At 36.6% G+C, this 72089-nt stretch overlaps 1 long non-coding RNA gene across 1 annotated transcript; it reads right to left on the bottom strand.

Annotated features, from left to right (window-relative positions):
- Positions 1-26998: 26998 nt before the first annotated feature.
- LOC122688493 lies at positions 26999-53762 on the bottom strand. The gene is made up of 2 exons (XR_006339480.1): positions 53704-53762; positions 26999-27091 (listed from the first exon to the last, which is right to left on the bottom strand). It is a non-coding gene; the product is annotated as an uncharacterized LOC122688493 (long non-coding RNA).
- Between the last annotated feature and the right edge of the window lie 18327 nt (positions 53763-72089).

Below are 72089 nucleotides of genomic sequence, written 5' to 3'. Positions count from 1 at the left end.
TTGGACTCTTTTGTTGACTATGATGGCTACTCCATTTCTTCTAAGGGATTCTTGCCCACAGTAGTAGATATAATAGTTATCTGAGTTAAATTCACCTATTCCAGTCCATTTTAGTTCGCTGATTCCTAGAATGTCGACATTCACTCTTGCCATCTCCTGTTTGACCACTTCCAGTTTGCCTTGATTCATGGACCTAACATTCCAGATTTCTATGCAATATTGCTCTTTACAGCACCAGATCTTGCTTCCATCACCAGTCACATCCACAACTGGGTGTTGTTTTTGCTTTGGCTCCATCCCTTCAGTCTTTCTGGAGTTATTTCTCCACTATCTCCAGTAGCATATTGGGCACCTACCAACCTAAGTAGTCCATCTTTCAGTGTCCTATCTCTTTGCCTTTTCATACTGTTCATGGGGTTCTCAAGGCAAGAATACTTAGGAAGCATGACTATGAACAAAACTAGTGGAGGTGATGGAATTCCAGGTATTTCAAATCCTAAAAGGTGATGCTGTTAAAGTACTGCACCCAATATGCCAGAAAATTTGGAACACACAGCAGTAGCCACAGGACTGGAAAAGGTCAGTTTTTATCCCAATCCCAAGGAAAGGCAAATGCCAAAGAATATTTAAACAACTGCACATTTGCACTCATCTCACACACTAGTAAAGTAATGCTCAAAATTCCCAAATCATGGCTTAAACAGTACACAGAGAATTTCCAGATGTTCAAGCTGGATTTAGAAAAGGCAGAGGAACCAGAGATCAAATCACCAACATCCGCTGGATCATTGAAAAAGCAAGAGTGTTTCAGAAAAACATTTACTTCTGCTTTATTGACTATGCCAAAGCCTTTGACTGTGTGGATCACAACAAACTGTGGGAAACTCTTAAAACGATGGGAATACCAGACCATCTTACCTGCCTCCTGAGAAATCTGTATGCAGGTCAAGAAGTAACAGTTAGGAATGGACATGAAACAATAGGTTCCAAATTGGGAAAGGCTCTTCAAAGCTGTATATTGTCGCCCTGTTTATTCAACTTATGTGCACAGTACATCATGCAAAATGCCACACTGGATGAAACACATACTGGAATCAAGATTACAGGGAGAAATATCAATAAGCTCAGATATACAGATGACACCATCCTTATGTCAGAAAGTGAAGAGGAAGTAAAGATCCTCTTGATTAAAGTGAAAGAGGACAGTGAAAAAGCTGGCTTAAAGTTAACAATCAGAAAATGAAGATCAATGCATCCAGTCCCATCACTTAATGGCAAATGGATGGGGAAACAATGGAAACAGTGACAGACTTTATTTTGTGTGCTCCAAAATCACTGCAGATGGTGACTGCAGCCATGAAATTAAAAGAAGCTTCTCCTTGGAAGTAAAGCTTAGAACAAACTCAACAGTACATTAAAAAGCAGAGATATTTCTTTTCTAACAAAGGTCTGTCTAGTCAAAGCTATGACTTTTCCAGTAATCTTGTATGGATATAAGAGTTGGACCATAAAGAAACCTGAGTGTTGAAGAATTGATACCTTTGAACTGTGATGTTGGAGAAGACTCTAGTGAGTCTCCTGGAGTGCAAGGAGATCAAACCAGTCAATCATAAAGAAAATCTGTCTTAAATACCTATTGGAAGGACTGATGCTGAAGCTGAAGCTCCAATGCTTTGGCCACCTGATGCAAAGAACAGACTCACTGGAAAAGACCCTAATGCTGGGAAAGATTGAAGGCAGGAGAGAAGTGGACATCAGAGGATGAGATGGTTGGATGGCATCTCCAACTCGACAGATATGAGTTTGACTAAGCTCTGGGAGTTGATGAAGGACATGGAAGCCTGGCATGCTGCAGTCCATAGGGTCGCAAAGAATCAGACATGACTGAGCTGAACTGAACTGAACGATTTTTATTTAACAGTATGAAGCTCTTGAAATCTGACTAACATGATTGAGGAAATGATTTTATTTTTTAATTTCAGTTAGATTACATTTATATAGTCATGTGTGAGTGGTGACTAGCATATTGGTCAGCATTAATCTAGAGAGATTGATCTAACAAATTTAAAAAGTATATAATTGCAAATTATGACAGCATTTTAAAGGAAAAGTAATAGAAATGATACAGTTAAACAGGATGACCTTACTAACCTGGGATGTGATGGTCAAGAAAGGGGTTCCAGAGGAAATCACATTTCCATAAAGTCTTAAAAATGCCTAGGAGTTAACAGGGGGAGGATAATGAGAGATGGGTGGAGCAAGGTGAGCAAGATATGCAGAACAGCAAGAGGAAAGAAGAGTGTGTCATACCTAGAATCAAGGATATCAGTGAACAGACTGCAGGCTTATTTCACTCTCCACCTTGCTTCTGTCACCTCAACATCTGAATTCAGTGGTGATAAACAGGTGAGAGAAGTCAGCAAGGTTCACTTCATGTGAGACCTTCTAGACCATAATAGATAGTTTTGTCTTGGTGATAAAATTGAAAAATTATTGAAGATTTTAAACAGGAAGATTATCATATTTGTGTTTGTACAAGATCTCTCTAGCTGCAGTGGAGAAGGAGGGTAAGGAATAAGAGTGAATTTGGAAAGAAAAACTGGAGCCCATCAAAGTAACTCAGATGTGATATGATAGAAGCTGGACCTGGCAGATGGTAATGGAAATGGAGAGAAGTGAATGTGTTTCAGAAGTTTTAGGGAGTGAATCTGATAAGACCTAACAAAATGTTGGATCTGGAGTAAGGAAAAGCCAAGTATCACAAATAATGTCTGGATTTCTGACTCACAGGAATGGATAGATGCCAGGGTCACTCACCAATAAAAGCAAAAATTCCAATCTGAATGTGAAGATGACAATTTCAATTAATGACTTAGTGAGTTTACAATGTTGTAACATTTAAAGGTGATGCATTCAAATGGATATACAAGCATGGAGGTCAGAAGAGATTTCTGGGTAAAAAAATAAACATTCAAGGATCATTGACACACAGCTAACAAATTTATGGGCAAAAAAGTAAATTTGTGGAGTGAGAGGACAGACTAAGAAGAGAAGTGGATTTGAGACTGTTATCCATAATTCCAATATTTCACTTTTTATTTATTGATTTATGTTTTAGTGTTTCCTTTTTATCTTAGGTCAGTCTCAGAAATACCCAATTTTATGGTATTGATTTACTCTGATTCCTTTACTCTCAAGTTAGAACATATATGAAGTGCCTAACCTAGGGTAAATTCATATATGTGTGATATTTTTATATAATTTTCTCTCCTCTCTTCTCCTTAGACTTCCAGTCAAATTTCAAATTCCCTCAAATTATATAGTTTAGATAGGCTAATCAAAGAAATTTACAGACAAGTGACACAATTTTTTAAGAAATACGTGTTAACCTAAATATATCTTAGGTTATTTAAATCTATAAAAGCAAATTCTTCCCGTTAAATTTCTAGAAGAGAAAATAAACAAACCAAGCTATCTGAAGGACCCTCCTGCCAATATTCCCATTTCCCCCCCACTTTTCCCTTTCCTCTCCTTTAATAGCAAGGGTAGCACTATTTTGCATCAGCTGGGGCAACAGTGACCAGTGCCCAGTTATTCCTCATGTACCAACAATCCAACAGCAGGAACACATAGCCAACATAAGAAATACTTCTGTCACCTGTCTAATCTAGTTTGCAAGATGCAAATGTTTGGTGAAAGCTCTTCTCACTGAGTTGCAATAAGGAAGTCAATGTAAGACTTGGGGGTCATGTTAAAAGTCACATTCCTTGAGATTCAGTTGGTTTTATCAGAACCAATCAGATCCTTGGAAAAAGAAGTCTGAAAGAGCCTGGGAATCACAGTAGTCAAACAGAAAATTAACCATTTGTTACATAATTTATAATTACAAAAAGATTACACAAAATTACAAAAGAATTACAAAAAATCTTGTAATTTGTCATTTTATAAGTGTAATTTCAAGTAAAGATTAAAAAAAAAAATACTGAAGTAGTTTGTGTGTGTGTGTATTTTCTACATGTGTGTGTTATGTGGGGCTTCCCTGCTGGCTCAGACAGTAAAGAATCTGCCTGCAATGAATGCAGGAGATCAGGGTTTGATTCCTGGGTTGGGAAGATCTCCTGAAGAAGGGAATGACTACCCACTCAGGTATTCTTGCCTGGAGAATTCCATGGAGAGAGGAGCGTGGCTGACTACAGTCCACGGGGTCAGAAAGAGTCAGACACAGCTGAGAGACTAGCACTGGGGGCTTCCCAGGCGGCGCTAGTGGTAAAGAACCTGCCTGCCAATGCAGGGGACTTAAAGACCCAGGTTCAGTCCCTGGGTTGGGAAGATCCCCTGGAGGCTCAGTCAGGTCTGTCTGTTTGAGACCCTGTGGACTGTAGTCCACCAGGCTTCTCTGTCCATGGAATTTTTCAGACAAGAATACTGGAGTGAGTTGCCATTTTCTTCTGCAGGGGAGCTTCTTGACTCAGGGATCAAACTCACATCTCCTGTGTCTCCTGCATTGGGAGGCAGATTTTTTTTACCACTGGGAAGCCCATTTTCTATATACATATGGTATATGTACATATGTCTGTATACATATACAAAACCATATATCTATATGCATTTGTATATACATACCTGTCTACTTAAATATATGTATATGTAATATATATGCACATATAACCTACAATATATACACATGACCATAATCATGTATTATTTTAAAAAATTGATTCATTTAGCAGCATCAAGTCTTAGTTGCATCATGCAGGATCTTTTGTGTGGCACACACATACTCTCTAGTTGTGGTACAAATGCTCCAGGGAATATGGGCTCTGGAGTAGTTGGTGTGCTTAGGTTTAGCTGATCCATATTACATGGGATCTTAGTTCCCTGACCAGGGACTGAACTCACATCCCCTGCCTAGTTAGGCAAATTCTTAACCATTGGACCACCAGGGAAATTCCCATACTGTACTATTTATATAAACATATATACCTATAGGTATATGCATACATTATGCACACGTACACAGATGACTGTGTGTGTATTTATACATAAAATAAGTTAGTTTTTACTGAGTGACAAACTACTCAGAAAACTAAGTGGCTTAAAACAATTACCTATTTATAATAGGTAATTTATGACTGCATTTTGGTAATTTGTGCTGGGTTCAGGTGGACTTTTATTGTCTCTGCTGGGCTTGCTCCTAATTTTACAGTGCTGGTCAGCAGAGAGATAGCTCGTTGTTGGCTAGGGTGCACACATCCTATCCATGTAGGCTCTCATCCTCTGAGAGGGCTATTTAGAGCAAGAGGAAGTATGCAAGATCTCTTTAATATCAAATTTAAAATTTGAACAACCTTGCTTCTCCCATCACTATTTGTCTGGGAAGTCAATAAGCTAGTTCAAATTTAAGGAGTTGTGAAATGCATTGGAAAGCAAAGAAACTGTGAACATTTAAAAAAAAAAATCTGTTCTGTATACTTTAAAGAGAAAATCTTCTCTGCTGGTAACTCCTTAAAATTGTCATGCATTCAATACCCAGTTTATAGCTGTTTCTGCCCTCTCTCTCCACTCCTCATATAAGTCAGATTCTGGTCATCAGTTCTATGGGGAAAGACCATGTCTATGTGGGTCTCTCAGTATCACACATTACAGAATGCAAAAGTGCCAGCCAGCCACTGCCTCCTTCAGGAAACTTCCATAATATTCTGTGTCAGTTTTTAACCATTATATACTGAATACACTGTTTGCAATTGTCTTTCCTGCTCTTATCTTGAGGACAGCACTTTATCTTACTTGTATTTTTAGTTCATACTCTTGTCACTGTGCCTGGACATAAGAAAGTATTAATAATACTGCATGAATGAACATTCTAGAACTTAACTAATGTTTCTCAATAGGGAATTAAGATTTATTTTGAGCAAAGAAAAAAATGAAACAGCAATATTTCTAGGAATTATAAGATTTTGTTACATTTAATTCAAAGGAAAAATTTTTAGAGAAAATCATAAATTTAACACAGCCTCTTCTCATCTCAGCTTCTCCCGTCAAGCTTAGTGACTATGTTTACCCAACTAGACGTTCCCCTGAACTGTGCATTTTTAAAGTAATTAAACCAGTTTTTAGTTAAAATAGAATTTTCTCTGGTGGTATCATGAGATAATTAAGTAGCTATATGTCCAGTTGCCTGTTTTCTTGGTATATTATCAATGCCCTCTTTTCCTCACCAAACTGTTGTGACCTGGACATAAATTCTATGATTACATATGCTTTGAATACGATGCCAATATAAGCCTGAGGTTGAAAAGAATCCCTACTGTATTGTGGTCACACATAGCTATTTCAAATGGAAAGAGACACTGACTCCCTTTGCCGTTATTTTAAGGCTAGTCAAGAATGTTGTATTACAAACTTCAGAAAGACCTAGAAAGTACATGAAGCTCCTTGCTTAAAGGTCATCAGCAAATGGCTTGTGTATAAATGAATTCTTTCATATTGTAGATACCATAACTGATAAAGAATTGATTAAGTAAATGGGAAACTTCCCCAGAGATTATGACAAAATCGCTGGGTTAAAATGTAGGATAAAAATGGCATTAAACCTTTTACCTCGGGAGAGGGACCTCTCTGGCTTTCTACACACTTGTGCCTTCTTACTTTCACAGCTGACCTAGAGTGACAAGAGGCTATGTGTTCCTAATGGATTTGGGATCTGGGAATATGGTACTTAATCCTGGCATGTGATAGCAATGGCAAGTCCCAGTGGTGCATACTAATGGCACAATAATAAGTGCAGTCACATAGTGGGGTTGACTTTGTATTTGACTATATATTTTCATAGACAGTTTATGTCCTAAATAATATAAAAATTGCTTACCTAAGTGAGTGTAGGTTATAGGATAAATTTTATACAATTAAAAAGAAAGTAAAATTTCTTTACAATAAAGGAAAACAACCAGAGTATACAATACTTAGCTGATACAAGTGTCACGGTGTTCTCCTTTCCAGAATAATGTAAGTCTTGCACATACAGGGCTTTGAAAGAGCTACCAGGTCAAAGTTCTATGAGACTTTTCAAATATTTATATAGTAAGTTTCTATATAGAATGAGACTCCCTGGATAAATATGCATCAAGCTACTTCATCAAATTGATTAGAAAAGCTTGCCAAAAATCTCGTTTGACTAGTTTCCCTCATAAACCAAATTTTTTTCAATTGCTAACTTTTTAATCTTCCTTCCTTCCTCCCTCCCATCCTCCATCCTTTCCTTCCTTTCTTTTTATCTTTTTCTTTCCTTCCTTTTGTAGATTTTAAGTAAATCTATCCAGGAAGCAAAACAACAGAGCCTGAGTGAGGTACAGTACAGATGCTATGTGAAGAATAATATCTTATAACAATGAAATAAGGCACTGAAAGAAATTACACACCTTCTTACAAAACCATCACAATTGTAGTTATAATATGTATGGCTTTAACATTCAGACATATATACAGATATCATAACTTATAGGTTAGATAACTTCATCACTGTATATAATCAATATTTTAGCTTCTATAATATTTTGACTACTGACTTCATCTCTGCTATTTTTCACTCCAAGCCCTCTCTCTTTATTACTGATTTTCCCAGGAAAGGCACCATGAAGGTGCCTTGTGGTCTCATGTTTCTGGACTGGATATCATTTGTACCTACAGCTAAGACAAAATAAGAACTTAAAATATCAAAGAAAAATATCAAATTGCTTTTTGTTCAGTAAAGCAATAATGTGGAAAATTCTGAAAGAGATAGGAATATCAGACCACCTGACCTGCCTCTTGAGAAACCTGTATGCAGGTCAGGAAGCAACAGTTAGAACTGGACATGGAACAACAGACTTGTTCCAAATAGGAAAAGGAGTACTTCAAGGCTGTATATTGTCACCCTGCTTGTTTAACTTATATGCAGAATATATCATGAGAAACACTGGGCTGGAGGAAGCACAAGCTGGAATCAAGATTGCTGAGAGAAATATCAATAACCTCAGATATACAGATGACACCACACTTACGGCAGAAAGTGAAGAGGAACTAAAAGGCCTCTTGATGAAAGAGGGGAGTGAAAAAGTTGGCTTAAAGCTCAATATTCAGAAAACTAAGATCTTGGCATCTGGTCCCATCACTTCATGGCAAATAGATGGGGAAACAGTGGAAACAGTGTCAGACTTTATTTTCTGGGGGCTCCAAAATCACTGCAGATGGTGATTGCAGCCATGAAATTAAAAGACGCTTACTCCTTGGAAGGAAAGTTTTGACCAACCTAGACAGAATATTAAAGAGCTGAGACATTACTTTGCCAACAAAAGTCCGTCTAGTCAAGGCTATTGTTTTCCAGTGGTCATGTATGGATGTGAGAGTTGGACTATAAAGAAAGTTGAGTGTCAAAGAATTGATGCTTTTGAACTGTGGTGTTGGAAAAGACTCTTGAGAGTCCCTTGAACTGCAAGGAAATCCAACCAGTCAATCCTAAAGGAAATCAGTCCTGAATATTCATTGGAAGGACTGATGCTGAAGCTAAAACTCCAATACTTTGGCCACCTAATGCGAAGAGCTTACTCACTAGAAACGACCCTGATGCTGGGAAAGATTGAGGGCAAGAGGAGAAGGGGACGACAAAGGATGATATGGTTGATGGCATCACTGACTCGTTGGACGCGGGTTTGGGTGGACTCCGGGAGTTGGTGATGGACAGAGAGGCCTGGCGTGCTGCGGTTCATGGGGTCGCAAAGAGTCGGACACGACTGAGAAACTAAACTGAACTGAACTGAACTGAAAGCAATAATAATGATGTATCTATTATTATTTTTACTCTTAAATATTTTTTCTTTGTTCCTTTGTTTGATCTGATACTGCTTTAAAAAGTAGCAGTCATAATTAATGTTTGGGTATTTCAAATATAGGAAATATTTGAGAACTGAAAAGAATATTTGATTCTGTTCCAACCTTGTGTGTGTGTATGTGTGTATGTGTGCATTCAGTTGCTCAGTTGTGTCCAACTCTTTGTAACCCCATGGACTGCAGCCCTCCAGGCTCCTCTGTCCATGGAATTTTCCAGGCAAGAATACTGGAACAGGTTGCTAGCCCTATTCCAGGGAATCTTTCTGACTCAGGGATGGAACCCACATCTTTTGTGTCTCCTGTGTTGGCAGGTGGATTCTTTACCACTGCACCACCTGGGAAGCCCTCCTGATCCTTAGTTATACATTTCTATTTATATCTGGCTGGTGACAGCTTCCCTTTCTCACTTAATGTCTATATCACCACAAGAAATGGTAAAATTCACTCACACAAGGAGATATAAAAATGTGTCTTTCTATTTGCGATTCTATAAACATGAAACTTTTGCCTCCCTTGTGTTTGGTACCTGTCACTTTTCCCCAAATACTGCTTTGAGTCAAAGAAAATTCAAGCCTCTGAAAATTAGAAGAAAAAATGTAATATAACTTTGAGAACAGCTGAAAAAGTCCACTCAGGGAAATAGCCCCCAGTTGTCGTTTTACTCTGAAGCATCTTTGACATTCCCTGGCTTCTTTTGTGTGTTTGCCTGTAGCAAAGCAGCAGGTATCAGTAAGTGTGAAACTGCAGACATGGGGTCCATGGTCTTTATTCCTCTGGCTCATTTTTAACATCAGCTAACTAACCTTATGAGAATGTTTAGTTGGAAAATGAAGATTGAAAATCATGTCAATTAGGTAACATAATACTGAACACTACGAGATTTAGTTCATCCCAGTTTTTAAACTAATTTTGCTTAGTCATCCTCTCAATGCTAATAACACCAAGAGAAGTAGAAGGGAAGAATATGGAAGCTACTGTTCCCTGGTGAAAGAAAGTGAAAGTCTCTCCGTCGTGTCTGACTCTTTGCAACTCCAGGGAACTCTCCAGGCCAGAATACTGGAGTGGGTAGCCTTTCCTTTCTCCAGGGGATCTTCCCAACCCAGGGATCGAACCCAGGTCTCCCACATTGCAGGCAGATTCTTTACCAACTGAGATAGCAGGGAAGCCCAGTGTTCCCTGGTAATCATAAAGAAAGAGGAAAGCTGAGTGAGATGAATCAAATTACACTACCTTCCTTCATTCATTTACTTTTTCTGTCATGAACTAATTCATTGATTCTCACATTGGTTTGATAAATGTGTTCTAGGCACTGCAGATAGAGCAACGAACAAGATAGACATGGAGCTTACAATATAGAATAGGTGGAGACAGACACTACTAAACACTATCAAATATACTCCTGGTAGGTGTTACGAAAACAATAAAATTGGGTAAAGAGTTACAGGATTCTGTGAATCAGGATGGCAAAGGTGGGTAGATTTTGCATTACTTTAGCTGAAGTGACTAGGAAAGGGCTCTCTGTGGAGTTGAGTTTAGGTAATGTTTGATAAAGAACAGGAAAGAGGTGTGTGGCTGGAATGAGTCCTTGAGGGGATGATGACTAGCACCAGACAGGGCCTCAAATAGCACCCTGAAGCTGTGACTCTTCCCTGAAAATCATCAGAGTTTTAATCAGGACCATGGCTTGAAATCATGTATGTTGTTGAGGACCACCTCCAGCTGCTGGTTGAAGAGACATGGGTAACCTGAAGGAACTAACCACCCACTCTTGATGATTTATTTAGTACATATGATGTGTGACTACAATCTAATACATTTTAAAATATTTGTGACATCTATATATCCAAAGAGGTGAGGTGCTCTGAATCACAACCACAAGACATTGTCAACTCCAACAGTGTTGCTATTTGAAATAACATATTTGGAGATTTTTTTGGAAGAGATTGAGCCTGTATTGTACCTTTTAGTACCTTAAATGATAGCCTCCTTAATTACTGTGATTAGTGATTTGATTTTTATGAACAGAATAAAGGTGTTTAGAGTCTCATCTAGCCAAAAAAAAGAAAAGAAAAAAAAAAAGAAAAGAAAAGAACTATATGCTTTGGTAAGATCATTATTAAATTATTTTGCTTTTAATGTAAAAAGGTTTTCAAAGTTTGAATTACAAACATGTTTTAAGCAATTACACCATGTTTGGAATAGGTAATGTCTTCTATCGCCTGATGGTGATAGTTTCTCCCACCTCTGAACTCAGAGTAGAATTTAATCTCTATCATCCATAGGTAAAGAACCAGAGTGGTGTACTAGTTGGAGTGGTGTCTTAGTTGTATCAGTATTCCATTTTCCTGGTAAGACTGGAAACTGTTGAGGGTAAAATCTTGCTTTTTTAACAGTTTATGTTACTTCAGTTCAGTTGAGTTCAGTCGGTCAGTCATGTCCAACTCTTTGCAACCCCATGGACTACAGCAGGCCAGGTCTCCCTGTCCATCACCAGCTCCTGGAGTTTACCCAAACTCATGTCCATTGAGTCCATGATGCCATCCAACAATTTCATCTTATGTCATCCCCTTCTCCTCTCGTCTTCAATCTTTCCCAGCATCGGTGTTTTCCAGCGAGTCAGTTCTTCGCATCAGGTGGCCAAAGTATTCTGGAGTTTCAACTTCAACATCAGTCCTTCCAACGAATATTCAGGACTGATTTCCTTTAGGATGGACTGATTGGATCTCCTTGCAGCCCAAGGGACTCTCAAGAGTTTTCTCCAACACCACAGTTCAAAAGCACCAATTCTTCAGCACTCATCTTTCTTTATAGTCTAACTGTCACATTCATACATGACTACTGGAAAAACCATAGCCTTGATTATGGCTATGGTCCTTGACTAGGACCTTTGTTGGCAAAGTAATGTCTCTGCTTTTTAATATGCTGTCTAGGTTGGTCATGACTTTCCTTCCAAGGAGCAAGCGTCTTTTAATTTCATGGTTGCAGTCAGCATCTGCAGTGATTTTGGAGCCCAATAAAATAAAGTCTGTCACTGTTTCCACTGTTTCCCCATCTATTTGCCATGAAGTGATGGGACCAGATGCCAAGATCTTAGTTTTCTGAATGTTGAGTTTTAAGTCAACTATTTCACTCTCCTCTTTCACTTTCATCAAGAGGCTCTTTAGTTCTTCACTTTCTGCCATAAGTGTGACATCATCTGCATATCTGAATTTATTGATATTTCTCCTGGCAATCTTGATTCCAGCTTGTGCTTCCTCCAGCCCAGAATTTCTCATGACGTATTCTGTGTATAAGTTAAACAAGCAGGGTGACAATATACAGCCTTGACATACTCCTTTTCCTATTTGGAACCAGTCTGTTGTTCCATGTCCAGTTCTAACTGTTGCTTCCTGACCTGCATACAAGTTTCTCAAGAGGCAGGTCAGGTGATCTGGTATTCACATCGCTTTCAGAATTTTCCACAGTTTATTGTGATCCACACCATCAAAGGGTTTCTCTTACCTTGGACGAGGGGTATGTCCTCCCAGCCGCCCCTCCTGACCTTGAACGTGGAATAGTTCCTCTCGGCCCGCCTGCACCTGTGCAGTCGCCACTCCTTGGGTGGAGGTTAAACTTGTCTGAGTTGTGTGACCACTATCACTAGTAATTTTTCTCTATTTTGTATGATGTAAACCTAACTGAACACTGCCAGGCTGTCAGAAATTATTGTTGGTTTCCGGTGTGTATATTCTTGCACTTGCATATAAATACAAGTATTTGCATTCTTTTCTCTGTTTTTACTGTATGTATGGGCTATCGGTGGCTTTACTTACTGTCCTTCTAAAACCATATGGTTAGTGGAAATTTTATAGCTATACATTGAGATACCTGGATTACAATAGTTATGCAGACCAGCAGTGGAATAACTTCTAGAGTCATACAACTATTTACCCCTTTATTTTATATTCTTCAGGATTCCAAACTTACCTATTTCACATACTAAGAAACCCAAAAGATTTCCTTTATTGCTCTCATCACTTGTAAAATATCTGATTCTATGATTATACATAGGTATTAATTTAACATTCACCTTCAAGAGACCACTAATCATTTCAACTAATTCTTTCATGACTCAATGTATATGTTAGTTCCCAGCATGTAATGGGCTCTGTAAAACTCAGGCTTTTGAACCAATTATCCATGTTTGAAAACGCTTCTAAGTGGGTTAAATCAATGATACCTACCTGTAAATAACTACATAGTTTCATGTGCATCATAATTACTAAGCAATTAAATGAATCAAAAGTAATGATATTGTAATGCAGGGAGTCAAAGTCTCCCAAAGTCAAAGAAGACAACACTTGTGTAGTGTACAGAATATAGTCTTTGGTGTCAAACTGATTTTTTCAGGTTAGTTTGGCACTTTGAGGCTCTAAATTATACTGTCTCAGTTTAATTTTTAATTTTAAAACAGATGTAATAATACCTACCTCATAAAAATTTGTCGTATAAATGAGATAATGTATTGAAAACACAATATTAGGTAGAAAATATTCACTCAAAAATTTGTTTGCACCTTCTTCCCTTGGGAGAAATTAAAATTCCACTTAAAGGGCCAGGGTGCCACCATTGCTTTTCTGATTCTAACTACATATTAATTTATCCAAAGTGTTACTTTCTCTCACCCAAGAATTAGGGATTGCTGTGATTTAAGTGAAATATTTATTAAGAATTCACAAACATGGATATTGTGGTAAATGACTATTTGCTGTTAAGAATGGCTATTTTCGTCTTTAAGCCAGGGAAATGTAGTAAAGAAGGATTTACTCTCAACTCTGGTCACTGGGGGAATTCCAATTTTTCTGTTCTCTGTGAATTAAGTTTTTATTCACTGAAAATATATTTTCTAAAAGCTCATCATTACATGCACAAAGGTATAATACTTTAAATGCAGAAATTCTGAATTAAACAAATGTAATAGAACTGCTAGTGGGATTTATAGTACCCAATAACCATTTCAGAATATACTTCACAGATTGCTTCTTTATATTGCAAAATGAATAGGATTTTATATCTGAAGAAACAAATCTGCACATTAAAAAATCAATGTTCCTCATGATACACACTTAGTATTATATCAGGGAATACTACAGCTGGTGTAACCTAGTTAAAATAGTATAATTTACTTGACTACATACATAGTCTTTTTGGAGTCAAAACTGCCACTTTCACCATGTAAAGAGGAACAATGCCCTTCCTGCTTTGGCAATCATCTAAAGTACTCTTTGCTCTACTCTCCCTCAAAACCCGGATGCATAATACTCTCTCTTGCTACTTAAATACCTCTTAGATTTGAAAAACAAAAGGGTTTGGAGAGAGTGAAGGGAAAGAGAGGTATAAAGCACATTCTGTCACAGACCCTTTGCTAAAAAATCCTCAACAAGCAGAATGGATTGAAAAATTCAAGCATGACTAAAAAGTACATTCCCCACTAGTCAGTAGATTTTGCTTCCTATTTGTCATTGCCACCTTGGAGAGCGGTGAGCATTAATAATGCATGGGTGCTAGGAATGTATTAGCAACTACCCTTGCGAAGAAAATCAGCTGGGGACCCAGAAGAGCTGTAAAATGAAAGAGAGAGAGACCAAAAGGCAGCGTGAATATACACACATGCTCTGACGTATTCTTCTTATTTATTAAAGAGATTTGGGGAGCAGTGTCAGTTGCGTAGGCAGCTATGTATCATTGTAGAAGAAGGGTAGAAATCCTTGGAATGGGGCCATAATTGAGTTCATTGATCAAATTCACAAATTTCCCCACTTGAATCAGGATTATAACTGACTTTTATGTAACATAAAGAAATACCTTTGGGATATTAGTGCATTTATACATTTAGGCAAATATGAAGTTTTAGTAAACAATAGCTTAGACACCTTTTTTAAAGGACTTAGACATGAGCAAGTATGTGTCTTAAAGTGTTATGTGTCATTTGAAATCTACTTTAGGATATGGTATTTATTACAGACAGATTTATTTTGTTATGTGAATGCCAATTCTGACTTCAGAATCCCTACAGAACAAACAAGTGAATGAACACGCAGAGGCATATTAGATCAGAAGAGCAGGGTTGCTCATGTTTCAAAAGCAAGTTTTAATTTTGTAAAAATTGTGTTTATTCTCAAATTATTATTTTTCAATGATTTTAGATAGAAACCAGTTCAATTCCTTTGTGAAATTATGACTTGTATGCGAGGGTGCCACTATGTGACTGCCTTGAGAGTTCCAGGTTCAGATCTTGGGGACTTCATCCCAGAGAGTGCTCCATATTTTGTCCTTTTGCATTTCACTTAAACCCTGCCACCCCATTTATATCTTCCAATTACATACCCAGCCCACAACAACTTGTAAATGTATAGAATAGGTTGTAAAGGATGTTAGATTATATTTTGTAAAACATTTCTATTTTAAGCCTACCTCCTTGAATCAAAATTAAGTTATGGCACTGGGACTTGTATTTCTGTACCTAAAGATTTTGTACTTTAAAAACTGGGAAGGTTTTGTTACACATGAATATAGGTGAGCATGAAATATTTTTAATTTGTTTGCTAAAGGATGTTTAGTATCATTTTCTCCCCCCGCCTTAATTTCATTGTAAAAAATGTCAAACATACTGATAATTGGGAATAATTTTCTGCATATTTTAGTATATTTTATGTATTTAGCACATAGATTATTACTCTACTTGCTTCGTCACATGTCTAATCATCCCTTTCCCATTCATATTTCAATCCATTTTAATACATACATATATGTATGTATTTAAATTGGGGTATAGTTGATTTACAATTTTGTGTTAGTTTCTGCTGTAGAGAGAAGTGAATCAGCTATATGTATACATATATCCCCAACATCTTGGACCTCCCTCCCACCCTTACCCCTGTCCTACCCATCTAGGTCACTACAGAGCAGCGAGCTAATCTCCATGTGTTATACGGCAGCTTCTCACTAGCTAGCTATTTTATACATGGTAGTGTATGTAAGTCATTCCTAGTCTCACAATTCATCCCATCAGGCCTTCCCTTCTCATGTCAATATGTGTGTTCTCTACATCTGCATATCTCTTCCTGCCCTGAAAATAGGTCCATCAGTACCATTTTTCTGGATTCTACTTACATGTGTTAATATATGATATATCTTTTGCTCTTCCTGACTTGTATCACTATATTTTTATATTTCAAAGTAGTAGATACTGCTACGTGCATGTGTATGTGCTCAGTTGCATTTGACTCTGAGACCCCATGGATTATGGCCTGCCAGGCTCCCTGTCCATGAAATTCTCTAGGCAAGGATACGGGAATGGGTTGCCATTTCCTACTCCAAGGGATCTTCACAACCCAGGGATCAAACGCAGGTCTCTTGTGTCTCCTAAATTAGCAGGCAGATTCTTTACCACTGCACCACTTGGGAAACCCAGATATTACTATATTTCCTCCTAAATACTTTGGCACTCATATCATTAGCTACATTTCAGTATTAGCTTATACTTCTTTTATGTAAAATTTATGTACAATGAAACACTGAATCAGTTCAGTTCAGTGCAGTCGCTCAGTCGTGTCCAAATCTTTGAGACCTCATGGACTGCAGCATGCCAGGCTTCCCTGTCCATCAAACTCCTGGAGTGTGCTCAAGCTCATGTCTATCAAGTTGGGGACGCCATCAAACCATCACAACCTCCATCATCCCCTTCTCGTTCCACCTTCAGTCTTTCCCAGCATCAAGGTCTTTTCTAAGGCGTCAGTTTTCTTCCATCAGGTCACCAAAGTATTGGAGTTTCAGCTACAGCATGAACCTTTTGCTGTTGTTCAGTTGTGTCTAACTCTTTGTGACCCCATCGACTGCAGCATGCCAGGCTTCTCTGTCCTACACCATTTCCCAGAGCTTGTTCAAACTCATGTCCATGAACTTGGTGATGCCACCCAACAATCTCACCCTCTGTCATCCCCTTCTCCTTCTGACTTCAATCTTTCCCAGAGTCATGGTCTTTTTTAATGAGTCAGATCTTCACATCAGGTGACCAAATTATTGGACTTTCAACTTCAGCATCAGTCCTTCCAATGAATATTCAGGACTGATTTTCTTTAGGATGGACTGGTTGGATCTCCTTACAGTCCAAGGGACTCTCAAGAGTCTTCTCCAATACCACAGTTCAGAAGCATCAGTTCTTTGGCCCTCAGCTTTCTTTATAGTCCAACTCTCACATCCACACATGACTATTGGAAAAACCATAGCTTTGACTAGATGAATCCTTGTTGGCAAAGTAATGTCTCTGCTTTTTAATATGCTGACTAAGTTGGTCATAGTTTTTCTTCCAAGGAGCAAGAGTCTTTTAATTTCATGGCTGCAGTCACCATCTGCTGTGATTTTGCAGCCCCCCAAAATAAGGTCGCTCACTGTTTCCATTGTTGCCCCATCTATTTGTCATGAAGTGATAAGCCGGTCCCATCACTTCATGGTAAATAGGTGGGGAAACAGAGGAAACAGTGGCTCACTTTATTTTTTTGGGCTCCAAAACCACTGCAGATGGTGACTACAGCCATGAAATTAAAAGACTCTTGTTCCTTGGAAGGAAAGTTATGACCAACCTAGACAGTATATTAAAAAGCAGACACATTACTTTATCAACAAAGGTCCGTCTAGTCCAGGCTTTGGTTTTTCCAGTGGTCATGTATGGATGTGAGAGTTGGGCTATGAAGAAAGATGACCACTGAAAAATTGATGCTTTCGAACTGTGGTGTTGGAGAAGACTCTTGAGAGTTCCTTGGACTGCAAGGAGATCTAACCAGTCCATCCTAAAGGAGATCAGTCCTGGGTGTTCATTGGAAGAACTGATGTTGAAGCTGAAAATCCAATACTTTTGTTGCCTGCTACGAAGAGCTGACTCATTTGAAAAGACCCTGATTCTGGGAAAGATTGAGGACAGAAGGAGAAGGGGACGACAGAGGATGAGATGGTTGGATGGCATCACCGACTCAATGGACATGGGTTTGGGTAGACTCAGGCAGTTGGTGATGGACGGGGAGGCCTGGCGTGCTGCAATTCATGGGGTCGCAGAGAGTTGGACACGACTGAGCGAATGAACTGAACTGAAGTGAACTGATAGGCCCAGATGCCATGATCTTAATTTTCTGAATGTTGAGTTTTAAGCCAACTTTTTTTACTCTCCCCTTTCACTTTCATCAAGAGACTCTTTAATTCTTCTTCGCTTTCTGCGATAAGAGTGGTGTCATCTGTGTATTTGAGGTTATTGATATTTCTCCTGGCAATCGTGATTCCAGCTTGTGCTTCATCCAACCTGGCATTTCACATGATATATCTGAGTCTTGGAGTGAACACAGATATGTAAAACAATGAGTTCTGTCAAGTGCATACAACTGTGTAAACCAAATTTTTTTCAAGATATAGAATATTGTTATCATCTACTTAGTCACTACTTTTTTAGCTCTCTGACACTTATATAGTTGAAGAAAAAGTAAGTCTGAAGACTACAGTTTGTATTTTCCCACATAAGTGTTTTTTCAAAATTTAAGAAGGCTAGATTTTGGCATAATTTGATGATCACATGTTTCAGATACGGAGATTCCAAGAGAATTGCTTCACACATTCTCATATTCATTATAACTGTTCTCTTGACAATTTCCTATTATTTTCCTAAGAGTTCTTGTTGAACTTAAGTAAATTTTTACACATACTTCTTTAATCACTATCATTATTATTATTCCTTCACTTAATTTCTCATTTTTAAAGCATCCCAGAATAATTTTATTTTATTGTGGCAATCTTCCTCTCTGAATGAAGCTCTTTTCTTCTCCATCCCCTTACTCCAGTGTGCATGTATACATTTAAAGCAAATCTAATGAAATAATTACTAAATTTTTCATGTTGTTTAACCTCACAGTATGCATATAATAAGTTTTTTTACACCAAAGAAATAAATGATAAGGGAATGACTTCAGTCACATTACCTTACAAATTAATTGATAAATAGTCATTGAAACAAATTAAAAATTTACTGTACAGAGTTTTGTTTTTAGATAGTTTAAAGAACTAGGTGTATGTCAAGGCTGTATATTGTCATCCGGCTTATTTAACTTATATGCAGAGATGCTGGGCTGGATGAAGCACAAGCTGGAATCAAGATTACCAGGAGAAATATCAATAACTTCAGATATGCAGATGACGCCACACTTATGGAAGAAAATGAAGAACTAAAGAGCCTCTTGATGAAAGTGAAAGAGGAGAGTGAAAAAGCTGGCTTAAAACTCAACATTCAGAAAACAAAGATCATTACATCCAGGCCCATCACTTCATGGCAAAAAGATGCAAAAACAATGAGGCAGTAGCAGACTTTATTTTATTGGGCTCCAAAATCACTGCAGATGCTGACTGCAGCCATGAAATTAAACACACACACACACACAAACAAACAAAAAAGTACTTGTTCCTTGGAAGAAAAGTTATGACAAACCTAGAGATAGTATTGAAAAGCAGAGACATTACTTTGCCAACAAAGATCTGCGTAGTCAAAGCTATGGTTTTTCCAGTAGCCATGTATGGAATGTGAGAGTTGGACCATAAAGAAGGGTGAGTGCCAAAGGATTAATGCTCCTGAACTGTGGTGTTGGAGAAGACTCTTGAGAGACCTTGGACTGCAAAGAGATCAAATAGTCCATCCTGAGGGAAATCAGCCCTGAATATTCATTGGAAGGACTGATGTTGAAGCTGAAACTCCAATACTTTGACAACCTGATATGAAGAACTGACTCATTGAAAAAGATCTTGATGCTGGGAAACACTGAAGTCCGGAGGAGAAGAGGATGACAGAAAATAAGATGGTTGGATGGCATCACCAACTGAATGGACATGAGATTGAGCAAGCTCTGGGGATAGTGTAGGACAGGGAAGCCTGGCATACTGCAACCCATGGGGTCGCAATGAGTTGGACACCACTGAGTGACTGAACAATAACAGCAATCAACTTGTACTGGCCATACACAGCAAAGACATCTCAAAAATAAACTTATTGGAATGAAAAAATGAAACACTTTAACATTTTAAATCACTTTGTTAATTGAAACTTTGCCCTGTCCAATTAATGTTTTTCTCATCAGAAGTCAGACCTACCTTGAATTTTGAAGAATGTTTCTTCATTGTTTCTTATCTATACTCATTGCTAGGTTTGTTATTTATTGTGAGTACCCCACTTTCTTTTCTACCATGAAAAGACCTTACCAGTTTGGCAATCTTCATTCACTTTAGATTTGATAACTTGAAGTATCCATGACAAGAGTTTTCTGCAACCAGCCCTGTTCAATGACCTCTCTTTCATTCTGCAATCCTATATGAGGGGAAACACTAAAGAGGAACCATAGGAGGGGTGTGGTAGCAGCAACATCCACTATTGTTTCCTGAAGGCACATTCAATTCATTCAAGTCACAAATTCATTCACACTCAGGTTACCTTGAGCAGGGGCTCAAGGTAGGTAGCAAAAACAGAGTAATAGAAACCAGGGGAAAGATGACAGGACTTAACCCATTCCAAGAATATAATATTCTTTCATTTGTTTTATTTTTAAAAATAATATACAATTTAATAACTAAAGTCATTTGCTTAAAAATGTTTATTGGTTTAAGCCCTCAAATTTTTGAAAAATATTCAAGGAGCAGGTGCAATGCTCTTCATTTATTGGATGCTCACTTAATTATGTCAACTGGTAAGGAAAGGAAGTTATCTATTTCTATGTCTGTCAGGCAGGAGACTACCAGAATGGCTCTTCTGTCCATGGGGATTCTCCAGGTAAAAATACTGAAGTGGGCTGCAATTTCCTTCTCCAGGAGATCTTCAAAACTTATAGACAAGAAAAATGTTGTTCATTTAAAAAAAAAAATATATATATATATATATAATATATATATATATATATATGTATATAGGAATTGGAATTGTCATCAGTGCCACTGAATACTAGAAGGAAAAGGTATGATGCTTTCAAAATTTTATACCCAGACAAACTGTCATTCAAGTTAAATAAAAGTAGTAAGATTTTCAAACATGCAATTCTACAGAAAACTTACCTCATTTTTTCATAGGGATAGATTTGAAGATAAATGGTATAATAAAGGAATAACTCCCAAAAGAAGAACTTATATATTCCAGGAAACAATGACTTCAATTCTGCACATCTGTGAAGGGAAGCATCACAGTGAAAGTTGAAAATTATGTGACAAGTTAAAAAGTAAATGTTCCAGATGGGAGAAGGAGGATTATAGTTTTCAGGGAGAATTTTTATTTTTAAAAAATCTTTTTAAAGCATGAAAAATTCTGATTGAAATTTTATTTAAAAAATGGAGATCTGATAAAGTCAGATCTTAGACAAAAATAAAATTACAAATGCTTAGAATAATAAACATCCAAGGACAACATATAAAAAATTCATGATCTAAATTAAAAGCAAATTAAAATTATGTCCATAATAAATGTGAGTCCTCAATAAATATTTGAAAAATTAATAAATGCATGTATTTTGACAATGTTAAAGTACAGCAAACCCAAGAGAAGACAAAATCTAACAAAAGGAAAGAAAGAAAGAAGAAATGTAGCAATGTGAATACCCTAATATGCAAAATGTAGAGTTGCAAAATATTATTGAAAAAGGAAAAAAAAAATGTGAGTTTAAATATATCACTTAAATTACAATAGCAACCAATAGAAAAATTAAAAACAGCAAAGTAATTCAAACACTGGAATAAAAAGGGAGAATTGTGAATGTAGGATGAAGGCTCTTATTTCATTTGAAGAAGTCAATAGATATTGTCTGACAGAGAACTATGGATATACTTTCAGATATTATGAAGATACTTTACTGAATAATTAAAATCAAAATTATTACACTAATAAATGAAAGAAACCAGACACAAATTGTCAAATACTGTGTGTTTCTATGTAATGAAATATCCAGAATAGATAAAGCTATAGAGACAAAGCATTGACTGGCTCTTGCCAGTATTGGAGAGAAGGGCCAGTGAGGAGTGATTGTTTAGAGGGTATGAGCTTTCCTTTTAGAGTGATAAAAAATTTCTGAAACTAAATAAACACAGTGGAAGCACAACATTGTAAAAGAGCTAAATGCCACTGAATCGCTTACTTTAAATGGATTAATTTTTTGTTATGTAAATTTCGTCTCAATAAAGTTGTCAACTTCTTAAAAAAAGCAAACCCCAAACCACAGGACTGAGATAAGTAAGGAATGAAGCCAGAGCCTGTTTACTTTGTCATAAACTTGTGTATACTATAGGCTATATTACCTTAAACGTGTATTATTTTGATAAACATACTTTAAAATTATTTTTAAATAACACAATTCAACCAGTATCAGACAATATCTCTGTCTCTCTACAGAGAGCAAAGAAAATGGAACACTAAAATGTTGTACAGTTTATTAGATTATAAATGGATGCAAATGTGCTTGAAACATAATCTTTTTTTTTTTTTTTTTTTACTTTCAGATGGTGTAAATGGATTTCAGCTATTTGTTTCAATTATACACTTATGGAATTAAATGAATGCATATATATTTCAGAATAGGATGATAAGCAATAAGAAATCTTCAAAAGGAGCATCAAATGTACTTCTTTAATTCACCATAATCCTACTGTAATCTGCACTCAAAGCTTTGTGTGTTAATTATGAAGGGATATGAATCTTTCCATTTCCTTTATTCTTGCCTTTTAGTAGGACTTGGTAATATCTGCTAATGGGCTTTGTTGTCTGTTGAACTGAATTACTGCATTCCCTGCACAGGACTCTGCTAAATCATCTAAGATATTTCAGAAATTAACCTCCTTTATACATTAGAACTGGGGACAAAAGCATGAAAAGATTACCTCTGATGGAAAAGAAAAATCAATGTTTTCTAGCTTTTCAGGAAGACAAAGCAATCTTAAGTTTCCCACTCATAATTATATTTATATTTAAAAGAAAAACTAAAAAGAAAATTTTTATAAGGATTTTAAAAGGAAAAAAGAATATTCCCTTCTCCCTCAGTCTTTACTACAGTTATTTTTTTAAAAAATAGAATTTTGCCTTCAAAAATGTCATTATTTAAACCTTTGAAAGTTCTAGTCAAGTTACTTAGAGGTACATAGGGGAATATCATTTTTTTGAGAGATAAATTTTGTCTGCATTTGTGATGGTGAAATCTTCTAAATATGCACATTTCAAAATTCTTAAGATTTATAAGCGGAACTTAATGAAATGGAAACCTGGTTGTTAATTACACCCAGCTCAGCCAGAGAGTTCGTGGTGCTGTCAACCTACTTGGTCATGGGTAGCTAAGCAACACAGCCAACTAGCACCTTGGTGGAGGATATTTTTAGCTTCATTGCACATTTTTCATTTATCTATTGGAGATTGATTTGTTTTCAACTCATTCTGAGATTCCACTACTTACAATGAAAGGTATAGCATTATACAAAAGGAAATATACAAATGGGATTTTGTAAATAACATAATCTCATGATTTGATAAAAACACAATATAAATATTGTTGGAGAGTTAACTGTACATTTTTTTTTCCCAAAAAGGTGGAAATAATTTTAAGGCTTCAAAAACAATTTCTTATCAGTCGATGAGTTATCTGTTCATGAATGAAGATACCACTTGTATGAAGTGTATGAAGAGTATGAAGATACCACTGACCTATTCAAGTTAAATAATTTAATTTGTTTCTAAACTCAAACTAATATCCTAGTGAGAAGTCCATGATTGCTTAATAAATAGAATATTAATTAGACACAAGGATTGTGTTCCTTTGGTTAAAAACATTTGTGGGGAGACAAGAAATGTAGCAGTTGTCAAAAACCTTAAATAGAGTAGCAATGGGCAGGACACTTTTAGAGTAATTGCATTTTCAGTCCCTTGTTTTTCCTGTGCTGCACCTGGAAGAGAGCTGATGGTCACAAACCACATTAACTATATCATGTCATGCCCATCCATTTCCACCCAGTAGTCATGATGGAGAGTTTCTCTCCTTAAGGTAACCTGCTATTTACATGTCATTGATAGGAAACTGCATGGCTTTAGAGAGAAAAAAGCAACCAACTAAATAAACAAACATGATATCTAGAATCAACAACTCTGGAAAGTCCAAAAACTAGCGAAGCAACTATTATCTATGCTCCTGAATCAGATACTTACTTTCTCTCTTCTTTGTATCCTCACTTATCTAATAGGACAATACTTTCTACCACTTAGAGTGTTGTGAAAAATGAATGAAGTACATAAAATATCTAACACTCATTAGGTCATTTGAACATGGTCCAATTTTGTTCCTACCCTTTGTAACTAGACACAATGATTAAGTACTGATAATGATTTAGACATGTGTCATATTTTACCTGCCATCATTAATACAAACTAGGAAGCTACCAACTCTTAAGCATCACACTTTTTTCTTAAGAGGAATAATCCTTTCAGTGGGTGAATAGATGGCATGCCTATTTTTTTTTTTTTAAGTAGAAACTGACCTGGGCTAGCTGACTGCAAAGAAGGGTTTTATAGATGTACATCTTTCATAATTAAAAATCTAAAAATATAAAATTTGAAATATTTCTAAAGCATATTCCCTGCTTCATTTAGATATGATTATAGCTTGTTTAATAGAGTACAATCCTCTTTTAAAGGATTCCTTTTGTAAGGATGTCCTGTGTGGTTGATTTAAAAGTCCAAAATCATGATCCAGTTTCCCAGGTTGTGTTCTTGGTAGTGTTCAATGTGTTTCTTGAATAATATCTTAAAGGACAGGTGATGCTTTTCTTTTTTTTTAATAATTCTTTTTTAAACAAATATTATTTACTCATATACTTGTTTGTTTATTTTAATTTGGGGGCACACCCTGTGGCATGCGGGATCTTACTTTCTTGACCAGGGATCAAACCTGTAACCTCTGCATTGGAAAGCAAAGTCTTAACCATTGGACTGCTGGAAAATCTCAAGAGCTGTCTTTAGAAACTGAACAACTTCATGTTTCTTACATAACTTGATAGCAGAGACCGAGTGACATCTTTGAGAAAGTTTCCCATGTTGTTCCATTGTTCATTTTTAGATATGAACTAAGTTGAATTTCAAGCACTAGCATTTGCTGCTAATGAAAGTGGTCATGTCAAAAATTCTAGGATGGAGATGGGGCCTCTTAGAGGTGCTCAGACCTCAGTCTTAGTACCTGAGTGAGGAGACATGAGCAAAGTCTGATTGGACTCAAAACAGTGACGTGAGGAGGCAATGACTATTTTTAGCTTGATTTACTCATTTGTGTTCCTTTCCAGTCCATGTTGAATAAGGTAGAACCTGACCCTTGCTATTGGGGACAACAAAGGAAGGAAGTCACACAATACACTCCCTTTAAGTTCTGGAGTGGAGATAAGATTAAACAATAGTAATGCTTCTCACTAGTGACATAAAAATAAATGGAAAACATTACCAGGAATGCCACTAATTCAGAGCTTCCCAATCACACTCCCAGTGGAGACACCCATTTCCTGGTACTCTGAAGACTTGCGAATAAAAGGATTAAAATGCAGTGATGTAACTATTACCCCTATAGAAAGAGTTGTAGGTAGAGTAAATGCCCACAGAACATCAATTTACATGTGAAAGTTGCTAATGACAGCAGGCAATTTGAAGCTATGAACTTCTTTAATTTAATGTTTTATATTAGTTAATAATGGAGACGAGCCACTAGATGTTGCCACTCAACATATATACTCTTAAAAACTCATCTATTTGAGTACCAATCCATCACTGAACACAACAGGAGAAAAGATGTAAGTCTTAGGGGATTGTACTCAAAATACATTGCACATTTGTGAATAAAAGATATAAGTGCTAGTATAAAATATCTATAAGGGTTGGGAACACCTTGCTATTTTGGCATAGTGCTTGCTTTTATTATTGAGTTAAGTGCTCTCCTTCAGATAATGTCTTTATCTGTGGTTCATTTTTCAGTCTACTTAGTTTTATTTATATTTGTTATTTAATTATTTTTCCTTGACACATTATTGGTCATCATATAATTTCAAACCTACTTTTTTCATCTTCTATTACTCTAAATATTTGTTCTCAAAACATAATCTTTTAAGTATCACTTAATTTTTAAGGTTCAGATATTGACCTAAAAATGAAAGTGCAAATAATCTTCTCATCATTTTAAATGCAGCTGTTGTTTATCTTGAAATGATATGATGCTTTTAAAGTTTTAGGTCATTTTCTTTCACTTTGGACAGGCATAAATGTTTAAATAGCTAATTTTATACAAATAAGATAAAAAAGCTGCCTGATAGGAACCTCCTTCATTACATCTCTTCCTTCTTTCTTTTTCTTTTTTTACTTAGCAGAATATACATTATTAAAAATATTATGCAGTTTTCCCTGATACCTTTATGTTTAACAAATTATTTTCTTGGTTCTCTCCTTTCAGCAACTTTTAATTACCTGATTTAATACTCATGATATTATCTGTCAATAATGCTAAACTATTACAGATATAATGTATATTATTTATAAAACTAAATATAATGTATATGATATATTATTTCTGAAGAATATGTGTGATTAATTTTGAATATAACTTTGTTTTTGTTTCATAATTAATTATATTGAACTGCTTTTACCCCTAAATTTTGTTTCATGTCTTTAAAGACAGATAAATAATCCAATATTTAGTGTAGTTAGGCATTTATTAATTGTTGTTCACACACTAAGTCATATCTCACTCTTTGTGACCCGATGGACTGCAGCAAGCAAGGCTTCCCTGTCCTTCATTATCTCCCTGAGTTTGCTCAAACTCATGTCCATCGAGTCGATGATGCCATCCAACCATCTCATCCTCTATCACCTCCTTCTCCTCCTGCCCTCAATCTTTCCCAGCATCAGGGTCTTTTCAAAGGAGTCAGCTCTTCAAATGAGTCAGGTGGCCAAAGTATTGGAGTCTCAGCTTCAACATCAGTCCTTCCAATGAACGCACAGGACTGATCTCCTTTAGGATGGACTGGTTGGATCTCCTTGTAGTCTAAGGGACTCTCAAGAGTCTTCTCCAACACCACAGTTCATTAGCAACAATTGTTCGGTGCTCAGTTTTGTTTATAGTCCGACTCTCACATCCATACATGACAACTGGAAAAACCATAGCCTTGACTAGATGGACACTCCAAGGAGTAGGCGTCTTTTAATTTCATGGCTGCAGTCACCATCTGCAGTGGTTTTGGAGACCCCAAAAATAAAGTTTGTCACTGTATCCACTGTTTCCCCATCTATTTGCCATGAAGAGATGGGACCAGATGCCATGATCTTAGTTTTCTGAATGTTGAGCTTTAAGCCAAGTTTTTCATCCTCCTCTTTCACTTTCATCAAGAGGTTCTTTAGTTATTCACTTTCTGCCATAAGGGTGGTATCATCTGCATATCTGAGGTTATTGATATTTCTCCTGGAAATCTTGATACCAGCTTGTGCTTCCCCCAGCCCAGCGTTTCTCATGATGTACTCTGCATATAAGTTAAATAAGCAGGGTGACAATATGCAGCCTTGACTTACTCCTTTCCCTATTTGGAACCAGTCTGTTGTTCCATGTCCAGTTCTAACTGTTGCTTCCTGACCTGATCTCTTTAAGAATTTTCCACAGTTTATTGTGATCCTCACCGTCAAAGCCTTTGGGATAGTCAATAAAGCAGAAGTAGATGTTTTTCTGGAACTCTCTTGCCTTTTTGTAGATCCACAGATGTTGGCAATTTGATCTCTCGTCCCTCTGCCTTTTCTAAAACCAGCTTGAACATCAGGAATTTCATGGTTCACGTACTGTTGAAGTATGTTGGAGGAATTTTGAGCATCACTTTACTAGCATGTAAGATGAGTGCAATTGTGCAGCAGTTTGAGCATTCTTTGGCATTGCCTTTCTTTGGAATTGGAATGAAAACTGATCTTTTCCAGTCCTTTGTCCACTGCTGAGTTTTCCAAATTTGCTGGCAATTGAGTGCAGCTTTTTCACAGCATCCTTTTTTAAGATTTGAAAGAGCTCAACTGGAATTCCATCACCTCCATTATCTTTATTTGAAGTGATGCTTCCTAGGGCCCTCTTGACTTTGCAGTCCAGGATGTCTGGCTCTAGGTTGATGATCACATCATTGTGATTATCTGTGTCATGAAAATCTTTTTTGTATATTTCTTTTTTGTATTCTTGCCACCTCTTCTTAATATCTTCTGCTTCTTTTAGGTCTATACCATTTCTGTCCTATATTGTGCCCATCTTTGCATGAAATATTTCCTTGGTGTCTCTAATTTTCTTGAAGAGATCTCTAGACTTTCCCATTGTATTGTTTTTGTCTGTTTCTTTGCACTGATCACTGAGGAAGGATCTCTTATCTCCTTGCTATTCTTTGGAACTCTGCATTTAAATGGGTTTATCTTTCCTTTTCTCCTTTATCTTTCACTTCTCTATTTTTCGCAGCTATTTGTAAAGCCTCCTCAGACAACTATTTTGCCTTTTTACATTTCTTTTCCTTGGGGATGGTCTTGATCCCTGCCTTCTCTACAGTGTCTCTAATCTCCATCCATAGTTCTTCAGGCACTAATCCCTTCAGATCTAATCCCTTGAATCTATTTGTCACTTCCACTGCAAAATTGTAAGGGATTTGATTTAGGTCATACCTGAATGGTCTACTGGTTTCCCCTACTTTCTTCAATTTAAGTCTGAATTTGGCAATGGGGTTTGTGGTCTGTTCCACAGTCAGCTGCTGGTCCTATTTTTGCTGACTGTATAGAACTTCTCCATCTTTGCCTGCAAAGAATAGAATCAGTCTGATTTCTGTATTGATCTGGTGATATCCATGTGTAGAGTCTTCTCTTGTGTTGTTGGAAGAGGTAGTTTGCTATGACCAGTGCATTCTCTTGGCAAAACTCTATGTAGGAATACTTTGTTCATTAGAGCAACATAGGATAGCCAGTAAGATTATGGAATTTTGTGTCAGAATATAAAGTCTGGCAAGATATAAACACATTGGATTTCAGTTTTCTTGTCTATAAATTGGTGTAATTGTATACACTTTTGATGATGCTGGGGCTTCCAAGGTGGCTCAGTCGGTAAAAAGTCTGCCTGCAATGCCGTACAGCCGGTTTCAATCTCCGGGAAGATCCTCTGGAGAAGGAAATGGCAACCCATTCCAGTATTGCCTGGAGAAGTCCATGGACAGAGGAGCCTGGTGGGCTACAGTAAATGGGTCACAAAGGGTTGGACATGACTGAGTGACTAATACACTTTAATAATGCTAAAATAGGAATACAGTTTGAATGTGAAATGCCTAACATGCAGTTTATGCCATTGATGTTCAAAAAATAGCAGCTATTATTATTAAATATATGCTGGACTTGACTCTAAATTTTTCATTTTATAGTAATGGAAATGCTTTCAGAAAAAAAGCAGATATTTAGAGTGTGTTACCAATCCACAGCATTTTTTTTTTTTTTCTTCCAGGACATTTTGCAACTGAATAAAATTATAAAGATTAAACAGATATGAATCTTTTTTTCTAAAATTGATTAATTACATTTTGTTATTTCAAACTTTGCCATTATATTCACAAAATCTTGATTTTGGAAAATTATGCATGTGGTCTTTAAAAATTTGACTATTTCCTTCACTAAATGTGGGTGGCCTCAGCTTAAAGATTTATGTGAGGAAGCAGGAGACATGATCCAGAATATATTTAAAGGAATTTAAATAAGGATATCCAATTAATTAACATCTGTATTCATTTATGCCTAGCTTTACATTGGATAGATTCTATAGTCTATATCCTGCCATGGTTCAGAGCACGAAACTCTTTGTAACTGGAAAGATGTATGTAAAATAATCAGTGCAAGAAAGATTGCTCACTTCACCTCCAAGAAAAACTTTGGCTTCTCTACTTTAAAGTTAAACAATAGACATTTCTTTGATTGGCATTTATGAACTCTATGAACAACTTGTGTGGAGGAGGACAAAATCTATAAATATTAAAAAGATATCTAAGCTAGGAAAGAACCTTTAGTACTTCAGTATTATTATATGATATGCATGATTTTATGAAAGTAGATAAGAACAAGCAATTGAAATGAATATCTTCACTACCTTTCTCCCCTATCTGAATGATAGGGCAATGTGGCAGCTAAATAAATTCAGTCACATTGAGGGAAACTGGGGCCCAAAGAAGTGCTTTTTAATATATGGAAAAGTTGTAATTTAATAATTCTCTAATACTAATTACTTCTCTTGATACTTTTTTCTGAAGTCTCTTTAGACAGGCCTAAGTTGAACTAGATTATCTTTACTTCTCTCTCTTCTTATCTAGAAACCTCATTTAAACCTGAACACCAGGTTTGAGATAAATGTATCTCATTTTCACACTGATGCTCTATAATAAATATATTATCCCAAGAACCTTCTTGGCTTACCTTTTGCTGCTGAATAACACCACATTTTATTAAATGTCTGTGAAATGTTCCCTGAGATGTTACATAGCCTGTTCTCTTTAAACAGTAAGTTTTGCAAAATCTTCTTGGCTTTGTATAGGTGATAACAGGAAACAAGAATAATGAGATAAAACCTCTTCTTTCAGGTTTTTTAATTGAAGAACAAATTATTTCATAGTTTCTCATTAGTTATTCCCATGGATTCTAATGACAAGGTGCCAACTTTCACACTTTAAACAGGTTAATTAATCAGGTAATAATGAAGTTGGGTGATACCTGAGTGTTGGTGTGCTGAATAATCACAGTTCCTATTAATGTGCTTAAATGTCTGTAAACCTGAGAGAATAAGTTGAAATTCAGATCTGAGTTCTGCATAAATAAACATGTGCTAGGTAACGGGGAAACTAACTTTAATTTAGTATGCTATGTATAATTTTATTTGTATTTTATATATGTGTGTACATATACATGTGCATATAAAGTGTTAGTCACTCAATTGTGTCAAACCCTTTGTGACCCCCTGGACTGTAGCCCACCAGGCTCCTCTGTCCATGGGATTTCTAAGGCAAGAATACAGGAGTGGGTTGCCATTTCCTTCTCCAGGGGATCTTCCCAACCGAGGGACTGAACTCACATCTCCTGCTTGGCAGGCAGATTCGTTACCACTGAGCCACCTGGGGGAAAAATATATATGATATACATATATGTAGGTGTATATATATATATATATATATATATATGTATATGTATATATATATAATATATATATTGCTTTTTTCATATGTTATGGGTCCTAGTCATATGTCAACCTTCACATTTAACAATTTGTACTTTGTTTAGCCAATATATAAAATTTTTTATTTTAAATCTCATGGTTCAATTGTGATTTCACTTATGAAACTAGGTAAGAGTGAAATTTTAAGTGAAATCTCACAAGATGACACTGTATGTACATGTGTCAAGTTAAGTATCATTATCAGGAAGACACCACTAAGGTATAAATAGTCTGGAGGAACCTCACTGTCCACTGCTCAGCATGATACACTGAAGAAGTCTTAAGTCCTTGTCACCTAGATCTCTTTCTTTGGCTACCTTAGGAAAGATCAGCTTTTGAAAAAAATATATGTACCTAGTATGGTGAATGTCACCTTGTTTATAATCACAGAAGAAAATTGTAATGAAATTATGAAGTAGACAAATTATTTCTTTTTTCCCTGTTGATATTGTAGACACATTTATCTCTAAGGAAACAAAAGGCTTGGGCTACAAGGTGCACTGCCTTCTCTTATCAAAAAGTGTTTCATCCTTGTGAAATCAATAATAATAAAAAAAATCTGCTTCCTAAGTGTAGTATGAGTGCATCTACATTTCCTTGGTAACAATTAAAATATTGATAGGGGTATAAAACATATAATTAACTCTCAACAAATTAGGTTTAAAAATTAGAGGGCATGTCAGGGAATGAAGGGTGTATTCAAATCAATATTAAAATAATTCTACTATCAATCTTCAATTGTCAAAGGAAGTTAACTGTAGTTAGGAAGCAGTAAGAAACTTGAAATATCTCATACTTCTAGGATGAGGCTATCCAACAGGCAGTTAACAGTCATATCATGATTGTAGCTCCCTCAGCATGGAATCTAAGCAGTCAAGCCATGAGACTGGGTCCCTAAGGAAAGGTGGAAGTTAGCAGTAAGGGGCTTGGAGACAGGAGGAAGAGAGCTCCCACTCACATTTCCATCAAACCATTAGGTGGTTTGAGACCTGGGATCACAACTCTGCCCCATGGTGACCTAACAGGTCCCTCCACTGTCTTGCAGAAAGGGGACACTTGGTTTGCTTCCACCACAACTTACACTCCATCTATAAGGCAGTAAGAACTCTTCCTTTTGAATAAATCAAAATTCTCTCATTTGACTTACTTATCTGTCTAGCTACATATATTTCTATGTGTATTATGTTTATTCTTATGTAAATATGTTTATATGCAGGCTGAAAGATGTGTATATATAAAGTATACACATTGCATATTTACCTGTACTTACTTAGCTTGCTTGAGGTTTTTTATTACTTCTTTATTTTTATTTATTTTTTTTTGTTTGTGGATTTGTTTCACAAAAAAAGCAGTTTTTATATTTGCTTTGTTTGGGCTTGAGCTAAATGGGATTCAGCATCTCAACTATCCAAATGGCTGCATCCTTCAATCACTCACTGACTCATCCAGCAGTACAATCTTGGGACCATAGTCTGTTACCCACCTCTTAAGAGTACAACATAAACTGGTTAATTAGATTTTAAGTAATGCAGCAGGTGAAATTCAGCAAATCAGAACAATGAATTGATTGCATTAAGAATATCAGAATTAAATAGCACATAATCATGGACTCAGGGATTTCAAAATACTCATTTTAAACAAGAAGAAGAATGATAAATTTTCTTATTATGCTTGAGTTTAAACCAGAGTTTCCAAGACCATATGTGGCCTAACAATTAATTTTTTTCTCTGCTGGGACATAAAAAATGGTGCTTCAGCTACTGAAGTACCTACATATTTTTCTTCTTATTTACACATTGTAATTACAAGCCATGATCTTTATTCATAGTTTATTATGAGTGACTGTCAATAATACTCATTGATGGAAAAATAAAATGAAGGAAATAGAACACAATCTTTAATAATATTCTAATGGCACATATTTTGCAGTTTTCTCCTTCTCCAAAAAGCAGTGTATGGACAAACCAAAACCCCCAAAAGCCCTTAAAGCTTTTGTTTCAAAATGACAAGGTTTTGATAAGTTGTTGTTGAAAAGGAAAAAAATACAGAAATACATATATCATTAGCACAACTGCATTCCATTATTGTCTTTTGCAAAATAAATTACATAAATGGGGTTTGCATTGTTTACTATTCTTCACCCAGAGATTGGAATAATTAAGTTTCAAGAACTGAGATGCTTTAAAACACATTTAATTTAGTAAAATTGGTAAGGAAGCTACTGCAATTAAAAAAATAAATAAACAAAAAAGGACAAAAGTTTCCCATGTCTTACTGGGTAATTTGGAGTGAATTTAGACCATGGCATTAGAAATACAAAAGGTAACTAAAAATGCCATTAAATGAAATGTTCCAAGTCCAAGCAATTTCCTTCTTAACGGAAAGTAAAATGCAAACAGAGATTGCTAAAACCCTGCTGTGTTTAATTTAAGTGTATGTAAGCCTTTTACTCACAGTCATTTTTGTCTGGAGATAATCATGGCCATCCACAGTGGTCAGGGCTGTGAAGCATGGGTTGTCAAAAGTTGCCCAGTCTTTGATTTCACCTTGCTTATGTCAGCCAGGGTTCGCGTCTGGCAAGTTCAGCTCGTTCATCTTCTGACAGGGTGGGATTCTCCTATTTCTGCCTCCATCAATTTGTTTTTGTTGCCTTTAGACTGCTTGAAACAACATGAAACTGTGTGTGTTAACTGCATGCCCACCATTGCAAGGTGTTAGGATTGGTCATATAAAGGCAAAAGACCTCTGTAGCTGTGTGAATATAAATCAGTTAGATATATCTTCATCTGTAGATTATGTATGTATATATACGTGGTTTATTAAGTATAAAATCCCCAATGACAAAGCTTGCAAACATGAAATCAACATTATTACATTATTTAAACTATCAGGAATATTTGTTACATACAGAATCCATTTTGAAAAGTAAGCCGAATCTGGATAGTGGAGAAATGACTAAGCCCCTCTTTTAAATATATAGAGAATAAAGAGGTTAAGAATTAGGTAGACATATTGGGTCTGTTTAATAAGACTATTTTTCATTGGAGTGAATATCTTTTTGATATTTAAAAATATATTTCGCAATCCTTGATAAGACTACTTTGAAGACTAGAGAATGCCATTAACAGAAGACATGCCCAATACTGTTTTGCCATTTCTTTCTTTCTTTTTTTTTTTTCATTTATTTTTATTAGTTGGAGGCTAATTGCTTTACAATATTATAGTGGTTTTTGCCATACATTGACATGAATCAGCCACGAATTTACATGTATGTTTTGCCATTTCATATTCAACTTCTGCTAGTAATGCCAACAATGAGGAGACACTTTGCCATAATATAATGACTGGGTCATTCTTTTAATTTAAAAACTTTTTGCATTAGTTATTTATTTAGCAATTAAGTGTTCATGAATCTCTGCTAATAAGTTGTGCAGATAAAAAGTGACAATGAATCAAATAACAGATTTTCTATCTTCAAGCTAGAAGATGAGGAATTATAAATTTTACAGAAGGGTGTGTGTGTGTGTATCTTCTGCCAATTTTCAATAGAAAAAGGAAAGATTCTTAAACATCTGGATAAGTCATTTTTAACGTGAAAAACTCATGAATTATCACAAGCAGCCAACTTTCTTTTTTAGCATAATATAACTAAATGGCCCTGAAAACATTTATTAATATGAAACAGCTAGAACTGGCATACAGGGTTTCCATGTAAGTTATTAAACAATGTAATCCATCAGGCACTAAAAACTGGTAATGTCAACTGAACATGTGACACAAAACTGTGGGAGTGGCCTCTGCCATGTAATAGACAACCACAATAGCAACTGAAATACTTATAGTCTTTTATCACACAGGGACATTAGATGTCATCAATAAATCTGGGTTGTGGCCATTAATAAGCAGTTTAGGGTTTCCAGGGAAATTGAAAAGTATCTTAATGCCCTCTGTGATGTAAATAGATCTTGAAAAATTTTTATTTAAAATGTACAGTTTTACCTGATTGATTTCAGGTAGCTTTTTGAAACTGATGCTATTTCAGTACATGGTAATGAGGTGTGTCTATGCGGACCTGTCCTCCACAGGTTTTCCACTTCTAAGCAGCATTAAAAGAGATTTCTAGAAATCAGAAATGGCAGAGTCCTCAGCCTTTTGAGGTAATCCAGTCTAAACAACTAATATTGTTTACTAGAAAGTTAATGCTCAAAGAAAGTATGCTACTTCATCAAGGATATATATAGTTTGGCAGGACTAACATATGAGGACATGTAGATAGAATATCACGTAGATTCCAAGGAGAAGCCTCTCCACAGAATACAACTTGTAAAGCACCCTCTGGAGATGTGAAAACTACAGAGTTAACCTTTCCAGTTGCCTCAATGGTAAAGAATCTTCCTGCCAGTTCAGGCAACACGGGAGACACAGGTGTGATCCCTGGGTCAGGAAGATCGCTTAGAGGAGGAAATGGCAGCACATGCCAGTATTTTAGCTTGGGAAATCCCATGGACAGAGAAGCCTAGCGGGCTACAGTTCATGGGGTCAAAAACAGATGAACACAACTGAGCACAGAACAACAATATAAATTTAAATATGAAACAATGCAAAAAAAAAAAAAAACAACAAAAAACAAAACCTCTTATGACCTCAATGAGACATAGAGGAATAATTATTAGATATAATAAGACTATTAAGGTTATTAGTCACTGGCAGTTCAATGTTTGAGACTCCATGGTCCTAATGCAGGGAGCTTGGATTTGATATGGTCAAGGAACTAAGATCTTGAATGCCACATAGCACGTCATTAAAAAAAATAATAATCTTAAGAACATTTTACAGTGATAAAATGATCAAAGCATCAAGACATTAGGAAGATATCTCAAACAAATAAAGCAAATACTGACAATAAGAAGAGAAAAATAATACTAAATAAAATTTGGAAATTTCAAAGTAAAGTTTGGAGATTTTGTAAGGTTAACATGCTGATCTTACAGAATAAATAAATAAATAAATAAATATAAATGGTATTCACACTCAGAAGTAAAGAGTAGAGTGGTGGTTTCCAGGGGCTGCTAGGAGGGAGAAATAAGGAGTTGTTCACTAGATGTAAAGTTTCAGTTAAGCAAGATAAGTAAATTCTACTAACCTGCCTTTTCTTTCTTTTTGCATTTCTTTTTTTGGGGATGGTCCTGATTCCTGTCAACTTTACATCCATTGAACAACTCCTTATTTCTCCCTCCTTGTAACCCCTGGAAGCTACCACTCTACTCTTTACCTCTGAGTGTGAATAATGTTTTTATTTATTTTTTTTTTTAAGAAGAGATGCAAAAAGCAAAGGAGAAAAGAAAAGATATACCCACTTGAATGCAGAGTTCCAAAGAATAGCAAGGAGAGATAAGAAAGCCTTCCTCAGCAATCAATGCAAAGAAATAGAGGAAAACAATGGAACAAGAAAGACTAGAGATCTGTTCAAGAAAATTAGAGATACCAAGGGAACATTTCATTCAAAGATGGGCTCAATAAAGGACAGAGGTGGTATGACCCTTACAGAAGCAGAAGATATTAAGAAGAGGTGGCAAGAATACATAGAAGAACTATACAGAAAAGATCTTCATGACCCAGATAATCACAAAGGTGTGATCACTCACCTAGAGCCAGACATCCTGGAATGTGAAGTCAAATGGGACTTAGGAATCATCACTAAGAACAAAGCTAGTGGAGGTGATGGAATTCCAATTGAGCTATTTATTTCAAATCATGAAAGATGATGCCGTGAAAGTGCTGCACTCAATATGTCAGCAAATTTGGAAAACTCAGTAAGGGCCACAGGACTGGAAAAGGTCAGTTTTCATTCCAACCCCTAAGAAAGGCAATGCCAAGGAGTGCTTAAACTACCACACAATTGCACTTATCTCACTCGTTAGCAAAGTAATGCTGAAAATTCTCCAAGGCAGGCTTCAGCAATATGTGAACTGTGAACTTCCAGATCTTCAGGCTGGTTTTAGAAAAGGCAGAGAAACCAGAGATCAAATTGCCAACATCCACTGGATCATCAAAAAAGCAAGAGAGTTCCAGAAAAACATCTTTTTCTGCTTTATTGACTATGCCAAAGCCTTTGACAGTGTGGATCACAATAAACTGTGGAAAGTTCTAAAAGAGATGGGAATGCCAGACCACCTGACCTGCCTCTTGAGAAACCTGTATGCTGGTTAGGAAGCAACAGTTAGAACTGGACATGGAACAACAGACTGGTTCCAAATAGGAAAAGGAGTATGTTAAGGCTGTATATTGTCACCCTGCTTATTCAACTTATATGCAGAGTACATCATGAGAAACACTGGGCTGGAGGAAGCACAAGCTGGAATGAAGATTGCCCAGAGAAATATCAATAACCTCAGATATGCAGATGACACCACCTTTATGGCAGAAAGTGAAGAAGAACTAAAGAGCCTCTTGATGAAAGTGAAAGAGGAGAGTGAAAAAGTTGACTTAAAGCTCAACATTCAGAAAATTAAGATCTTGGCATCTGGTCCCATCACTTCATGGCAAATAGACAGGGAAACAGTGGAAACAGTGATGACTTTATTTTGGGGGGCTCCAAAATCACTGCAGATGATGACTGCAGCTATGAAATTAAAATTCATTTGGTCCTTGGAAGAAAAGTTATGACCAACCTAGACAGCATATTTAAAAGCAGAAACATTACTTTGTCAACAAAGGTCCATCTAGTCAAGGCTATGGTTTTTCCAGTGGTCACTTATGGATGTGAGAGTTGGGCTATGAAGAAAGATGAGCACTGAAGAATTGATGCTTTTGAACTGTGGTGTTGGAGAAGACTCTTGGGAGTACCTTGAACTGCAAGGAGATCCAACCAGTCCATCCTAAAGATCAGTCCTGGGTGTTCATTGGAAGGACTGATGTTGAAGCTGAAACTCCAGTACTTTGGCCACCTGATGCGAAGAGCTGACTCAGTTGAAAAGACCCTGATCCTGGGAAAGATTGAGGGCAGGAGGAGAAGGGGATGACAGAGGATAAGATGGTTAGATGGCATCACTGACTCAATGGACATGGGTTTGGGTAAACTCTGGGAGTTGGTGATGGACAGGGAGACCTGGCGTGCTGCAGTTCATGGGGTCGCAAAGAGTCGGACACGACTGAGAAACTGAACTGAACTGAACTGATCTGCTATATAACATAGTATCAGTATTTAAGGACTCCATGACATAATGCCAGTAGTTAACAGTGCTATATTGTGCATGTTTCTTGGCTGTATGCATATGTGCAAACATTAAAAAGTATATATTATATATGTGCAACTTTTTATATTTTAATTATATTTTAGAAAGACTATGGGGGTAAAAAATGCACATACAGGTCAATGTAATAGAACTATAATACCACATATAAATCAAGTCAATTTATTTTGATGAAGGGATTATTCAGTGGGTAAAGAATAGTGTTTTGAATAAACAGAGATGGGACCCAAATGAATATCTACATTCAAAAGAAAAAAAATTAATGAATAGTTCACATTATATACAAAAAAGTAATTTGAAATGCATTGTAGACAGAAATGTAATGGTCCAAACTGTAAATCTCTTAGAATAAAGCATATGAGTAAATTTTCATGACTTTATGTTATTTAATTTTTTCTTAGTGATGACTTCAAACCCATAAGTAACAAAGGAAAAAAATAGGGACCTACTGTAGAACACAGGGAACTCTGCTCAATATGCTATAACAAGCTAATTGGGGAAAGACTTTGAAAAAGAATAGATAACATGTAAAATCATTGTCTGGTTTTGGAGTCAGGGTGATGGTGGCCTCATAGAATGAGCTTGGAAGTTTTCCTTCCTCTGCAGTTTTTTTTGGAGAGTTTGAGAAGGAGGGGGTGTTAGGTCTTCTCTAAATGTGTTATAAATTTTGCCTGTGAAGCTATCTGGTCCTGGACTTTTGTGTATTGGAAGACTTTTAATCAGTTTCAATTTCATTACTTGTGATTGGTCTGTTTATATTCCGTTTCCTCCTGGTTCAGTCTTAGGAGGCTCTACCTTTCCAAGAATTTGGCCATTTCTTCCAGATTGTCCATTTGATTGGCATATATATGACTTGCTTGTATTAGTCTCTTATAATCCTTTGCATTTATGTGGTGTCTGTTGTAATTTCTCCTTATTCATTTATAATTTTATTGATTTGAATCATCTCCATATTTTTGTTGATGAATCTGGCTAAAGGTTTATGAATTTTGTTTATCTTCTCAAGGAACCAGCTTTTAGTTTCATTGATTTTTGCTATTGCTTTCTTCATTTACATTTTATTTATTTCTGCTCTGATTTTTATGATGTATTTCCTTCTCCTAACTTTGGGTTTTGTTTGTTCCTCTTTTTCTAGTCACTTTAGGTGCCGGATTAGGTTGTTTATTAGAGATTTTTCTTGTTTCTTGAGGTAGGATTGTATTGCTATAAATTTCCTTTGAACTGCTTTTGCTGCATCCCATAGGATTTGAGTCTTTGTGATCTTGCTGTCATTAGTTTCTATGTGGTTTTTATTTCTTTTTTGATTTCTTCCATGATCTCTTGGCTATTTAGTAGCATAACGTTTAGTCTCCATGTGTTTGTGTTTTTTTAGATTTTTTAAAAATTTCTAATCTCAAAGTATTGTGATCAGAAGAGATACCTGATATAATTTCAATTTTCTTAAACTTACTGAAACTTTTTTTGTGAACCAAGATGTCATCTTATCCTGGAGAATGTTTCATGTGCTTTTTAGAAGAAAATTTATTCTACTGTTTTTGTATGCAATGTCCTATAAATATCCATTAACTCTATCTGGTCTATTGAGTCATTTAAAGCTTGAATTTTCTTATTCATTTTCTGTCTGGATGATCTGTCCATTGGTGTAAGTGGGGTGTGAAAGTCCTTCATTATTATTATATTACTATCAATTCTCACTTTTATGGCCATTAGCTCTTGCATTATGTATTGAGGTGTTCCTACGTCAGGTGCATAAAAATTTAAAATTGTTATACCTTCTTGGATTGATCTTTCAGTCATTATATAGTGCACTTCCTGTCTCCTGTAACAGTCTTTATTTTAAAGTCTACTATATCTGATATGAGTATTGCTACTCCAGTTTTCTTTTGATTTCCATTTGCATGAAATATATTTTCCATCACCTCATATTCATTATATATGTGATCCTAGGTCTGAAGTGGGTCTCTTTCATTATAGACAGCATATATATTTGCCGTTGTTCAGTCGCTAAACATGTCTGACTCTGCAACCTCAAGGACTGCAGCATGTCAGCCTCCCCTGTCCTTCACTATCTCCCACACTCTGCTTAAATTCATGTCCATTGTGTCAGTCATACTATCTAACCACCTTATCCTCTGCCACACCCTCCTCCTTTTGCCTTCAGTCTCTGCAAGATCAGAGTCTTTTCCAATGAGTCAGCTCTTCCCATCAGGGGGTCAAATTATTGGAACTTTGGCATCAGTTCACCCAGTGAATATTCGGGGTTGATTTCCTTTATGACTGACTGCTTTGTTCTCCTTGCAGTCCAAGGGACTCGCAGGAGTCTTCTCCAGCACCACAATTCGAAAGCATCAATTCTTTGGCCCTCAGCTAGTTAATGTCCAATTTTCACATCCATACAGGATTACTGGAAAAACCATAGCTCTGAGTATATGAACTTGTCAGCAAAGTGATGTATCTGCTTTTTATTATGCTATCTAGTTTTGTCATAGTTTTTCTTCCAAGGAGCAAGTGTCTTTGAATTTCATGGCTGCGGTCACTGTCTGCACTGATTTTGGAGACCAAGAAAGTAAAATCTGTCACTGCTTCCACTTTTCCCCCTTCTATTTGCCAAGAAGTGATGAGACTAAATGCCATGTCTTATTTTTTTGAATGTTGAGTTTTAAGCCAGCTTTTTCATCCTTCATCTTCATGAAGAGGCTCTTTAGTTCCTCTTCACTACCTGCCATTAGAGTGGTATCATCTGCATATCTGAGGTTGTTGTTATTTCTCCTGGCAATCTTGACTCCAGCTTGTAATTCATCCGTTATGGCATTTTGCATGATGTACTCTGCATATAAGTTAAATAAGCAGGGTGACAATATATCACCTTGTCATACTCCTCTCCCAATTTTGAACCAGTCTGTCATTCCATGTCTGGTTCTAGCTATTGCTTCTTGACCTGTATACAGAATTCTCAGGAGGCAGGTAATGTCTGGTATTCCCATCTCTTGAATAGTTTTCCACAGTTTGTTGTGATCCCCCAGTCAAAGGCCTTACCATAGCCAATGAAAGAGAAGTAGAAGTTTTTTCTGGAATTCCCTTGTTTTTTCTATGATCCAACAGATGTTGGTAATTTGACCTCTGGTTCCTCTGTGTTTTCTTTTTTGTTTGAAATATATATTTACTTTATGAAAGATGCTGGAAAACATTAAAACCTAGACAAATAGGTAAGATCTTAAAAATTAAAAATTGCTTACTAAACAAAGCTTGTACATCAGGAAGCTCTCGGTTTACGTACCGCTGAAATCTAGCTTGAAGAGTTCTGAGCATTACCTTGCTAGTGTATGAAATGAAAGCAATAGTTCCATAGTTTGAACATTCTTTGCATTGCCATTTTTTGGGGATTGATTGAAAACTGATGTTTTCCAGTCTTGTGGCTACTGTTCAGTTTTCCAAATATGCTGGCACATTAAGTGCAGTACTTTAACAGTTCATCTTTTAGGTTTTTAAATAGCTGGAATTCCACTCCCTCCACTAGCTTTGATGGTAGTAATGCTTTCTAAGGCCCACTTGACCTCACACTCCAAGATGTTCATCTCTAGGGGAGTGACCACACCATCATGGTTATAGGTCATTAAAACCTTTTTGGTATAGTTCTTGTGTGTATTCTTCCACCTCTTCTGAATATCTTCAGCCTCTGTTAGGTCTTTAATGTTTCTGTCCTTTATTGTGCCCATCTTTGCATGAAATATTCCCTTGGTATCTCCAATTTTCTTGAAGAGATCTCTAGTCTTTCCCATTTTGTTGTTTTCCTCTATTTCATTCCACTGCTTATTGAAGAAGGCCTTCTTATCTTTCCTTGCTATTCTCTGGAACTCTGCACTCATTTGAGTGTATCTTTCCCATTCTCTCTTGCCTTCTGCTTCTGGGTTTTGTTTGTATTCATTCAGCTAGTCTGTGTCTTTTGTTTGGAGCATTTAATCCATTTGCATTTGAGGTAATTATTGATATGTATGTTCCTAGATTTAAATGTAAGACTGGACACTATAAAACTCTTAGATCAAAACATAGGGAGAACACTCTGTGCCATAAATCACTGCAAATATTTTTTTTAGCCCAACTTCCAGATTAACATAAACAAAACCAAAAATTAATAAATGGGACATAATTTAAATTTAAAGCTTTTGCACAGAAAAGGTAACCATAAACAACACAAAAAGACAGCTCTGAAATATGAGAAAATATTTGTCATTGGAGCAAGTGATAAAGGATTAATCTCCAAAAAATAAAATAGTACATGCAGCTCAATATCCAAAAAACAAACAAGGCAATCAACAAATGTTTGGAAGATTTTAAAAAAACCATTTCTCCAAGGAAGACATACGGATGGCCAAGAGGCACATGAAAAGATGTTCAATATCACTAATTATTAGAGAAATGCAAGTGAAGCCTACAATGAGGTATCACCTCACACTAGTCAGAACGGCCATCATCAAAAACTCTACAAACAGTAAATGCTGGAGGGTGTGTGAAGAAAAGAGAACCCTCTTGCACTGTTGACGGGAATGTAAGTTGATACAATCACTGTGGAGAACAGTATGGAGGTTCCTCAAAAAATTAAAAATGAAACTACCATATGATCCAGAAAGTCCACTACTGAGTATATGTCCTTAGAAAACCATAATTCAAAAATACACATGCACCCCAGTGTTCACTCTAGGTCTATTTACAATAGCCAGGACATGGAAGCAACTAAAATGTCTGTTGACAAATGAACAGATAAAGAAGATATGGTACATATCCACAATGGAATATTACTCAGCCACTTAAAAGGGATGAAACTGGGTCATTTGTGGATAGGCCTAGAGACTGTCATACAGAATAAAGTAAGTCAGAGAGAGAAAAACAAATATTGTATATTAATGCATATATGTGGAGTCTAGAAAAATGGTACAGATGACCTTTTTGCAAGGCAGGTATAGAGACACAGATTTACAGGCCAGACATGTGGACACAGGTTGGGGGGAATAAGGAATGAGATTAATTGGGAAATTGTGGTTGACGTATATACACTAACGTGTAAAACACACAGCTAGTGAGAGCCTGCTACACAGCACAAGGAGCTCAGCTCAGGGTTTTTTAGTGACCTTGACGGGTGGGAGGGGGTGGTGTGGGAAGGAGGTCTAAAAAGAGGGAGGGATATGTGTGTGTGTGTCTATATATATATATATATACACATATAATTCATTTCATTGTACAGTAGTAACCAACACAAAATTATAAAGCAAATATACTCCAGTAAAAAAATAAGAATCAGTTCAGTTCTGTTCAGTTCAGTTGCTCAATTGTGTCTGACTCTTTGTAACCCCATGAATCACAGCAGGCCAGGCCTCCCTGTCCATCACAAACTCCGAGTTTACTCAAACTCATGCCCATTGAGTCAATGATGCCATCCAGCCATCTCATCCTCTGTCGTCCCCTTCTCCTCCCGCCCCCAACCCTTCCCAGCATCAGGGTCTCTTCTAATGAGTCAACTCTTCACATCAGGTGGCCAAAGTACTGGAGTTTCAGCTTCAGCATCAGTCCTTCCAGTGAACACCCAGGACTTATCTCCTTCAGGATGGACTGGTCGGATCTCCTTGCAGTCCAAGGGACTCTCAAGAGTCTTCTCCAACACCACAGTTCAAAAGCATCAATTTTTTGGCTCTCAGCTTTCTTCACAGTCCAACTCTCACATTCATACATGACCACTGGAAAAATCATAGCCTTGACCAGACAGACCTTTGTTGGCAAAGTAATGTGTCTGCCTTTTAATAAGTTATCTAGGTTGGTCATAACCTTCCTTCCAAGGAGCGTTTCTTAGTTTCTTGGCTGCAGTCACCATCTGCAGTGATTTTGGAGCCCAAAAAAATAAAGTCTGACACTGTTTCCACTGTCTCCCCATCTATTTCCCATGAGGTGACGGGACCAGATGCCATGATCTTAGTTTTCTGAATGTTGAGCTTTAAGCCAACCTTTTCACTCTCCTTTTTCACTTTCATCAAGAGGCTTTTCAGTTCCTCTTCACTCTCTGCAATAAGGGTGGTGTCATCTGCATATCTGAGGTTATTGATATTTCTCCCAGCAATCTTGATTCCAGCTTGTGCTTCTTCCAGCCCAGCGTTTCTCATGATGTACTCTGCATATAAGTTAAATAAGCAGGGTGATAATATGCAGCCTTGACTTACTCCTTTTCCTATTTGGAACCAGTCTGTTGTTCCATGATATATATATAAATGTATAACTGAATCACTTTGCTGAATATGTGAAACCAATGTAACATTCTTAATCAACTATACTCCAAAATAAAATAAAATATTAAGAACATAAATACATTGATTAAATCAAAATTTAAAACTTTGCTTCAAATAAAAACATTTTTTAAAGGGACTCCACAATAGAGGAAAAATATTTATAAATCACTTAAATAAATTTCATACATAATATACAAAATATTCCTAAAACTCAATGATAAAAAATCAAATAATCAATCTAAAACTGGGTATTTTTTAAAGATCTTTCCCTTAAAAAGATATGAATATGACCAATAAACACAAGAAAATATAATCAGAATCACAAATTATTGGGAAAATGTGAAAGAAATCCACGAGAGGCTGATTTCTACCTACTAAAATGAGTAAAATAGAAAAAAAAACAGCAACAAATATTGATGATGATAACGAGAAATTGGAATCCTCATTTGTTGTTAATATTGTAAAATGGTACAGTGCTTAGAAAACAGAATGGTAATGCCTCAAAATGTTAAATGTAAGCCATTTGACACAATTATAATCCTAGTTATACACAAGAGCAATTTAACTATACATCCCTGCAAAATAAAATTGTATACAAATATTAATTGCAGAAGCATTCATAATAACCAAAAAGTAGGCAAACCATAATGTTTATCAACTAGTGAATAGATAAGAATGTTCTGTATTCATATGAAACATTATTTGACAATGAAAAGAATGTGGTAGTAGCACATTCTACAACATGGATGAACCTTAGAAACAGTATGTTAAGTCATATAAGTCAGTCCAAACAGGGATGGCATCAATATAAAATGTCCAGAATAAGCAATCCCATAGGCTGAGAAAGCAGATTAGTGATTCTTAGGGCCTAGAAAGAGGAGGGAACTGAGACTGATTGCTAACAAGTATGGTATTTATTTTGGGGGTGATGAAAATGATCTAAAATTAGATAGCAGTGATAATTACACAACTCTGTGAATAAAGTAAATGCCATAGAATTTGTATACTTTAAAAGAGCTAATATTATGATACATAAATTACATATTATTAATAGTAAAGCTCCAAGAAAAACATTTATTGAAAGTAAAATTGTTGATATGTTAAAAAATTGTTTAAAAATGCATCCATCTTATTTATCCCAAACTTATTTAATTTTAAAAATATAACAGGACATTAGAGATTTAGAAATATTAACAACATTATTTTTATAATGAATGATTATCCTTCCATCACAACACTTACCAATGGAATGTATTTTATAACCACATGTCTATAGCTTAGGATTTCTGGAAAGCAGAAACTAGGGCAAGGATTATCATAGTGATGTTACTTGGGTAGTATAAATTAAATTAAGAAAAAAAAATGTGGGTCAAAGAAAGATGCAAATCACAGTAATGGAATAGTCATCTACAGTGGTTTTTGGAATTGTCATGTAATCACAGATGAGGTTTGCCCTCACAATGGAGAAGACATAGCTCATCAATTGTGGGTGCGGCGGTTTGGAAAGAAAAAAATTAGATGGAAAAAAAGATAAAATTTAGGGCTGCCAGGAATACAAATGTATATATTGCAGATGGAGAGATCAAAGTAAATATACATATTTTTAAAATACTCTTAAAAATTTTCACTTTGTCAGCCACACTTTGAAGAAAACAGATCTTAAATATTGTTTCATTACTCCTCATTCTGAAAGTGAATATCTGTAGTGTGCTAATAAATATTTATCAATCAGCTTCCCTGGTGGCTCAGACACTAAGGGATCTACCTGCAATGTGGGAACCTGGGTTTGATTGCTGGTTTGGCAAGATCCCCTGGAGAAGGGAATGGCTACCCACTCCAGTATTCTGGCCTGGAGAATTCCACAAACAGAGGAGCCTGGCAGGCTACAGTCCCTTGGGTTGCAAAGAGTCAGGCATGACTAAGTTACTTTCACTTTCACTTTTCATTATATAACTAAAGATGCTCTCTCTATATATATTTGTCTGTGTGTGTATGTGAAAGATCAGCTAGTGGTGCACAGACCAGGCTTGTACTAGCTCAAGGACTGATTGTTACATTTTGAAGTAGTTTTCAAGACATCTGTTAAACTATTGGTAGTTCGAATTTAGTAATGTTGGTAGTATTCACACCATGAAAATTGGCAAATGCTGTACATCAAAGCTCTTTCTTTTCCTCCAAAGCTGGTTGATAAATATTTATTAGCACACTGCAGATATTTGCTTTCAGAATGAGTAATGAAACAATATTCAAGATCTGTTTTCTTCAAAGTGTGGCTGACAAAGTGAAAATTTAATGGCCAATTTATAGGTTAAGACTGATGACAAGATTGAGGCCAATAGGTAAAGACTCTTCCTACAATTCAGGAGACACAGGAGATGCAGGCTTGATCCCTGGGTTGGGAAATTCCCTGGAGGAGGAAGTGGCAGACCACTCCAATATTCTTGCCTAGGAAAATACCATGGACGGAGGAGCCTGGATGGCTACAGTCTATAGGGTCACAAAGAGCCAGACACTAGTAAGTGACTGAGCATACACACACACACATATATAGGGCTTCCCAGGTGACACGTGCCAATGCAGGAGACATAAGAGATGTGAGTTCGATCCCTGGGTCCAGAAGATTCCCCTGGAGAAGGGCATGGTAAACCACTCTAGTATTCTTTACTTGAGAAACCCATGAACAGAGGAATCTGGCAGGATACAGTCCATAGAGTTGCAAAAAGCCAGACATGACTGACACAGCTTAGCACACACACACATGAAGTATGAATATTTTTCAATATATATATTTTCAAAAAATAACAGGTATAAATAAAACAATTGATTGCATCTGTATATTGTTATTTATACCTTCCTCTTTATCCTCTATCTCCAGTATTAAAGAAGCTGTAGTACAGAAATTTTAATGTTAGTCATATTATGTTATTATTACTTGACTTGCTATGAAGAATGACTAATTCATTTTGTCCCCCAAACACTGATTATTTAAATCTTGACTGCTGACCCTGCCAACAATCATTTCATTCGTTACATGGTGCAAAATGTTCCAGTCTTTTTCCAACTCAAAATGAAGTGGCACCAGCGTTATCAAAGAAATCTTATTCATCCATTGATTTCTCGTCAGCTAAAGGATTGACTTCAAGGCATCTTTGAGTTCTTCAGGGTCTTATTTGGATTATGAGATTGAAGGCTTTGTTTCTTTGTATTTGATGAAAGCAATTACCACCAATTCTTCATTCTTGGGACACAGTATTATTAGAGTTGCCAAAATTCACCTGATGATCACGTGGAATAAAAGCGCTTTTCCTTTATGGCTCTAACCTCAGGAATCAGTTTATCAATCTGTTTCTGTTTTTAATATTTTATTCAAAATCTGTTTTAAAATTATTTTAATCTCAGTTTATAGTATATTGACTTTTTAGGCATTTGGTGTATTTCACTTTCAAAAATCAAGATGAATGTCAAAGATATTGGAAAATGTCTACATACAAGAGCTCTGTAAAACAAATGTTTTTGTTGCACTCTAACGACTTTCAGCTACTAGTCAGGGGCAGATGATTTTAAAAGATAATTTTAGCTATCAGTGGTGGAGAAAAATAAATGTTTTCATCGTAATGTAGCTTCAAGAAGTGGAGACTTGAAAATAGTCCATGTTTGAAAAAGTAAAGGTAACAGAGCAGCTGCTTTAGTCTTATATATCAGTATCATTTGGGAATCTCTTAAAATCCAATTGATCTTTTATTACCACATTTAAAATCCAGTTGAAGGTGAGTTCTTGTGACATTACCAAATTACTACACTTTTGCGTATAGTGCTCTTTTTCTGGTTAAGCTGGAGGTTTTCTTAATTTTTATTTGTTTTCTTGGAAAAATATTTAAGTAATATTAGATCAACAGAGAATAAAATGTGTTCTGCCACTTTATCGTCAGTGTATAGATAAGATCTATATAACTATAAAGGAGATCCTAAATCTGCCTAGACTAGTATCTCCAGACTTAATGTAATTTTATTTTTAGAGACACTTGTTGTGGATACCTTTAATCCTGGAAGGGGAAAAAAAAAAAAAAAACAAGCTAAAAGTGATAAAATAATGATCAAACTTATTCAGAAGAGTACCACGTCCATCTGAGCCTCAGTATTATACAAATGGATAAAATTCCCTCTCAGAGTGGAGACCAAACATTGCTATCAGTTTTAGAGAGATAGAAACATTTCTCAGGGCTAAGAGACAGCAGGAATAGTAGTAATATCAGTTGGAACCTTGATACACATCAAAGGAAATGAAGCCCCATAGCTGAAGAAATTACATGGATACTATAGACCAATAATTTTAAATATTAAAAGGCTCTTTTCAAGCTAAGGACAACTTGTAGTTATAAGCAGACAGCCCAAAGTTAGCAAGTCCTGAGAAAAATTAGTCCCTTGAATACAATATTTTTTTTTTCTTTTTTTTACCTTCATGCTTCCTAGGGATTAAAGTGGCTCATCTAACTCTCACTGATTAGTGAAATATTTTTCTACCATTGTCTTGTGTGTGTATGTATGTGCACTCATGTGTATGCTTTTTCACCAACTTATGTCCATATTTAAAAATAAATTTCCCTCAATCCATTTTATATATCATACATTGAAGAACAGTGTCAATTTTTAATTTTAATAGAAATGTATTGTCAATTGGGGCATCTCTAGCCTATTTCAAACCTAATATTTAAGCTGATATTCAAATTTGAAGCCTCATTTTCTTTCTTAATAAAAGCTATCTCATCTAGCTATCAGTTTATGCTTTTGTTGTGTCAACCTGATAATATGAGCATACAGTTAGAGGTTCTGATTTATGACGGTTTCTTTAAAAGATAGCTTGCGTGTAACTCTTCAGTCGTAGAGTATTTGCTTGCTTGGTTTCTAACAAAGGCTCATTAAATTGAGTGAAACTAATATAAAACTTACCTTGAAACAGTTCCTTTGCTGAACTCTATCCTCAAAGGATTTTCTAATTTGCAATTTATATTTTAGACTTTGACCAGGAAATTAAAAATAAATAACATGTATTACTCTCTGAAAATACTTGATACTATTTTAAAAGCTGAATAGAGTCACGGATCTTGGATTATTAAGACACTTGTGTCCTCACCATATATTTATAAAGAAAGATAATTTAACGTGATTTGTCACTAATTCAATGTCATTTTGAAAATTGTGATTTAGTAAATGTGTGTTATTTTCCAATACTTAGGCAATCTTTCCAGATAGATTTGTATTAGGAGGTTTAGATTTTGAAACCAGGTGACGTTGGACATATGCACACAATTTTACAAATTTCAATGAGAAAATATGGTCACTTGGGGCTTCCCTGGTGGCTCAGTGGTAAAGAATCTGCCAGCCATTGTGGGAGACACAGGCTTGATTCCTGATCCAGAAAGATCCCACATGCCTTGGAACAACTAAGCCCATGCGTCACAACTATTAAGCTTGTGCTCGAGAGCCTGGAAGCCTCAATTACTGAAGCCTAATGCCCTAAAGCCCCGGGATGGCGACATCAAAAGCCACCACAGGAGAAGCTCATGCGTGGCCACTGGAAGAAAACCTGCACAGCAAAAAACCCCCAACAGAGCCAAAAATAAATAAATAAAATTGTATATATATATATATATATATATATGCATATATACATGTATATATGCATATATATATATATAAAAGATCGTTTTGATATGAGAAAATAAACTCTTTTGACTATGGTTTTGGCTTCTATTTTCTCTCATTTTTCATGATGAGAATGATTAAATTGAAATGTCTGTATCTTTCCTGTTTCAGTACAAGATTTAAAACATGTTAAATCTCAATAAAAAGAAGCCTCAGTTTCTGGGTTGTGTTCGAGTTAACTGCATTTCTGATTAAACTAGGATGAGGATGCGATCGAATCTTAGTTGGAAAATTTTATAAAATATATTTATTTTTCTAACTTAATGTATTGAACTTAATTCAATCCAATGTCTGTAGTTCATTCTTTTTATTGTACCTCAAGATCACCATCCTGAACAGGAATTATAATTGCTAAGAACTAGATGTAAAAGATTAAGCCGTAAAAGCAGTAACTCACGGACATTGAGAAGCTACTTTTGGACCAACTGCTCAATCCGCTTGCTTTCCCTAATTATTAGTTTCCTCCTCACAAAAAGTGTAGAAAAATTTTTTTTAATCTTATTATCTGAGGGTTCTGGTTGTTTGAAATTCCTTTACTCAATATTCAATGAAAAAATGGATATATTATGATTAAGTACAGCAATGTCCTAGATTCTCAGTTTTTTACAAAGCCAAAAAATGTGGCTAATTTCACTGTTACTTCAGAAAATAGATTGAACACTAAGATTTTTCACTGACTTTTTCCATTTGATTATGGATCTGTTAACAGTTTGATGCTCCAAGGAAGGCATCTATATCATGTCTTCATAAAGAGCCTGTGTGCAGTGAATTGTTCCCCATTTTTGCTTTTGTTTGCTGGTTGATTTGGTATCATGTGACTAAACCAAGAATGCAAATTTCTTACAGCTACCTACTTCCAATGTGCCTAATGGCTGGAGCTGTACTGAGTACAGGTTACCAAGGCTTTGAATATAAAAATTAATATGACTGGTCAATGTCTGCACTAATAGAAGTTTCTGTCCCATGGGTAGCTTGGACCACATGTGTAGCACAGCAAAAGTGCCATCTGGAAGTTATTCACAATTATTGCTTCTTGTCAGGATTGTTGAGGATTTCTTTTTTTTTTTTTTTTTGTATCAAGTAGAAATGAATCATAGAACAAACTGATGTATGTCCATTAAACTATAAAAACTTGTTAGGCTATCATCTTACTGTGCAAAATAGAAGTCTAATAGAGGTAAGCTAGATCGTGTCAGTCCATGGTATGAATGTGACATGTGAAGGGAGAAATAGACTGAAATCTGTCTGCATTATACCAGGAAATTACATATTCTTCTTAAAGTAAAATAAACACTTGACAAAGCTGTTAATCATCCCTAGTGGAAAGGATTTACAGATTCAATATTAAGATGATGAGCTTCCTACTGGTCTTAGAAGCACTGTAGTCAAATGAATCCATTTTCCTCTGAAATCATTTAGATAAAAATTATATTCACATCGAGAAATATGAATGGCTTGAATGCTAAAATGTCACTTTAAAAATGCATTGTCCCTTCTGTGGGCTCCTAATAGCTTTCAGTTAATATTTGGTTAGTAGAGAAAGACATCCAAATCCAAGCCAGTTTCTTGAATGAAGAAATTACTAACCTATCTTTTCTGTGAAAAAAAGAATGAGACTGGGGATGACAAGAGAGGCAAGCATATATGTCTCTCAAACTCACTTCAGAGTTATGCATGTAACTCAGCCATAAAAGAATATGCATTTTTATTTTAAGCTTACCTCATTGAACTTCTCTCTCATATTTTAGGATAAATTGAAATAATCTTTAACTCTGATAATGTATTTATAAATTTATAAATTTACCCTCAGTGATATTGTAGCTGGTAACTTCTATAAAGACAAACAATTTTTTAGGAGTTATACACTCACAAAGAAATGACAGAATTTAGTGATTAAAGATGTGTGCGCTGCAGTATACGTGCATTTGTTTCCTAGGAGACAAACTAGTACTGTTCCTCTGAAGAAATTTGTAAGCATTAAGATACTGTAATCAGGCCCCAAGAGAACATATTAAACCTTTTAAAAGGAATAAATATTTGACATCCTCACCATTTTCTAAATATATTTGTAGATGAAGCTTGTTGTCAAGGGGCTGTGTTTCAGAGGTGAGAACCAATGATACAACAGGTGAGTTGAGAACATAGTTTAACATGGCTAATCTAGGTGGCAGGATTAACACAGGTATTAGCCTGAACAACTGCGCTCCTTTAAAACCACGAGGTAAGAATGACAGCTACAATAAGACAAAGGGAACTAATTTTAGAATAATGATTCAGAGGCAGGAGTAAAAGGGCATAGATTCAAAACACAAGTCTCTTAAAACTAAAATGGTACAATTACAGAAAAAAAAAAAAAAGACTTTTCTTAGGAGGCATTGTTACAGGTGGCAGGCTAAGAAAGCAGTCATGTAAACGATACTATTTGTTGGATGATTAAAAACACCCCCGTTTAAAAATATGTTTTCTGTATGCCTATCATGGTGCCTAAATCACTACCACTAAGCAGCAGGAAGTTAAGAGTATGGCTAAAATGAATAATAGAGATGAAAAATAGAAGGAAATGAAATTAGGACACACTTGGTAGCCAGGAAGTATTAAGGCTTGGAGTCCATGGTCAGGACTCTGGACACTATTCTACGCAAAATGGTATATTACTGGAAAATTTTGTTCATATAGTCACGTGAGCTAATTTGTCTTTGACCCATGACGTTAGGGCAGGTATATTTGACTTGTGGATGGAGTTATAAGGTCAAGGCAGGGACTTCTGCATATTGGGCAGAATATGAGATAATTAAGTGACTGATGGGGAAAGTTATGTGTCTGGTTGCTGCATGAGAATCCTGGGAACCTCAGAGTCAGGTCTGTTCAGTTCAGTCACTCACTCGTGTGCAACTCTTGTGACCCATGGATTGCAGCACCCCAGGTCTTGCTGTCCATCACCAACTCCCGGAGTTTACTCAAACTCATGCCCATTGAGTCGGTGATGCCATCCAACCATCTCATCCTCTGTCGTCCCCTTCTCCTCCTGCCTTCAGTCTTTCCCAACATCTTTTCAAATGAGTCAGCTCTTTGCATCAGGTGGCCAAAGTATTGGAGTTTCAGCTTCAACATCAGTCCTTCCAGTGAACACCCAAGACTGATCTCCTTTAGGATGGACTGGTTGGATCTCCTTGCAGTCCAAGGGACTCTCAAGAGTCTTCTCCAACACGACAGCTCAAAAGCATCAATTTTTCAGCACTCAGCTTTCTTCATAGCCCAACTCTCACATACATACATGACTACTGGAAAAACCACAGCTTTGACTAGATGGACCTTTGTTGACAAAGTAATGTCTCTGCTTTTTAATATGCTCTCTAGGTTGGTCATAACTTTTCTTCCAAGGACCAAGTGAATTTTAATTTCATGGCTGCAGTCACCATCTGCAGTGATTTTGGAGCCCTCAAAAATAAAGTCTGTCACTGTTTCCACTGTTTCCCCATCTATTTGCCATGAAGTAATGGGACCAGATGCCATGATCTTTGTTTTCTGAATGTTACGCTTTAGGCCAACTTTTTCACTCTCCTCTTACACTTTCACCAAGAGACCCTTTAGTTCTTCACTTTCTGCCATAAGGGTGGTGTCATCTGCATATCTGAGGTTATTGATATTCCTCCTGGCAATCTTGATTCCAGCTTGTGCTTCTTCCAGCCCAGTGTTCCAACCAAGTGAACTCTGGTTCCTGATTTGGAACCAGTCTGTTGTTCCATGTCCAATTCTAACTGTTGCTTCTTGACCTGCATACAGATTTCTCAAGAGTCAGGTCAGGTGGTCTGGTATGCCCATTTCTTTCAGAATTTTCTAAAGTGGTGATCCACATAGTCAAAGGCTTTGACATAGTCAATAAAGCAGAAATAGACTTTTTTTCTGAAACTCTCTTGCTTCTCGATGATTCAACAGATGTTGGCAATTTGATCTCTTGTTCCTCTGCCTTTTCTAAAACTAGCTTGAACATCAGGAATTTCATGGTTCACATACTGTTGAAGCCTGGCTTGGAGAATTTTGAGTATCACTTTACTAGTGTGTGAGATAAGTGCAATTGTGCAGTAGTTTTAGCATTCTTTGGCATTACCTTTCTTTGGGATTGGAATGAAAACTGACCTTTTCTAATTCTGTGACCACTGCTGAGTTTTTAAAATTTGTTGACATATAGAGTACAACACTTTCACAGCATCATCTTTTAGGATTTGAAATAGCTCACCTGGAATTTCATCACCTCCACTATCTTTGTTCACAGTGATGCTTCCTAAGGCCCACTTGACTTTGCATTCCAGAATGTCTGGCTCTAGGTTGGTGATCATATCATCATTATTATCTGGGTCGTGAAGATCTTTTTTGTATAGTTCTTCTGTGTATTCTTAGGTATTACAAAGGAATGAAAGAGTTTAAGCCCCAGCCCTTGCCTTTTCTGGACACTGTTTGTATTTTCAGGACCCAGGATTTAGAGAGGATAATTTCATTATGCATAAGAGTGGATTTATGAATCTATTTCATATAGAGTCTGCACCATTGCCAGAAATTCTATTTTCCTTTTGCTCCAATAATCATGTGTGTCCACACACAATGGTAGTTACACCTGGTCCTCATTAAAGAAGAAATATTCAGAGGTCAACTTTTGTCATTATTGTCTCTGCAACATACAGATGGAGAACAGCATGGTGTAGGTGGGGAAACTAAACATTTACTATCTGAAGTTAGTGGAAGAATTGGGGTTTATTTTCATTTGGAAAATAGAGAAATTTCTGTTTTACAGTGTTGTGAAGTTCCCAGGTGGTATAGTGGTAAAGAATCTGCCTGCCAATTCAGGAGATGAGATCGAGTTTGATCCCTTGGTCTGGAAGATTCCTTCTAGTAAGAAATACTACTTGCCTTCAATATTTCCCAGCATCAGAGTCAGGAATCAGCTCAGGATAGAGTCAGAGTCAGCATCAGGAAAATAATTTCCAGGCAAGAATATTTGCCTGGAAAATTCTAAGGACAGAGGAACCTGGTGGGCTATAGTCCATGGGGTCACAAAGAGTCAGACGTGGCTGAGAACATATCACACAGTTCAGAGACCCTCCCAGGCATGAGGGAAAATTATTGAAATAAATCTAAGCAAATACTTAGCAAAGCTCAATGAAAGTGAAGACACAAGCACTTTCTTATTCAACAATCATGCTATTTAAATATATGATGACAACTAGGCAGGAGGCTATATACATATGGAAGCAAGTTGAGTAGGAAGATTCAAGAAAGATTTTAAAACATTTAATTTGCATGGAGAGTACATCATGCAAAATGCTGGCTGGATGAAGTACAAGCTGGAATCAAGATTTCCTGGAGAAATATCAACAACCTGAGATATGCAGATGATATCACTTTAATGGCAGAAAGTGAGGAGGAACTAAAGAGACTTGATGAAGGTAAAAGAGGAGAGTGAAAAAGCTGTCTTAAAACTCACGTTCAAAAAATTATGATCATGGCATCTGATCCCATCATTTCATGGCAAATATTTGAGGAAAATGTGGAAACAATGTCAGATTTCATTTTCTTGCGCTCCAAAATCAATGAGGATTTGCATGCAGCCATGAAAGTAAAAGATGCTTGCTCCTTGGGAGAACAGCTGTGACAAACCTTGACAGTATGTTACAAAGCAGAGACATCACTTTGTCAACAAAGGTCTGTATAGTCAAAGCTATGGTTTTTCAAGTAGTCATATATGGTTGTGAGAGTTGGACCATAAAGAAAGCTGAGTGCTGAAGATTGATGCTTTTGATTGTGGTGCTGGAGAAGACTTTTGAGAGTCCCTTGGACAGGAAGGAGATCAAACTAGCCAATCCTAAGGGAAATCAGCCCTGAATATTCGTTGTAAGGGCTGGGGCTGAAGCTGAAACTCCAATAATTCAGCAACCTGATGTGAAGAACGGACACACTGGAAAAGACTCTGGTGCTGAGGGATGTAGAAGGGGCGACAGAGGATGAGCTGGTTGGATGGACTCACTGACTCAATGGACACGAGTTTGAGCAAACTCCGAAGATAGTAAAGGGGAGGGAAACCTGGCGTACTGCAGTTCATGGGGTCGCAAAGACTCAGACACGACTTAGTGACTGAACAACAATAGATATAGCATACATATTATGAGCATGAAAAAAATAACAGAAAATGATAAACTCTGCTATCTCATCATAAAATGACATATAAATAACTACTTTAGGTAAATTAGAACTATACATATCATGGAGAGAAGTTTTGAATAATTTTTGAAAGCTCCAGTTTATATACTGGTTCTCTCACCTACCATAGAAAGGCTATTCTGAAACACTTATTGGATTTCTGGTTTTCAGATGTGGCAATAATCATATTTTTGTTTTAGTGGACTGCTTAGGTGAGGACAAGGAATGGGGTTAAGGATGGTGGCCCAGTAAATTCTAACTACTTCAGCAGAACTGAAAAATGAAACTGGCAGAGCACCTGCCTACTCTGATCCTCTGGCCCCAGCCCAGTAAGATGTATTAAATGTATACGGAAAGGCAGAAGCCCTAAAGAATAGTAAAAAGGAAAAGCATAGTTTTAAATTGAAAGTAAACATTCCCATATGCATTAAAATTGCATTGTCCAAAACAGTATCCACTAGTCACAGGTTTATTCATTTTAAACCTAACTGTTGCAACACTTGAAATGTGGCCAGTCTGAATGGAGGTGTTCTGTAAGTGTAAAATGCACACCTCATTTAGAAGATTACATACAAAACCAAGAGTGTAAAATAGCTCTTTAACAATTTTACATCAATACATGTAAAATGATATTTTTCTTTAAACAAAATATAATTTAAAAACTAAGTTGAGCTGTTTGTGTTTGCTTTTTAAATATGACTACTAGAATCTTAAAGTTACATATTAGCTAGTATTTGTGGTTTTATCATATTTCTACTGGACAGTTGTATTAGAACTTTATTGGTTTGGGTTTTAATTTGGCCAATGCAATATGCTTAGTCATGTCTGACTCTTTGTGACACCATGGACTATACTGTTCACAGAATTCTCCAGGCCAGAATACTGGAGTGGGTAACTCTTCCCTTCTCCAGGGGAATCTTCCCAAACCAGGGATTGAACCGAGGTCTCCCACAACACAAGAGAATTCTTTACCAGCTGAGCCATCAGGGAAGTCCAAGAATACTGGAGTGGGTAGCCTATCCCTTCTCCAGCAGATCTTCCCAACCCAGGAATTGAACCAGGTCTCCTGCATTGCAGGTGGATTCTTTACCAGCTGAGTTATGAGGGAAGCACTAATGCAATATGCACTGGGGAAAAAAAAAAAAAAAAGATATTGATGGCTTGAGTGAGAAGAGAATCATTTTGGTGTCTAATCTGAGTCTGAATCCAAGCTATATAACTTAATAGCTATGTGATCATGAACTTTTTATTTTAACTTCTCTGAGGTTCAAATAAGATTTCTTCTGTAAATAAAGAATAATAATATTAAAGGCTTAAGGTTATGGAAAATGTACTTAGCACAGTCCCTGGATCACAGAAAGTGCGAGGCAAATTTATATTTTTCTTCCACCACTAGGAAAGAAAGAACTGTACTCTGCCCACCCTGCCTCTAACAACTAGCTTTATGTTGGCAGCCATATCTGTTAGTTTCTTTCAGCTATGTTTAGTTTGGATGTGAAATGGGTATAATAATATTACAATTGTTTTGAATATAGCTTTATGTACAAATTGTTTTTCAGAGTTCTTTTAACTTCAAATATTCAACTATTAATTATTGAATACTGAGAGATTCAAAATATTAAAAATAGAAAAGATTGTCTACTAGGAGTCCTCAATTTCTCCTCAGGATTTAGGATAAAATAAATTCAAGTTAAATCTGACAAAAAAATGATGTGCTCAGTAAGAATATTATATTTGACATCATCAAAATGGTGGCCAATATATTTTATCTTCAATTATTTTTATTAAAATTAAAATGAAAGTGAAAGTGTGAAAGTGAAGTTGCTCATGTCCGACTCTTTGCGGCCCCGTGGACTGTAGCCTACCAGGCTCCTCTGTTCATGGGATTCTCCAGGCAAGAATACTGGAGTGGGTTGCCATTTCTTTCTCCAGGGGCTCTTCCCGACCCAGGGATCGAACCCAGGTCTCCCACATTGCAGGAAGACGCTTTACCCTCTGGGTCACCAGAGAAGCCTGCTCCCTAATTTTAAAAGCTTTTTTAAAGTGGCAAGTTTTATCCACATTTGGGAAAAATGTTGTCTCCCTTAAAACCAGATAGATATCTTTGAGAAGCTGCTTGTGTCCTTTCTAAAAGTAAAGCTATTTTACCCAATGAATGTAAACCATACTTCCATAGCAACACTGTCTCCATTAAGGAAGGCAAAGTCTTCCTGATATCAGGAAATTTGTTTGATCAGCAGACAACTTATGGTGAGAATCCAATGGGTAACTCTACCCTTTACTTTTTAATAGGATTACAAATTTCCTTTTAATAAGCATAGCTTGTTCTCCCTTTTCTCTTTTGTAAAGCACTATTTTCTAAATATGTGGAGGGAGAAATTAAAGCAACTAATCTGTGTGTGATTCATTTATCCTCAATTATTGGGGGGAGGAGGAAGCCTCACGGCTCAGAGGTAAAGAATCCCCCTATTAATGCAGGAGATGCAAGTTTGACCCCTGGGTAGGGAAAATCCCCTGATGGAGGAAATAGCAACCCATTACAATATTCTTGCCTGGGAAACCCCATGGACAGAGGAGCCTGGCTGGCTACAGTTCATGGGGTCACAAAGAGTCAGAAGAGACTCAGAGACTAAACAACAACAACATTGTGGGGAGGTGCTTCCAGAAGTGAAAAATGAAGGCAGGTGACCTGGACTCGGGGCACTTCTTAGGAACAGAATCCTTACCTATGGATTACTTGGAGCAGGACATCCCTGGTTGAGCACTGCTTATTGCAACAGAAATAATAACAACCTTACACATCTGTGTACTTATAAGACATGGTTTTCTGGAGAATGTGATAAAGCTGTACAGAACTAGGATTATATAATAGAGTTAAAATGGATAAGTTTCATAACTTCAGTGCTCTTTGTTGAGTGAGATAACAAACACAGTTTACAGAGGCTTCATCTATTATACAATAAATATGTTGTAGGTTTTATATACAGAGTACATGTACAATGTAGAGGGGAATATTTTTGAGGAGCCACAGAAGCTGTTTCAAACCTCATTTTACTTTGCTTTTGCTTCTTAGTTACTTGAATCCTAAAAATCATTAGTAACAAATGATCCTGGCTTAGATTAAAGTAATTGACTTAAGAATTTGATTCTTTATTTTTGACTCAGAATGCATTATGCAGAAACTATACTTTCACTATGACTTTATCTTTTGTACATAAGTTAGGAAATTAAAAGCGAACCTTTCCACAAATGTAATCAAATCAGTACTGGGATTCAATGATACCTTACTTCTGCATTTCTATAAAAATGGGCAATAACCTTGTTCTCTGAAGGAAAGAAGGTTCAAAAAATAGGACTCCACAGTTCTAAACTGGCCCTGTTGTCATGATTGTATATAATAACTTGCATTATTCTTTATATAATCTTTATATAATCTTCCCACAACATGTAATTTATTCTTCATTTCATCCCTCATCCAATGTATATAATATATGAGTACACTTACTAGGAAAGCTTTGCAAACTGAATATACTTAATCTAAATTTTTCCAGGTTTTCAATTAAGAAAATTATAACTTAAATATAAAACATAAATAATCTTAAAGTTGACATGATAAAACAATGCATGTAAAGGAAACATTCTAGTCAATGGAGCAAAGATGCATAACTCTACTAATCTGTTTTTCCTACAAAGAATGGTAGGGCAGTGAGCTGTATATCCTTAAAACACCTGCCTGTCTCTGAATGGCTGTGATTGTATATTTGGAACATATGTCCCTTTATAAAGCAAATTTCTGTCCTTATTGTGCCTATCTTTGCATGAAATTCCCCTTGGTATCTCTAATTTTCTTGAAGAGATCTCTAGTCTTTACCATTTAACTGTTTTCCTGTATTTCTTTGCACTGATCACTGAGGAAGGCTTTCTTATCTCTCGTTGCTATTCTTTGGAATGCTACATTCAAATGGGTATATCTTTTCATTTCTCCTTTTCCTTTCACTTATCTTCTTTTCTCAGCTACTTGTAAGGCCTCCTCAGACAATCATTTTGCCTTTTTGCATTTCTTTTTCTTGGGGATAGTCTTGATCCTTGCCTTTTGTACAATGTCACAAACCTCTGTCCAAGTTCTTCAGGCACTCTGTCTATCAGATCCAATCCCTTGAATCTATTTGTCACTTCTATTGTAAAATAGTAAGGGATTTGATTTAGGTTATACCTGAATGGTCCAGTGGTTTTCCTTACTTTCTTCAATTTGAATCTGAATTTGGCAATAAGGAGTATGTGATCTGAGCCACAGTCAGCTCCTAGTCTTGTTTTTGCTGACTGTATAGAGCTTCTCCATCTTTGGCTGCAAAGAATATAATCAATCTGATTTCCATATTGACTATCTAGTGATGTCCATGTGTAGAGTCTTCTCTTGTGTTGTTGGAAGAAGGTGTTTACTATAATCAGTGCGTTCTCTTGGCAAATCTCTATTAGTCTTTGCCCTGCTTCGTTCTGTACTCCAAGGCCAAATTTGCCTGTTACTCCAGGTATTTCTTGACCTCCTACTTTTGCATTCCAGTCCCGTATGATGACAAAGCATCTTTTTTGGGTGTTAGTTCTAGAAGGTCTTGTAGATCTTCATAGAACCACTCAACTTCAGCTTCTTCAGCATTACTGGCTGGGGCATAGACTTGGATTACTGTGATATTGAATGGTTTGCCTTGTAAACAAACAAAGATCATTCTGTTATTTTTGAGACTGCATCCAAGTACTGCATTTCAGACTCTTTTGTTGACTATGACGGTTACACCATTTCTTCTAAGGGATTCTTGCCCACAGTAGTAGATATAATGGTCATCTGAGTTAAATTCATCCATTGCAGTCCATTTTATTTTGCTAATTCCTAAAATGTCAATGTTCACTCTTGCCATCTCCTGTTTGATCACTTCCAAATTGCCTTGATTCATGGACCTAACATTTCAAGTTTCTATACAATATCGCTCTTTATAGCAATGGACTTTTCTTCCATCACCCGTCACATCCACAACTGGATGTTCTTTTTGCTTTGGCTCCATCCCTTCATTCTTTCTGGAGTTAGTTCTCCACTGATCTCCAGTAGCATATTGGGCACCTACCAACCTGGGGAGTTCATCTTTCAGTGTCCTACTTTTTGCCTTTTCATACTGTTCATGGGGTTCTCAAGGCAAGAATATACTAAAGTGGTTTCCCATTCCCTTCTCCAGGGGACCCCATTTTGTCAGAACTCTCCACCATGACCCATCCATTTTGTGTGGCCTTACAAAGCATGGCTCATAGTTTCATTGAGTTAGACAAGGCTGTGGTCCATGTGATCAGATTAGTTAGTTTTCTGTGATTGTGGTTTTCAGTTTGTCTGCCCTCTGACGGAGAAGGATAAGAGGCTTATGGAAGCTTCCTGATGGGAGAGACTGCCTGAGGGGGAAGCTGTCTTGTTCTGATGGGTGGGGCCATGCTCAGTAAATCTTTAATCCAACTTTCTGTCCATCGGCAGGGCTGTGTTCCCTCCCTGTTATTTAACCTGAGGCCAAACTGTGATGGAGATGATGAAGATAGCTTCCTTCCAAAGGACCCATGCATACACTGCTGCACTCAGTGCCCCCAACCCTGCAGCAGGCCACCGCTGACCCACGCCTCCACCGTAGACTCCAGGACACTCACGGGCAAGTCTGGGTGACTCTTGTGGGCTCACTGCTCCTTTCTCCTGGGTCCTGGAGTGCACAAGGTTTTGTTTGTCCCCCCAAGGGTCTGCTACCCCAGTCCTGCGTAAGTTCTGGCGGCTCTATGGTGGGGATAATGGTGACTTCCTCCAAGAGGGCTGATGCCATACCCACGTGGGCTGCACCCAGAGCCCCTGCCTCTAGGGCAGTCCACTGCTGACCCCGCCTCCGCAGGAGACACTCAAACACAGTTCTGTCTCAGTCTCTGGGGGGTCTCTGGGTCCTGGCACACACAAGATTTGTTTGAGCCCTCTGAGTGTCTCTGGCGGATATGGGGTTTTATTCTAAATGTGATGTTGCCCCTCCTACCATCTTACTGGTCTTTTCCTTTGCCCTTCGACATGGGGTATCTCCTCAAAATGTTCCAGCACTGGGCAGCTGCTGCTCCAATGCCTATGGACCTCACAGAAGCAGGAGATATTATGAAAAGGTGGCAAGAATACACAAAAGAACTATACAAAAAAGATCTTCATGACCCAGATAATCATGATGACATGATCACCAACCTAGAGCCAGACATCCTGGAATGTGAAGTCAAGTGGGCCTTAGGAAGCATCACTTCAAATGAAGATAGTGGAGGTGATGGAATTCCAGGTGAGCTATTTCCATTTCTAAAAGATGATGCTGTTAAAGTGCTGCACTCACTATGCCAGCAAATTTGGAAAACTCAGCAGTGGCCATAGGACTGGAAAATGTCCACTTCATTCCAATCCCAAAGAAAGGCAATCCCAAAGAATGCTCAAACTACTAAACAATTGCACTCATCTCACACGCTAGCAAAGTAATGCTCAAAATTCTCCAAGCCAGGCTTCAACAATACATGAATCGTGAACTTCCAGATGTTCAAGCTGAATTTAGAAAAGGCAGAGGAATGAGAGATCAAATTGCCAACATCCATTGGATCACTGAAAAAGAAAGAGAGTTCCAGAAAAAAAAAATCTGCTTTACTGACTATACCAAAGCCTTTGACTGTGTGGATCACAATAAACTATGGAACATACTTCAAGACATAGGAATACCAGAACACCTGACCTGCCTCTTGAGAAACCTGTATGTAGGCCAGGAAGCAAAAGTTAGAACTGGACATGGAACAACGGACTGGTTCCAAATCAGAAAAGGAGTATGTCAAGGCTGTATATTGTCACCTGCTTATTTAACTTATATGCAGAGTACATCATGAGAAATGCTGGGCTGGTTGAAGCATAAGCTGGAATGAAGATTGCTGGGAGAAATATCAATAACCTCAGATATGCAGATGATACCACCCTTATGGCAGAAAGTGAAAAAGAAATAAAGAGCCTCTTGATGAAAGTGAAAAAGGAGAGTGAAACAGTTGGCTTAAAGCTTAACATTCAGAAAACTATCATGGCATCTGGTCCCATTACTTCATGGCAATAGATGGGGAAACAGTGGAAACAGTGCCAGACTTTATTTTCTTGGGCTCCATAATTACAGCAGATGGTGACTCCAGCCATGAAATGAAAAGATGCTTGCTCCTTGGAAGAAAAGTTTTGACCAACCTAGATAGCATATTAAAAATCAGAGACAATACTTTGCCTTCTGAAAGTAGGTCCATCCAGTCAAAGCTATGGTTTTTCCAGTGGTCATGTATGGATGTCAGAGTTGGGTTATAGAGAAAACTGAGCATTGAAGAACTGATGCTTTTGAACTGTGGTGTTGGAGAAGACTCTTGAGAGTCCCTTGAACAGCAAGGTGATCCAACCAGTCCATGCTAAAGGAAATCATTTCTGAATATTCATTGGAAGGACTGATTTTGAAGCTGAAACTCTGGGACTTTGGCCACCTGATGAGAAAAACTGACTCATTTGAAAAGACCCTGATTCTGGGAAAGATTGAAGGTGGGAGTAAAAGGGATGACAGAGGATGAAATGGTTGAATGGCATCACTGACTCAACAGACATGTGTTTGAGTAAGCTCCAGGAGTTGGTGCTGGACAGAGAAGCCTGGCATGCTGTAGTCCATGGGGTCACAAAGATTCAGACATGACTGAGTGACTGAACTGAACTGAACTGAAAGCAGATTAATCTGCTTGCCACTTCAAGAGATGTGGATTCAATCCTTGGGTCAGGAAAATCTTCTAGAGTAGGAAATGGCAACCCACTCCAGTTTCCTTGCCTGGGAAATCCCATGGACTGAGAAACCTGGAGAGCTACAGCCCACGGGGTCATAAAAAGTTCGACACATCCTAGCAACTAAACAACAGCATAGTTTTTATAAATAAAAAGAAGATCTGTAATCTAATTTGACAATAAGTAACAAAGTATTTGGGAATATTGGGAAAAACATATAAGACAGCACTCATCAACTTGGACCAACTTCGACCAAGGCACAATTCTTTTGTGCCTAAGAATAGAGACTCAACGGGAATGTAAGTTTCTCTCCTTCTTTCCAATCTCCCTTCCTTTCTCCCTTCTTTCCCTCCACTCTCTCTCTCTCTCTTATTTTTTCCTTCTCTTATTCTTCCTTTTATCATTCCTTCCCTTATTAACTTCTTTTATTCTTAAACTAACAAAATATGTAAACAGGCTTTGGAACCTAGTGAATTCTCATCCCAACTATGATATATATATATTTTTTATTATGATCAAGCTCCTTGCCATCAAATGTTTTGTTTGAGCCTGTATAACTTTTGTATCTCTTCTAACAACATATTTTGGATAGCCATTAGATTTTTAAAGATTCATTTTGCTTATAAACACTAGCTATTATTCCATCTCTGAATCTCATCTCTCCCACTACCTGCTTTCCTCAAGTCCCAACTTATAACACCTCCATGAATCCATCTCTGATATATATCTATATAATTTATTTAGAATGACATATTACAATTTGTTATGATAACTCAATTTAGTTTACTATAAGTAACACATACAAAACTATAAAGTTCATGAATGTAGGCCTTTCTACAATCTTTTTCACCTGTACATTTCCTGCCAGGACCCACAGCAGTCCTGGCATATAAAAGAAGTTTTATAAATATTTTTGAAGGTGAAAATGAATAAAACTTATTATAAATACTTTGTTCTCTTGATGCGTTTTGTCCCATATAGAGATGATTCATATATTAGTCTGCCAGTTTTACCTGGAACATTGGAGAAATGGTCGTGATAACCTGTAATCAACATGGTCATAACGGAACGATCACTATGTTCTGAATCTTTTTCTGTGGTCCTGTTTTCTCCTTTTGCTATTTGTGATACCATGTTGTGACATCTGCTCTTTACTTCAGAGTTTCTCATTACTAGGATTAGATTTTATTTAAACAATTGCTTCAAATGTACTTTATTATGGCCTTTCAGGAAAAGCTTTGTTTCATTCTAATATTATGTCTAAATTGGTCATGTGATGCTATAAATATAACTTTTCAAAATAAGAATTCTCTATACCAATATTTATATCATTATCAGATTTATAATTCTTTTGTACCTTGGGAGAGATTACACTTAGAAACAAGTTTTACTTCCTTCTTGGAGTGAGTCTTGAAAATAGATCTTCCATTTGAGTAGTACCATTAAAGTTCCGGTTTAACAATATTAAATTTGGATTCCAACTCAGTAACTCTAGCTTATTATAAAGCCAGAACTATACACCTGCCATAGCATGCACATCATATTGGAACATGGAAAGCACAGAAAATGTATTGATGGACTGGCTGGCTTTAAATATTAAAATGAAAATTTGACTATATCACCCCATTGCTTAAACTCTCCATGATTCACCCCCTCAACCATCCCCTTCCTCCCACCAAAACAAAAACAAACCCCACAACTCATGATAGTGCACTTCAGAACCCTCCCTGGTCCCCCAAAGCCTGCTCTTGCCCACCTCTCTAACCTCAGATCTTACAGGTGTCTCCGCTTGCTCAGTCTACAACAGCCACACTGACCTATGCTGCTGCTGCTGCTAAGCCACTTCAGTCCTGTCTGACTCTGTGCGACCCCATAGACGGCAGCCCACCAGGCTCCGCTGTCCCTGGGATTCTCCAGGCAAGAACATTGGAGTGGACTGCCATTACGCCCATCTTTAAACATGCCTTTCAATTGCCACATCAGGCTCTCAGCCTTTACACTGATTATTCATTTTTTTTGAAATATTTTTACAAAGCTGATTTTCCCCTCATTTACATCAAATGTTGCCTCTTTGAGGAGGCCTTTCAGAATCAGTGTATATAACATTCCCTCTGTGATTTATACTATTGCCATTTTATTGCTTCATATCATTTATCTCTGATATTATCTTTGCTTATTTTTATTTTCATTTTAGTTGCTCGTGCCTGCTTGCTAAGTCACTTTAGTCGTGTCCAACTCTTTGAGACCCTATGGACTATAGCCCTCCAGGCTCCTCTGTCCATGGGATTCTTCAGGCAAGAATACTGGAGTGGGTTGCTATGGCCTCCTCCACGGGAATCTCCCTGACAAAGGGATTGAATCTATATCTCTTATGTCTCCTGCATTGGCAGGTGGGTTCTTTAACTGGATTCAGCTGCTGATATGGGAAACAATTTGAACTATTTCAGTGTTGCTACAAGGCTCATGAAACAGAAATAAGAGAATTGACTCATTTTTCTTCTGTGTTTTAAAAAATCAGAAACAAAATAGTATTAAAAAGCTTGTAGGAAAACATACATTTTTTTCCCCCTGAATCCTCTCCCCTGAAAAGAGTTTTAATTTCTTTGTCATCATGGCTCTTAGGTAAAAGGGTCTGCCTTAGTTTGTTAGTTGCTATAACAAGTACCATAGACTGGTTGGCTTATAAACAAAATAAATTTTCTCCTTATGGGTTCAGAGCCTGGGAAGTCCAAGGTCAAGGTGCTGGAAGATTTGCCATCTGGTGAGTCCTGCTTTTTGGTTCACAGCCTTCTGTCCCTGTGTCCTCAAATGGCCAAAGGGGAAAGGGATCTATCTGGAGCCTCTTTGATAAGGGCACTAATTTAATTCATGAGGATTCTACCCTCAGAACCAAATCACCTCTCGAAGGCCTCATCTCCAGATACCATAATATTGGGGATGAGGTTTCAACATATGAATTTTAGGGGGAAACAAACATTCAAACTATACCAGAGTTTTAGCTGTCTCCTATAGTTGTTACCATGCTGTTACCTTCACGTACTGTTTTTGACTTTTCAGCTATCTGGTTAACAATTTTATAGTTATTTAACAATACTTCCCTGGTGGCTCAGATGGTAAAGTGTCTGCCTACAATGGAGGAGACCCAGGTTCTATCCCTGGGTCGGGAAGATCTTCTGGAGAAGGAAGTGGCAACCCGCTCCAGGACTCTTGCCTGGAAAATCCCATGGACTGACGAGCGTGGTAGGCTACAGTCCTTGGGGTCGCAGGTCGTGAAGAGTCGGACACAACTGAGCGACTTCACTTTCACTTTCAACAATGTGTTATCTGTGAAAACTTCTATCAAAAAAGTAGATATGATTCCTGTCTCTCTACTAGACTGATGGATTATCTATTGACATCTATATCTAGAGATAGAAACAGAGATAGAGATACAGAGATTTATGTGGATATTTGCATATATTTCCTAGTTGGATTAGTTGACATTTCCTTCTGGCTTAGTGGTAAAGAAACTACCTGCAATGTGAGAGACCTGAGTTTGATCCCTCTTTGATCCCTGGGTCAGGAAGATTGCCTGGAGAAAGAAATGGCTACCCATTCCAGTACTCTTGCCTGGAGAATTCAATAGACAGAGGAGTCTGGCGGGCTACAGTCCATGGGGTTACAAAGAGTCTGACGTGACTGAGCGACTAACATGTTCAGCCTAATTCCTAGAATGTTTAATTTTTTACAGTTTCTTAAGTTTAGGTTAATTGATAGTTGGTATTCTACTGACAGTTAGCTTTCTTATAGACTGGAAATTTTACTTGTGTAATTTTTCAAGCTATGTTAACCTCAGAATTGTTAAATGTGACTATTGACTAAAAATTTGAAAAGGGAGCAGTGTTATATTTTATACAGTCAGAATCATGCCCCAGAAGAGTCCCTATCTCAGTACCAACAGACTGGAGGTAGTTGGGGAGTTGATCTCACAGAGAAAGCTTTTATACTTTTGACAGCTAAAAAGTTGATGTTGAAGTATATTATTCAACACTGAAGTATATTATAAACTGCTTCTTTGAGATTGGATAGTTTAATACATGAATATTAAATTCCCATCCCAGGTGAAGCTACCTAGACACAAAAATGCATGTTTGCAAGGAGGTAGTAAATAGACTTCCACATTCTAAAGGGATTTTCTAGTAGTTATATTTCAATTTCATTTTAACAGAAAACTCTCTACAGAAAGGAATTATGGTAAGTTTAAGGGTAGAAAGAGGCTATCTTGTCTCAGAGGGTGTGGAATAAGAACAGCATAGGGAAATACTTAAATTCCAAATGGAGAGAAGTGAATAGTGATAAAAAAAGAGAGCATCATTTTGAGCTAAATAAATCAGAAGAAAATGAGAAAAGAGAGAAGAAAGAAAATGGTGAGAATGAACTGTTGGTTGTTTTCCAAATTTATAGGACACAGAAAAAGGAGAATTCTGGTGAAAGTGCAACTCAGATGTGTACACTTTAGTTCTTTTTTATTGTTTAATTTGCTTTCTTTTTGCTAAATGAGATTAACTCTCTAAGTCTGTAAAGTACTTTCTTGTGCCTTTGGCTATTTTCCTAATTCAGAGTTATTTTAAGTGAGTGTACTGAGGTTTTAGAACAGTTATTTAAGGTAAAAGTTCAACCCAGCTCTCTCCAGGGAAAACATTTTAGATATATCAACTTGGTAATTCAGTGGAAAAAGATTGCTTTTCTTGCTAATTTTTCAGATTTGATTTCCTATGCAGGTTTAACAATTTATTAGAGTAAACAAATGCAATTCAACATTACTCTCAAAAAGAACCTGTAACATGCTGAAACTGATGAAAAAGAAATTAAAAGGCTTTTCAATGGGTAAAAGTGTTCATGAAAAAATGTATTTTTCTACAAATTTCTTAAATACTATTTTGTTTTTGATTTATACATTTTGAAAAAAGTATTATAGAAAAGAGACAAAATTCATTTTTTCTCAAAATAGAAGCTCATTTTCTCAAAATGAGTATATCACCTAGTTGGATGTCCAGTGCATGGCTGAGAATCACATTTTTTTCATTCTCATTAGAATTAAAAACAAAAAAAAAAGTATCTGCTATGAATTTAGTTCCTAAATTTCTGATTTAGGGCATTGACTTGTGTTTTTAAATGCCCTTAATGATACGTCATTTAACTTTTCAAAGATTAACTTAATCTAGATCTTCTAAAAACGTCATCACTGTTCAAATTCCAGAGTTTAGGGTATCTGCCCCAAAGTATAACTATTTCACCAAAGGATTTAAGCCAGTAATCAAAGTTGTATCTTATGTAGAGAAGGAAAAGCAATATTCCTACTATTAGGGGAAAAGTAGATGTTGAGAAATCACCCTCTGGGTAAAATGTAAGTGAGGAAACGGCATGATTTATTGCCGTGTGTGGTATTAGCATGTGTATGGGTATAACAAATTAAACTCATGTTTCTGCTAATAAGTAAACCAGCAAATGACAGTATCCAGAGAACAAGTCTCTAAGAAAATCTACCTGAGAGTTTTGTGGTTTCTAAATTAGCCTTTTAAATTTTAATGATGGTGTCATAGAAGGAACATCATATTTCATAGCTTTGGAAATACAATGTAACTTCAGAAATACCACAGGCTTTCTAAGAAATCCTTTGCTCTCTGTAAATAAGTATTTCAAAAGTTTTGTTAGGAAAGCATTTTTGAGATTTCTACTGGTTGGCAGAATATATATCGCTGTATTTCCCCAAAGGACTCATCTATTCTAAAACACATTTAAATAAAAATTACTGTATTTAAATTAAATTTTGTTTAATGTTTTGGTTGTGAAATGCTCCCAACCTATTTTAAATTTATTTTTCTCTTTTAATTTAAAATACCACATTTTGGAATAAAAAGTGCTTTTTACCTTTTAAATCGAAACCTTGGATTGCATTACAGGAAAAACAAATCTTGTAACAGGAAAAGTAAGGTTGAATAGCAAATAAATTAGATTCAGGCTTGAGATAACATAAATAGCTGTAATCAGAAGATATGTTTTATTATTACAGATGGAGATAATGGTGAGAAAAGTGTGGGAGAATGCCTAAGCCTTCTTTTTAAACAAATGTAACAATATATTACCTACATGGCTTATTTTCACATATATATCTTTCACAAATGTCTTTTTCTGGAATATGTTTTTTTAATAAGAAAAAACAATTTTCACCATCACATTAATTGCTTGTCATTAAAATTGACAAGCATTATTGCTTTTTTTTTTTTATTGAATGTTTTTGATATAGTGTCCACAAGACCATGTTATGTACAGTAGGGTAACCAAACCAAATGCAATTTAACTCCTGTCTTCAAGAAGCTTATTATCTCTTTTTAAAATATTATATGCTCAAGAAAAAAAATTGAGATATATTTTGTATTAAATAATTCAGTGACAGATTTTAAATTTAAGACAGAGAAATAAAAATAAATTTGTGCTTATTGGACTCTGAGGAATCAGGCATGCCTGTGAAGTATTTCAGGGAAAGGAATACTGGGTTTTAACAGAAAATATGTTGTTGTATGTTACAGAATAGAGGGAAGGAGAAAAGAAACTCAACTGGAAATATTTGGTTTAGGGTCAAGGTATTTAAACTTGCAAAATGATCTGAACTTATGGCCTAATTTGGAAAAGTTTCTTAACACTTCCAGACATCGTTTTCGTCATATATAAATGAAACAGTTAGGTGAGACTTTTTTACACATTTTTCAGTACTGAAATTTCAATGGCTCAAAGTGGCTTATAGGGAGCTATCGGAAGAAATCAAATGGATACTGGTATAAGATTTAACTAACTGTTGATATTTGAATGTAATTGTTCTATTCCTTAGGCATAGAATACTTTAAAGAAGGCTATAGAAAATAAATGTACTTTTCAAAAATGATTTTAAATGTTATTACAAGATTTATAATACAATGAGATAAGAAATTAATATATATGTAGTATTACTACATAACACTAGTTTTATGTTATGTATAAAATGATATACTAATATACATTATGTATGGGGGCTGATGGCTCATCAGTAAAGAATCTGCCTGCAATGCAGGAGACGCGAGTTCAATTCCAGGGTCGGGAAGATACCCTGGAGAAGGAAATGGCAACCCACTCTAGTAATCTTGCCTGGGAAATCCCATGGACAGAGGAGCCTGGTGGGCTACAGGTCATAGGGTCACAAAGAGTCAGACACAGCTTAGTGACTAGACAACAATACATCAAAGATAGTATTATATACTAATTATATATACATGTAGTTTTATTATTATGAAATAACATTCATATTTCATGTCAACACAAGAAAAATTTAAATGTAAAATTTTTCTCTGCTCTTTGGTCTCCTCTCTACCCCCACTGTGAATCCTGTACCTGCATTATAATTTGACCAAACCTCTCCATCAGCAGGAACACCTACTCAATCAGAAGGAGCAATACAACACACTCCTAGCACTGACAACTCCTTAAAAGACAATGTTCCTTCTTAATCTTGTAAACAGCCACAACCATGCTTAGATTTGGATTGTGTAACCTGTCGATGGGCTTCCTGATCAGTAAAGAATCTGCCCGCAGTGCAGGAGATACCAGTTCAATTCCAGGGTAGGAAGAGCCCCTGGAGGAGGAAATGCCAACCCAC

Source organism: Cervus elaphus, chromosome 33 (genome assembly GCF_910594005.1).
Source record: "Cervus elaphus chromosome 33, mCerEla1.1, whole genome shotgun sequence".
NCBI lineage: Eukaryota > Metazoa > Chordata > Mammalia > Artiodactyla > Cervidae > Cervus > Cervus elaphus.
Note: the sequence above shows the minus strand (reverse complement) of the source record. Positions and strands in the feature narration are given on the sequence as shown.